At 39.3% G+C, this 72089-nt stretch overlaps 1 protein-coding gene and 1 long non-coding RNA gene across 2 annotated transcripts; both read left to right on the forward strand.

Moving 5' to 3' along the window:
• Positions 1-9679: 9679 nt before the first annotated feature.
• syt9a (synaptotagmin IXa) lies at positions 9680-40825 on the forward strand (the record flags this gene model as incomplete). Its single annotated transcript, XM_079374019.1, has 7 exons — positions 9680-9839; positions 22710-23160; positions 23589-24141; positions 29629-29749; positions 30219-30390; positions 31229-31358; positions 40757-40825. The coding sequence occupies exons 1-7, from the start codon at positions 9692-9694 to the stop codon at positions 40823-40825; spliced, it is 1644 nt and encodes a 547-aa protein (XP_079230145.1). The 5' UTR covers positions 9680-9691.
• A 24658-nt stretch (positions 40826-65483) lies between these two features.
• Positions 65484-69939, forward strand: LOC306843267. The gene is made up of 4 exons (XR_013781824.1): positions 65484-67765; positions 67909-67953; positions 68141-68178; positions 69159-69939. It is a non-coding gene; the product is annotated as an uncharacterized lncRNA (long non-coding RNA).
• Positions 69940-72089: the final 2150 nt, after the last annotated feature.

The raw sequence follows: 72089 nt of genomic DNA on the forward strand, positions 1-72089 counted from the left end.
TAAATGATAGTTTTAGTATTTACAATATTAGTAAAAGTTTAATGTTTCTCCTAAAATAAAACTGAAGACATCATAAGACAAAGTTGATATCTCAATGAGACATATAAGAGAATCACCCCTTAGTATCCTGAGCATAGAGTAGCCTCTGTCAGAGCCATAGTCTTGTGGGTAGCACATTGATGTGAAGGCACAACTGCAGACAGCAAGGGTTCGAATCCCAGCTAAAGGTACTTCCCTGCTCCTGTTCAATTCTCACCTGTCCAATTGTTTCCTGTCTACTCCTACTGTCCTGACCATTAAAGGTGAAAAATCCCATTGCAATAATAAAAAAACAACCTCTGAGCAGTAAAACATGTTTATAATGGAGTCTTGCAAGAGATTACAACAAGACAATAAAGAGATCTCCCATGTTTCTCACACGTTTCTCTCCCATTGTTATTTTGGATTCCATTCTTTCAGAACTTTCTCATGTCTCAGTTGTGTCCACTTTTATTTCTCCTAAGGATGTTTAGGAGAAACATCTGAGACACTGTTGAGACTAAAATGAGAAATGCATGAGAATCACAACTAAGTTTCCTTACCACTGAGCAATACAATTCCTATAATGGAGTCTTGATAGAGATTGCAGCAAGATAATAAAGATATATTCTATGTTTCTTCCACCACATTCTCAGTTTTGATTCTTTTTTTTTTTCTTCTGTCTCATTTGTGTGTACTTCTATTTCTCTTAAGGAATTTTAGGAGAAACATCTGAAATTATGTTGATACTACAATTATCTCCATGACACCACCAACAACCTAAAATACCTAGAACAAAGCCTATTTTTGTCACGTTCCCTCTCGGGATACAAGGAGCGAGGAGACGTAGGAGTTCCAATAATCACATTTATTGAACAAACACTGAGACGAGGAGCTTGGGGAGAGACGAACATCACTGACGATAGACCGGACACAGGGGCTAGGAAACACAGGGCTTATAAACACAGGGAAATCAACGAGGAAGAACAGAAACAGGTGAGGGCTAATCAAACGCAGGGCTGGGGACACATGAACTACTAATTAAACTAATCAACAGGAACGAGGATGGCCAAATAGAGACACGAGAGGAGGGGAAACACAAGACAAGGACTGACATTACGCCCCCCTCCGGAAGGCGTGTCCTCACGCCTAACACCATCCAATGGGGAGGGGGGGTGGGCGCTCTGGAGGCCTCCAGGGCGGTGCCCGTTCCAGGGGCCATGGCGGGTCAGGGGACTCGGGAGGCCATGGCGGGTCAGGAGACTCGGGAGGCCAGGGCGGATCTGGAGACTCGGGAGGCCAGGGCGGGTCAGGGGACTCGGGAGGCCAGGGCGGATCTGGAGACTCGGGAAGCCACGGCCTATTTTTCTCGGGTCGTGTGGCCTTGGCCCTTGGCCTGGCCACACAGGCTGTGACCCTCTTACCCCCCCCCAAAATTTTCTTGGGGAAGCTCCCCCCTGGGAGCCACAGAGGAGCGGACTCTGTCGGGCGCTCTTGCAGCGCGGACTCTGTCGGGCGCTCTTGCAGCGCGGGGCTGGACGGAACCAGCGGGAACTCAGGAGGGCACGTGCGTGGAGCCGGCACTTGGGGGCGCTCGGGAAGCGCAGACACTTGGGGGCGCTCTTGCAGCGCGGGGCTGGACGGAACCAGCGGGAACTCAGGAGGGCTGGACGGAACCAGCGGGAACTCAGGAGGGCTGGACGGAACCAGCGGGAACTCAGGAGGGCTGGACGGAACCAGCGGGAACTCAGGAGGGCTGGACGGAACCCGCGGGAACTCAGGAGGGCACGTGCGTGGAGCCGGCACGGGAGGGCACGTGCGTGGAGCCGGCACGTGGGGGCGCTCGGGGAGCACGGACACTTGGGGGCGCTCGGGAGGAGCTGTGCTGGTTGGGACCAGCGGAGACGCAGGAATCCACCTGCGAGGAGCAGGCACTGGAGGGCGCTCTGGAAGCGCGAGGTCGCGGGGGCGCTCTGGAAGCGCGAGTTCGCGGGGGCGCTCTGGAAGCGCGAGCGGCGGCGGGCTCGGGGGAGCCGCTGACGACGGCGGGCTAGCTCCGACTCGGGCCCGGAAGTCTCCCAGACACCGGTATATCCCCAGCCTCCAGGTCAATCCTGTGGTGTCTGGGAGGTCCATGGGGTAGTTGCAACAGGCCCCGAGCCGGAACAGGTGGAGGATGGCCGCGTCATGGAGCTCCGAACTCCGCGCGAGCCCGCAGAACTCCTCTGCGTACTCCACAAAGGGTAGCTCGCGGAGTATCAGGGCGCGGAGGCGGGCGACGAACTCCATCGCCGTGGAGGGGGGGGGGGGGGGGGGGGGGGTGGGGGGGGGGGGGGAGAACTGGAACAAACAAAAACTTTCCTCAAAACGGAAAACAAAACGGGGGAAGGAGCGCCGCTTACTTTGTGTGGTCCGGTCTTCTGTCACGTTCCCTCTCGGGATACAAGGAGCGAGGAGACGTAGGAGTTCCAATAATCACATTTATTGAACAAACACTGAGACGAGGAGCTTGGGGAGAGACGAACATCACTGACGATAGACCGGACACAGGGGCTAGGAAACACAGGGCTTATAAACACAGGGAAATCAACGAGGAAGAACAGAAACAGGTGAGGGCTAATCAAACGCAGGGCTGGGGACACATGAACTACTAATTAAACTAATCAACAGGAACGAGGATGGCCAAATAGAGACACGAGAGGAGGGGAAACACAAGACAAGGACTGACAATTTTAATGTAAAGGGTGGTCACACCAAATGTTGATTTAGTAATAGAAGTGAATTGATAAATACAATTTATTTATGACATTATTTTTGAAAGCATCCTCACCGATGGCCTAAGACTTGTAAGAATCTATAGTCTGCCTCGACCCAACTTCCACTCCACAATATATTTGATCATGCTCATTTCCTAAAATGGCTTAATTATTATAGAGAATAAGAAAGTCAACAGTTGTTTGTAGACCATTTGGGATGATCACATCCTGAGCAAAAGGTGACCAATTGTAAAATGGGAGCAGGTGTGGGACACTGAGAACCACCTCAGACAAAGGGGTGTCAGAACTTAATTAACGTACAGACTACAGCTGTTAGAAAAGGAGCAACTTCATTTACATGTAGGGTAGTAAACTGGAAATGTATAAAAGGTTTGAACTTATGATGTTCTGTATTCATTCCGAATTTGTTGAACCCAAGGTACTTTGTCACTGCTATGCTGCAATAAATTTCTTCATCAAGATCTTCAAAGTCCTCTTCACATTTTCTTACAGACTTTTGCACAGCATTGTACCTTTATAAACAGTAGCTCCAAACCTAACTATGAGGAAAGTTATACTCAATATGTGCTGTTGTTATAGCTAACAGTTAGTGTAGCTGATATTCTAAGTGGATTTAAATGAAATAAATTGTCATTACTCATAAATAAAGTTAATTAGTTAATTAGTAATTAATTTGTATTTTTTTCCCTCCAAAACAGCAGTCTAATTCGGATAAATCATGATGAGTGTAAAGGCATGCATAATTTGTGGTATTTTAATACATGCACTAGATTGTGAAAAATATTGCCTATTCCATTGTCTCAGCCATAGACAGGGAAGCACCCTGGACTAATCTCCAGTCCATCATGTATGATAAATTATTTGGGTTGACTGACATTCATGAATATCTCTCTAGGTTTAGATGCTACACTTTATGAATGATACTACAATTCTTCCTCAGGGAAATGGGTATCTCAATTTCATTGTGCATCTGAGTCTCAGTTTTTATTAAACAATATCTTACAAGCTCCAGAGTTAATCTGGAAAAGATAACATTACCATGCCAATTACGAATAAATTAAATTGTATACATATTCAAAAGCTGCAGAGTAACATGGGATTTATCAGGGACTGAAAATCTGTAAAGCAATATTACACTGCTAAAAAATCATCAGAGATTTCTTTATAGCTCCCAGGCATTAACTGGCAGCCAGGAATTTATCATCTTAAAAATGAACAGCACATTGCATGGATACTTTAAGTTCAGCAACTGAGAATTTATTAGTGTGATGACAATCATTTTTCTTCAGATTCTTGGGGAAAACAGTTTTATTTACAGATATTTGTATTACCTTTGTGTAAGCTTGTATCATAATTTGAACAGGTTACCCTGAACACGCATAGTGTAAGTATTATGAAACCAGGCCTTTTGACAGGAACATTTGCCCAAAGCAAGGCTAAACAGCACAGCGCACACAGAAAAAAAATATCTAGTATCTCAAAAAAGAGTGTTTGAGTGGTTTTATTAATGAAGAGCTACTCATATGCTATCAGCGATTTTTCAAAATAGCCACCATTGTTAACTAATAATTTTCAATTTTAAACATTAAACATAATTTTAAACATTATTGATGGAGTTCCCCTATATGCTTGACAAGTTTGTTAACTGCTTTTCCTTCATCCCACACCAAAATATAGTTTTGTAAAGAAATCCATGCATTGCTTTGGCTGATGTTGTATGGTTTATTTGAAAAGATGTTTATAAGCTAATATTAATACAGTATGTAGCATATATATTAGTAGTAGCTTGAATACAAAGATAGTGGGGGTGTATTTGATCCAGTGGCATTAGTGCTGTTTATGAACCAAATAAACAAAAATGTATGATTGCAATACTCTTAAGCATAATATATCTTCTTAATATTTGTAAAAAAACAAAAAAAAAACAAATTATAATCAGCTTTGTGTCATGCTACTCTGGGAGCAAGGAGCGAGGAGACACAGAGATTCAAATCACAATGTTTATTCAAATCCAAAACACGGAACGAGGAGCTTGGGGAGTGACGAACAATACAGGACATGGGAGACAGAGAGACACAGGGCGTAAGAACACTGGGAAATCAACGAGGAAGAACAGAAACAGGTGCGGAGTAATTAACCTGTTAACCTTCGCCCCCATTGTGGGCCTCACAGGTGAAAATAACCTACCTAAATTAAAATGGTAACAGTTTGTGACAAAGTGTGCTACACAAACAAATTAGGTATCTTTGGAAAGAAGACACTCTTATGTTTACTATCTATCATCCAGAGTTGATAATGTTCAAAAAGATAAAAAGTTATAGACATTGACGTGGTCCTTGAAAAATATTTTTCCACACTGAATGTTTTTTTTTATTTCATATACAAATACATGAAATAAGTCCTGGAGCAATCCAGAAAAGTAATGGATTGAAAGCCACGTCTCATGAGTTCATATTTCAAATTTGAAGAAGATACCATGAAAAATGAGATTCCTGCAATATTTTTTCTGAAACTATTTATAGTCCTCCCACCCCCCTGTTTGAGGAAAAATAACCACCAAATGAATTGCAGAATTATACAAGCTATTTTAGTCATTATACATGTTCCTGCATAGTTTTTCAATTATAAAATAATAGACAGATTTATTTGAGCACTAAAAAATACAAAAATAATTATTTGAGTAATAAAAAAGGAAAAAAAATAGAAAAAATGCTTTGTATATAGTATGCATACTGAAGTTTTCTGATTGCCAGACATGAAGTGATATTGCCAGACATGGTCATACGGTCAGTAATCACACGCTGATGTGCTTCCATTCAGATGAAATCATACAGATGGGCCATATAATCAATAATAGCTGATCATTGAATCACAATGATAGCCTCACAGAGTCGGTAATAAACACGCTGATATCCGTCCATACATATTATAATCATGCAGATACGGCCACATTCCCCACACAATACACACACACACACATATAAAAAATGTTGAAGAAAAATAAAAAACAGTTTTTTATGTAAAAAGCAGATCGCTAAGCTCAGATGACAGCTGCGTCACAGCGTGCGTCACGGCTCGCTGGAAGGAGCGCCAAATTCAAATAATCTATATTCCGCTTTTCTGAGACTTTTTTTTCCGTGGACGGTCTCATTCTGTTTGTAAAACTGTATGCTACAGCACCGTGTTGTTTTTTTACCACCAAGACGCTGTTTTTGAGTGTAATTTATTCCATAACGGACGCGAACAATAACTCTCCCGAAGAAATGAAACGTAAACAGAGGAATATTCATCCTTATTACAACGTTATTGTTTAGCTGGACTAAAAGTGCTCGCTGGGATGTTGTTCTGTGGACCCTTACCTGTCTAACTGAACTGGGATTTCAGCAGTGGACGCGTTTGTGGCTCGTTATTACAATGAATCTGGTACGTACGGCTATTTTATTCTGCCTGTTTTGATGTGTACTGCTTACACAAATGTAGCAAATACATTCCTTATAAGCTTTCCATCGAAAAACAGCGATCTGTCGTCGATGCTTGAGGCTTAGACCTTCAGAATGATATATAGTTTGTCAAGATTAACGATATTCTTTCACGTTAAATTCATTCATAAACATTAAACTAGTGGGGAAAAAAATGCTTCAGTGCGCTGTCGCACTGGCAAACGTTAACAGGTTAAACACAGGGCTAGGGACTAATGAACTAATGATTACAGGGAACGAGGACAGGAAGGCCAAATATGGACATGAGAGGCGCGGAGGGGGGGTGGGCGCTCTGGAGGCCTCCAGGGATCAGGGGGCCGGGCTACCGGCCTCCAGAGCGACGCCCGTTCCAGGAGCCATGGCGGGACAGGAGACACAAGAGGCCATGGCGGATCAGGAGACTCGGGAGGCCATGGCGAGACAGGGTACTCGGGAGGCCACGGCCTTATTTTTTCGGGTAGCCACGATGAGTAAAGGGGTTCTGTGGCCTTGGCCCTCAGCCCGGCCACACAGGCCATGACCCTATAGCCCCCCCCAAAAAAAAAAATTATTGGGGAAGTTCCCCTCTGGTAGCAGTTGAGGAGGCGCGGGCACTTGGGGACGCTCTGGAGGCGCGGGCACTTTGGGGTGCGGCCTCTTGGGGGCGGTCGGGAAGCGGACTCTTGGGGGCGCTCTTGCAGCGCGGAGCTGGACGGAACCAGCGGAGATGCAGGAGAGCTGGACGGGACCAGCGGAGATGCAGGAGAGCTGGACGGGACCAGCGGAGACGCAGGAGGGCACCTGCGAGGAGCAGGCACTGGAGGGCACTTGCGAGGAGCAGGCACTGGAGGGCACCTGCGGGGAGCAGGCACTGGAGGGCACTTATGGGGAGCAGGCACTGGAGGGCGCTGTCGAGGCACAGGCACCGGAGGACACTTGTCCATATCTGGCGGGCTTGCCACATTCTTGTATGGCGGGCTTGCCTTATCTTCGGCAGGCGGACTTGCCATATCTTCTGCCGACAGGCTCGTGGGAGCCGTGAACGGCGGCGGGCTCGGGGGAGTCATGGACGAGAACGGGCTGGCTCCGGCTCGGGGGAGGTCGATGGGGCAGTGGAAACAGGCCCGAGCCGGAACAGATGGAGAATGGCCACGTCATGTAGCTCCGAACTCCTGGCGAGCCCGCAGAACTCCTCGGCATACTCCACAAATGGCAACTCACAGAGTATAAGGGCGCAGAGGCGGGCGGCGAACTCCATTGCCACGGAGGGGAAAAGAAGGGAGGAACAAACAAAAAACAAAACGGGGGGTGAGAAGCGCCGCTTACTTCTGTTTTGGTCCTGTATTATGTCATGCTGCTCTGGGAACAAGGAGCGAGGAGACACGGAGATTCCAATCACAATGTTTATTCGAATCCAAAACACGGAACGAGGATCTTGGGGAGTGACGAACAATACAGGACATGGGAGACAGAGAGACACAGGGCTTAAGAACACTGGGAAATCAATGAGGAAGAAGAGAAACAGATGCGGAGTAATTAAACACAGGGCTAGGGACTAATGAACTAATGATTACAGGGAACAAGGACAGGAACAGGAAGGCCCAATATAGACACGAGAGGCGGGGAAACACGAGACACAGTCTGACACTTTGTTTACTGAAGGTAAACCTTTAAGGTGAGTTTGTCATTGAGATCCTTCTCTGTGATTCTCAGCTTTCCTTTTGTGTCATTTTAACCAACTATTTCAAAATGTTCCTCACACAAAGCTATCATATAACGTCTGATTTCAGTCTGAAAATAGTAAGGAGCCATAAGGACCACTGTTATGATACTTTCATTGTGCTTTTGTTATTTTTGGAGCCACAGTGTACATTACAAAGAAAAAAATTTAATTCTTGAAAAAAAAAAAAAAGAACAAACAAAAAAACGGAAGCATAATGATGTTTTTTAATCATATCATTTCAGCATTTCTAAGTTTAGCCTTAAGGAAAGAGGGAAACTAGTTAAAAGACTGATGAATGATGTTTTCAAAACAGAACAAGAGTTTTGATGTTGCAGGATAAAAGTTGGAGTGCTATTTCCTTATTGGACTGTGTTGTGAATTCAGAGGCAAACAGCAATAGTTTAAAGTTGGTTTTTAACCCACCACCCGACCCCATTTACTAATGGGCACAGAGGCTATCTAATGACGTATGAATCATGTTTACTATAGAACATGCAAAGGATTTGCTTAGAGAGTTGCCAACACTTGAGTAAACAACATAAACTTCATACTCTGTCCTCTTCTAGGTTTAGTGATTTTTATTCCACTTTTTTCACTTCTTTACCTCTGTAAAGATGACCTCAATATCAACGATGATGTATTTTCTTCTGAAGGAAGTGTGTGATGAAGGTTTTGCTCTCCACCAAGGTACATGCATCTTCATTATTGGTGCTGGACAAGGTCTGTGCACTTCAGTACACACTGGGCTTATACACCCCGCTGTCACTTTAACACAGTCTTTTGAAAATTGCAGACTGAGGGTGACAAAAAGACAAAGAAGTTTGACCTTGGCACAACATTTATTAATGTTGTCTCAAATATACTAGGCTGAGAATCTCATGGATAGTTTTATTTGCTTCTATGCATAAATCTAAAGTCAACGGAATGTTAAATCTAAAAACTGCAAAATACACAGACAAATACACCATCCCTCTCTATCTCTCTCTCTCTCTCACACACACACACATTTATAGCCAACTTGTTTAAAGATTTAAAGGCTCAGTTTCCAGAAATCAAGAGGCTGTTTCATCATTTACACTGCTAGCAAACACTGACAATTCTTTAGCTGTGGAGCTGTGTCAGTTATCTACAAAATTCTTCATTTAAATTAATCTGATTCATTGATTTCACACTGCTCCACGTGTGGCCACTCATAGATACTGAATAAATTCCTAGATCATAATTCAGGTCAGTTCCCGTTTAAATGAGTAAAAAATAATGTATTAGCGTGCGCTATTACTAACTTGCTTTAGACCAAGAATTACGGAATGATTGCGCTCGTGCTGATGAGTAATTACGTGGCGATCAGGCTGTGAGCATGCGCACTGTCTTCAGCACCACGGCGAGCGTGGACAGCGAGCGCCTCACACTTCAGTTCGCGCGTGTGTGTGAAGATTCAACCGGTGGCTTTTCATTTCTGACTCCACTCGCGTCGCGACTTGGCTTCACATCGCGCAAGAACTTCACCGTGTCGAATAAATCCTGACAGGAAATAAAAAAATAATAATATTAATAACAATAATTAAAAAAAAAAAAAAAACACTCAAAAGAGATATTTCCACGTTACAGAAAGCCGGGTTTGTCCGTGAGAGTGGGATGCCGTCCGTGAGATGATGTTTCTCTGTGGGGGGATTGCGCTTTAGAAGCTCCACAATCCAGAAGGATGCTGGTGGGAAATGCCTGTCGACAGAGAGGACGAGATTTGTCAAAAAGCACTAGAACTCTTATCGGATCTTTGTTCTAAGGGGGAGGTTCAGAACGAAAACTGTTTGGATTTCATTTATTATTTCCGAGACCTTGCCAGGCCGAGGTATTCGGACTCAGGTAGGCGACACTCCTGCACAAAACGGTTGCATGCGCTTTTTTCCGTAAGGATCATGAACTAGGTGAATATATTGAAGTGCCATCGCATTCGCAATCTAGGCTACTATATTTGCTGTGTTACTATCTTTTACTCGACGTGATACTCGGTGTCGATTCAGTCTGGTGTATAGACTCAAATAATTTTGTAGGAAATAAAATACTATAATGTCAGAAATATAATGTAGAAATGCTAGTGGAACAGCTATCATAATGTCACAGCAATTTAACAAGATTCTAATATATAAAACGTTTATAATATTTATTTATTTATTACAGTTGCAGTGTATGCATATATCATTCTTGCAGGATCCTTAGAGTTATGGAAATTCCAGATTTTTCTGTCCAGTATAAGTCATCATTACACTGGAAAAAGCTTGTTCCTTATGACATGGGTGAATCTCTGGTGATCCAAAAAAAAGTCTTCAATGGAGACGCTCACCTCTGGTAAATTACAATCAATCAATCAATATTAGTAGACAAAACATATTCTGTAACATATTTTTGTGTTGAAATTTAGCTTATTGTCATGAGAAATTAATTGGGGTGGTTACAAGACTGCATCTTATTAAAATGCACACTCTTAATGTCATGTCACTTAGGATAGCCTGACACATCATTCTCTTACACTTTGACCATGTTTCATCATCATTAACATTTTATTTAATTATAGCTGGAGCCACATCATCCAGGATGAAAATTGTTGCATTTGAATTAAATATGGCATCTGTTACTCCTCATATATGCGGTGTAGATAAACTTAGATTGAGACACAATACAAAATGCATTTCAACAGCACAGGCCAAAAGTGCAGTATTGGAATCTGACTGCTTAGATTTAAATGCTACAGCACCTGCTGAGCAAGAGGGCAGGAGTCTTTTGTGCTACACTGAAGTGTACCAAGGGGATTTGGTAACAGCGTTAAATCTACCACCCACCAGTAATGTATTTTTGTTTTTTTTTTTCTTCTTCTTCTTCTTCTTCTTCTTCTTCACAAAAGCTTGTATAATGATTTATCTTGATGTCTGATGCAAGCTTCGTTTATAACATAAAACAACCAAATTTCAGGACCAGGTGGGCCTCTTTATAAAATATGGCTTAGGTCATGAAATTTTGGAAACATGTCTTAACTGCATGACTACATGGAGCCAAAATATGAACCCATCCCCCAACAGCTAAAGAATCATAGAAGCTATATCGGTATCTCTCTCGCACTCTCACACACCAATCCCCTGTGGCTGCATTGACAGCTGTTCATGGTTGGTTTTGTCAGTTCATTGAGAGCCAATAGCCTGCACCTTACCCCAAAATCCACAGTAGTGTAGTAATAAAAGGCTACAGCTGAGACATGTCATTTTATATTGGGTGAGTGGCATAAAAAAAAAAAAAATGTGTGACAATGCCTGTGAACTATTTTGTGTTTTTGAATGATTATTAATTTTAATATAAATATTAATATGAATGATTATTAATATTAATATTGATTTACTTATTTTGAAGGCAAGTTGAAGTGGTTTATTAAGTATGAGCAGTCAAGGTGAGAATGCAAAAGCATTCACAAAAAAGAAACCCTTATTTGGGGGGGGGGGGGGGGGGGGTATTATTGCAAACCTCCAAACAAGTACCTAATGTATGCAAAAAAAAATCACTGCATTTTCCAGCTGAAATAGAATTATCTCTCAGAATCTTCCACTATTGGAAGTAAAACACCAATAACTTTCTTCTGATAACACAAATTATGACCACAGGGGCAGATTAATGATCATTAAAGACTTATACTAGGGGGCTGTTGAATGCTTGAATCTGATTGGTTGATGAATGTGCGATTGTTTTTCAGAAACTTTTACTTGTGACTGATTCGTAAACTACTACGTTTGGAGATTTACATCAATCAGTATTATGGGTTTGCTGGCATAGTAAACTTGAAAGGTAGCTCATCTGGTACCTGGTACTCAGGACATGTTCATAAAAGACATTTTAATAATAGTAGAAGCTTGCTAAAAAGGAACTGATGCTTCAGTTTGCTTTTGTTAACACGACTGGTTTGGTTTAGAGTAGGGTTTAGTGTAGATGATGCGTTATTTTCAAACAAAAATATTACGTTTAGAACCATTTACGAACTGCTGCAATCCAAATAACAACTAATGTAAAACATTGCGAGATTCATGTTTATCTGTTTTTAAAAATCTGAGCAGATAAAACTCTCTCACTGGGCAATATATTTTGAGATTGTTGCAAAACATGCAAGAAGCAATGTCATTTCACAGATTACATAAAACTTCATGGTGTAACTCACCCTGAATTGTTGTTCTATGGACATGAATGATGCCTCAAATTGTGCAAGGATAGGTGTACTATTACTTTTTTATAACAGGCTTACTGTTTTTTTGCAGGTAGACAATATTCGATCCAGTAAGGAACCATCTAGAAACCATCCAAGCAATCATCTAGCGATGCTTTGTAGCTACTACAAGAAAATAAGCAGAAATCCACGACAAAAATTAGCACCAAAAACCACAAAGAGCTCCTTATAGTATCTGTATATATATATATATATAGCATCTGCTACATGGATGAAATAAAGGACTGGGATCATGACCCTGGCCAGACAACAACTTTTACTGTATGTGCCCTCAGTATGTCCAAGCTCTGGCAAGATACTTAGGTTATTTGACAAACCATTGTTTTGCAGTGCTAGATGGTTCTCCTAGTATTTTCAGCAGAAATCAAAAATTCATGAAGACTGTGCTTCCCAACACTTTGGATTTGATTGAATAAGCAAATCGACACATTTGACCAGTTATACGCCAAGAGTGTTTTTGCTCCATGGGATATCAGGACATTCAGACCAAGTGGCTGTGTAAACTGTAATTAAATAATCAGCAGCATGAAGCCGGAGTGAAAAGAAAAGAAGAAAAGCAATCATTATCCAATGTCTCACTGTGTCGGAATGAACGCCTTTCTGTGAAGCCATGGCAACATTGTTATTTATTTTGGAGGACAGATGATCAAATTATTTTATAAGAATAGGCTTGATTACACAAGGGGCAACATTGAGTTACCAAGAGCAGTGCTTGTATGATTTTGCAATCATTCAGTATTTTCAGAGCACTTCTTATGAAAGTGCTTTACAAGCATAACCAGCATTTGGTGTTCTTCAGAGCTGTTGTTTGGTTCAGAGAAAGTGTTGCAGCATGATAAACCGTAGGCTGGTCTTTCATTGCTTTATTAAACTCTTACTGGAAATCACATTTCATGTTCGACAGGCTTTAGCATGTCACAAAATACCAAGGGTGAATGACCACCTAGTACTTTTAAATGTTGTTATTACACCTTTTAGGGATCTAGGAGCGAACATTTCTTTCATGTTCCTTAGAAGCCCCTGGAAATGCCTCTCTGGCAAATCTCACACAAGGAAAATACAATTTGAGCGTTGCTGAATGGATAATGATGCTCATTAGAGCTTTTTAAGCAACCTGGTCCCAAACTGTACCATATTAGAAAAACCCTATTTGGAGCTTCTTAGACAACCGGCTTATTCACCATGTGTATGATATATTATTTATTTGCAAACAACAGTTTTTCAATATATAGAAATTGTTGCTATATTAATACTTTTTAAAACATGACTCTAAATTTCTCATTTCTTGCACACTGGTTAGTTAAAATGCTTAACTCCTTTAGTTTAAAATGGTTAAATCTTCAGTATTTCCTGTGTGTTCGCACAATGTTAACACAAATGCACTCATACAGGCAGCTGCAGCGCAGTGGGAATCTCAGCTACAAGGCTCTTTGAAGCTCTTTGTGTGTTGGAATGTTTCTATGGGTTACTCGATATGAGCTATTGTGGAGCTTTCACTTTGAAGTGTAACTGACACACTCAGTGGACTGAAATGAGTTGTGCTGCTTTAGAGGACTCTGCTCAGAGACAGACCAAATCAAATAGAGTTTGTCAGCTGCTGTCTCTGCTGAATGCTGGAGAGATGGGGTGTACAAAAGAAGAGGAAGGGTGGAAAAGTCAGTCCATTAAATAGTCCAGGTGTAGTTCTCTATAGTTAGCTTTCAAATCAATTGATTCATATTGACTGAGTAACTGTGTCTTTATAGTGCTTAATTTAACTGAAGAAAGAGTTGAAGTATCTACAGGTTTTCATGTGCAGGTCTTTTGTTTAAATTTTTTTGTTTAGTTTTTCTTCCGTAAAAACGTGAAAAATGTCAGGTCTTGTTAGTCACTTTGGAATGAAGCTCCATCATTAACAGCTAACTATGCAGGAAATAATGCGGGTAGTACATTCCAGGTGCTACTGTTAACCTATATGGAAATATACTAATAGCAAATTTAGGACTGAGATAGTTCTTTAATAGATGATGAATTATTACTAAATGAGATCATTTTCATTTCTTAAAGAATTACCAATTAATTGCATCATTAACATGTTTCTGAGATGTGAGCATTTTGTAACACAAATGATGAGGCATACTCAGTCCTAAAGACACATTAATATACTGCTTTCTTGTTAGATTTTGATAAATAATTGTTTTATTCCAGATTATACTTTAGGCACAAAATCATATTCAAACTTTTGTCACATTCAACATTAAAATACATGTAAATTATAGCATACTATAACACAAAAAAGAGGTCATTTATGTCCTGATGATTTATTTCAGCATTGCTTTTTAACAGGTTGATCTGTTTCTCTGAGAGATTAAGACAACCCTGGCTGTGAATGATAAATTGTGATAAAGATAGTTTGTTGTTTGAAATTCAATTTTATTTTTGTTATAAATCCATTGTACAATAGTTATAAAAGCATAAATAATACCATATTGTTGTCATGATTTGTAATTTCAGAAGATAATTTCCTTTGCATCACAATCATTCTGAAACAGGCTTAAGAAAGCTGTATCCAGGTATTTTGGTCAACTGTTCATCACAGATAGTGGCTGTGTCTGAATACCAAAGGCCCTGTTTACACCTGGTATTAAGATGCGTTTTGGTCAATGGGATCACAAGTAGATGAGGGAAACACATTCCAGTTCACACTTGGTCTTTTAATCTGTCTCTTCTGTCCACTTTCAACCGCTTCTAGCCTGATTTGTTTTGAGAGAAGGGTCTGTTGGCCAGTGTATGTGGGCTTTTTCTGATCTTTCGATCTAATATTGTGAAATTGGCGCACCTCCCCCCCCCAAAGCTATTTTTAAAACGTTTAATGCATGGATAAAAAAATCCGGTACGCATCGGTAATAATTTCGCTGAGAGAAGGGAAAAAACATCAAGTCACCTATAATAGCAAATATTGGCCTTATGATGGCGGAGAAAACTAAACTATTCTATCATTATTGGTCATAAAGATTGGAGCAAGACATCATTTGAAACGATAAAGGGTTTACTTTTATATATGTATACTTTCAATAACAACAAAATGTGCTTTTTTAAAATAAAGAAAACAAACAGGATGCACTTTCAGCTGTCTCTGTTTCCTTAAACTTGTGGTGCGGCCATAAAAAATTAACGAAACAGACTTGTTTTTGTTAATGATTTAATTTTTGGAAACATTTTTGGTGTAGGCCTATTTATTTTATTCCTTTCATATGTCATTTTAGTATTTTTTTCTCCATTTTACTCCTGTTGTTTATGCGTATGCAATACTAAACCACTATAATGAAAATATTTATTTTTAATGGGGCACATACCTTATCCAATGCAATTTAATTTAAATCTAATTAAACATTAATTTTGTCTGTTAACGGATAGGAAATTAACATCATAATGGCTGTTCGAACATATTTGACCACATGAATATCCACAAAATGAGTGCAATCCAATCAAATGTGTTTTCAAATACCTCTGGAAGTGCTCGAAAGCGGACAAGCTCAAAACGTTTTAAACACGGTTCACTATCATTGTCCACTTGTGATCGGATGAACAAAAATACATCTTTAAGGGCCAAATAGTTATGATGATCAGGTATGAAAGGATAGTTCACCCAAAAATGACAATTTGCTGTTAACCCTCTGCGGTCTGAGGCGATTTTGGGGCCCTTGAGATGTTTTGACATGCCCTGATATTTGTGCTTATTCATCCTTATTCATCCATTTGTGTTTACTCATCCTCAGGCCATACATGATGTAGGTGACATTTTTCTTAAGTAGTTAGTATCAGTAAAGAAATATTTTTAGCTGAAACGATGGTCCTTGGCGATTCATAAAAATTCATGGCTATCGTCACTTTGCCAGACAAAAAGGCATATATAAGCAACATGAAATTATACTCGGCTCCGTGGCTCCTGAAAATTATACCCGGCTCCGTGGCTCCTGAAAATTATACTGTGGCTCCAACATAAAATTATACCGTGGCTCCTCTTATTGAGGTCTTAAGAAGTGAAATGATTGGTCTGCACAAGAAACTTTACATTAATTACAACATTATTATCTTGCTCCTCAGCCAAATGATCTTAAGAGTGTTTACAAAAAAAGATGGGTGTAAGCCCTATACACTGGGTGTCAGACCTCTGTCGTGTGTGTCATGTGTTCCTGTCCTTGTTTCATGTCATTAGTAGTGTATCTTTGTCCAGCCGTGTTCGTTAATTTACCTGTGTATTTATAGTCCTGTCTGTGCAGTGTTATTTGGTCTGGTCTACTCGTTACTTCCCGGTGTTTGATGTCTGCCTTGCCTTGTCCTGTCCTGCCCTGCCCTGTCTTCATTAAAGACATATTATTTGAGTTACATCCTCGTCTCCGTGTTCCTTGTTCCACCCTGCTGTGTGCACCGTGACACTGGGCTTAGCTACATCCAGCTTTATGATAAATATTTACACGTTGCACCGACTAAAACTATGGCGAAACAGGCCCAGTGTAGACGATGCATGTCCATGCTGACACATTACACCCCAGTGATAGTTAAGTTGTCCAGCCTAGTTTTACAACTGGTAGTCTTAAAACTAATACGTCCAGCTGGTGCAACTGACCCCTGGTGTGCAAGCTTCCTATTGCATAATGACATATGCGCGAGGGAAAACTCACATGTGAACTGACACTGTGTTGGATGGGATGGTAAAAATTAACAGCAAATTGTCATTTTTTGGTGAACTATCCTGTTAAATACTAAGTATCACATAATATTTAAGATTTAAATACTGGAATCACCAGTCATCTTTTTCACAGACCAACATGGTCTGTGTCCCATTTTCTCCAACATTCGGAAACCGTGATCAAATTTCCCAGGATCCTCATGTAGCACACACGCCAACCTACTAATAAACGTGGCTCAAGAAGCAAGAGACCATTTAAAGTCTATTGCTGTATGCCACTGGTGTAAATTTAACATGATGTCTCCCCACAAGAGTGGTATCTCAGAGCAGGAGGCTCACAGTAGCAGTGGGCGAGTAAAGGTGTGATCACACTATCCATTGGCTCTGTCCCAAAAGGCATGTTTGCACTTGCAGACTTGCACTAGCTCAAACTCTCTTATCAACTTACACTGACAGAATTTTCAGCATTCAAAAAGTAACCAACAGCAATGACATAATTGTAATATATCTGTACTGAATTGTGTGTGCAGCTGCATCACAAATTTTTAACCATACATTTTAAAAAGAAATAAACATTAACAAAGGAGCACTATGCTTTCTAAAACCTGCATATATATATATATATATATTAGTGCTGTCAAACGACTAATCGTGATTAATCACATTCAAAATAAAAGTTTTTGTTTACATAATATGTGTGTGTATTGTGTATATGTTTATTATGTATATACAATCAGAATTCTAGAAATGTTGGGACGTTTTTTTTGTTTAGTTTTTTTTAATGAATTTGAATAAAATGAAAACTAAAATAATTTCAAATCACATGAGCCAATATTTTATTCACAATAGAACATAGATAACATAAATGTTTAAACTGAGAAATTTTTCAATTTTATGGACAAAATGTGCTCATTTCAAATTGATGCCTGCTACAGGTCTTAAAATAGTTGGGACAGGGGCATGTTTACCATGGTGTAGAATCTCCTATTCTTTTCAGAACAGTTTGAAGATGTCTGTGCATCGAGGTTATGAGTTTCTGGAGTTTTGGTGTTGAAATTTGGTCCCATTCTTGCCTGATATTGGTTTCCAGCTGCTGAAGAGTTCTTGGTGGTCTTTGACGTATTTTTGGTTTAATGATGCACCAAATGTTCTCTATAGGTGAAATATCTGGACTGCAGGCAGGCCATTTCAGCACCCGGACTCTTCTACTACAAAGCCATGCTGTTGTAATAGCTGCAGTATGTGGTTTTGCATTGTCCTGCTGAAATACACAAGGCCTTCCCTGAAATAGACGTCATTTGCAGGGGAGCATATGTTGCTCTAAAACCTTTATGTACCTTTCAACATTCATAGTGCCTTCCAAAACATGCAAGCTGCCCATACCGAATGCACATATGCACCCCCATACCATCAAAGATGCTGGCTTTTGAACAACAAAAATATCAAATTTGGACTCGGCTGACCATTGAACACTTTCCCACTTTGAAACAGACACAAGACAAGGCCCACAAGACAATGATGGTCCTTCTGGACCATGTTCGCATATGGCTTCCTTTTTGCATGATAGAGCTTTAGTTGGCATCTGCAGATGGCACGGCGGATTGTGTTTACCGACAGTGGTTTCTGGTAGTATTCCTGGGCCCATTTAGTAATGTCAAAGACAGAATCATGTCAATGAGTGATGCAGTGTCGTCTGAGGGCCCGAAGACCACAGGCGTCCAACAAAGGTCTTCGGCCTTGTTATTTCTCCAGTTTCTCTGAATCTCTTGATGATGTTATGAACTGTAGATGATGAGATTTGCAAAGCCTTTGCAATTTTAGAAGAACATTGTTGTTAAAGTATTCCATAATATTTTTTTACGCACTATTTCACAGATTGGAGAGCCTCTGCCTATTTTTACTTCTTTTTTTTAGTTTTTTGAGAGGACAGTGGAGAGATGACAGGAAAGTATTGGGTTGGAGAGAAGGGAGCGGGATCAGCAAATGACCTCGAGGCGAGAATCAAACTCGGGTCACTGTGAGCAGTTGCGCTATATATCAACGCACTAACCACGAGGCTATCAGCGCCGACAACCCATTTTTACTTCTGAGAGATTCTGCCTCTCTAATACATCCGTTTTATAGCTAATTATGTTAGAGAACTGATGTCAATTAACTTAATTAGTTTCTAGATGTTCTCCCAGCTGAAGCCTTTCAACATTTTTTGCTTTTTCAGCCCTTTGTTGCCCTCTTGCCAACTTTTTTGAGACCTGTAGCACGCATCAAATTTGAAATGAGCTCATTTAGTGGATAAAAGTGTAAAATTTCTCAGTTTAAACATTTGTTATGTTCTCTGTGTTCTATTGTGAATAAAATAGTGGCTCATGTGATTTGAAGAAAAAAAAAAAAACGTCCCAACATTTACGGAATTTGGGTTGTATAAATGCCAAAACGTGCATGTATATATTCATAAAAAATATGTTATGTTTATATGTTAAATATATTTATATATAATATAAAATATAAGAACATAAATATATGCATGTAAGTACATGTAAATATTTTACAAATATTTACTGTATGTGTGTGTATTTATATATACATAATAAATATACAGAGTACACGTACATATATTATGTAAACAAAAACTTTTTAATCGTTTGACAGCATTAATATACAACCTGAATTTTGGGACATTTTCTAAATTTGAATAAAATGAAAACTAAAAGACTTAAATCACATGAGCCAATATTTTATTCACATAAAATATATACAGAACATATATAGCATAACAAATGTTTAAACTGAGAAATTAGATAATTTTATGCACAAAATGAGCATGTTTCAAACTTGATGTCTGCTACAAAGCCTTTGCCTAACCCTGCAATTAGTTGTCAAAAATACTGTTCATGTGATAGAAATGAAACGGAGCACCTTGTTTTGAATGAATTATATAAATAGTGAGTATGGTGTCTTTGTACACTTTATGGCGTTTTGATTCTTGTCAAACCTTTGAGTGATTCTTGTTTATTCTTTGAGTGATTCTGCTTTAACTTTTGAGGGGGAATAGTATTTATATAGTAGCTGTCATATATTTACAGTATATACTGTATTCATTCTTAAGGGTGATACATACTGGGTGGTATATAATGTATTTATTATTGAGTTTTTTTTTTTGTTTATTTGTTTGTTTTTTCTCATGACTTATTATCCAGTGTGCATGTTGTCTTATGACAAAATATATCTATATTATTTATTGCTGTGTAATACTTCTGTTGTCTACTGTCAATAAATTGACATATTTTTTAGATTGTGTCAAGGCATTGTGAACTCTACTCTTATTAAAGTGGGGTGGAAAAGCAAAAGCATAAAACGACTTGGGTATGAGGCTAGAGAAAAACATTTGGGTTGATTGACATTTGGGTTGATTCTCGTTTGGCTCTGTTCGAAGGCGGTCGCAATTTTCTTCCCTCCCTCCCTCCTGAACTTCCCTGCTTGCTCTCTTGTATTGTCCTGTCCTTCTTAAGAGACTCTCGCTGCACTATTTACAAAACCGAAATTATGGATCTGATCAACTGGTCTCTTAACGCAATTGACACCATCTTCTCGACTAGGAAAGCGGAATCTGGAGAACCGGAATGTCCCGCTGGGACGTTTGCTGCTGGCTACACGATGGACGCATGGGAGAGATGGCGGGTCGTGTGTCTGGCGGCTCTCTCCGTGGAGGACATTGAAGACATCTTCTTATTCGGAACAATGATAACTGGGTTTCTGCTATTTGGATTAGGCGTTGCCCTAAATTATCAGAAAATTAAGGAGACGGGACTGGCTATCCAAAACCTCTCACGGCTGCCCGTCATGATGGAGGCTGTAGGCAATATGGATTCGATCACGGCTAAGCTCTCGGCTTTGGAAAGGAAAATTGATGGACAAGCAGTTCAGAATGGACAATGAGAATAGCTGTGAAACTGGAAGACAGCTGTTCGCCCTAAGACAAAACAATCTTATCTCTTTCCGGCTTCCCACAACAGAACGGCTTGGCAAGGCCGCTCTGGTATCAACTCTCCGGTGAATACTGCAGGGAGACGCTCTTTCTTCCATTCCCTCCCCCCATCAAACACCTTGTTATTGTCGGGCGCTTGTGCTCTGTCCAAGGTCGTTTCCATGGCAATTGCTATGTCGCATCACAACCTGCGAACTGAGTCGACTGGTTTGGAGTGCTGGCGAAACGGATTTCAAGGCATACGAACTCACACGAACTTACACATACACACACTCATACACCTCCCTACCCCCATCCCACGCCTTCGTCGCTTAATCCTGTCAGTGATAACGGATCCATGTGTTTGCGCTGTAATGGCTGCTGGCCGGATGGCTGTTTCGTCTGAACTAGGATTACTATGCAAATTATGTTCCTGTGTTGACTGTGCTTTATGCTGAGGTTTTTGTCTGTTCTCACACTGCACTCTCATCCAGGAGCGTAGTGTGAGGACAATTTTTTTCTCCTCTCTTTCCTCATGTTATGCTGTATTTCTTCTTCTTTATTGCATTTCGTTGCCTTGTACCTACATGTGCAATGACAATAAATTGAATCCAATCCAATCCAATCCAATCCAATCCAATACCTGCATTTTCTGACTAAATGTTTAAGGGGGCTTGCTTGTCCAATGGGTGCTTCCATCTTACCCTGGCCAACTTTTGGCTACACCTCTGAGGAGCTCAATAAACCGGTTTTGTGCATCCTAATTAAACATGCCACCTGCTTTGAGTGAACTGTGTGAGGGCTCCCTTTTTACTGCTTACTCTTAATTAACTTAAGTTCTTGATTTTAACTAGAGTCACTAGTGATTAGGGTCAATCATCACAGTGAAAATACCCAATGTTTCAAACAGCAGTGGCTTAGAATCGCCATTCAGTTAGATGTCTAGGGAATACAGTGTGCTCAATAGGGGCTATATTAATGAAGAAAGCTAGGTAAGCATTATCTGGAAACTGGAACAGGAAACTGTACAAACTGAAAGTAATTGGTTATCAAAGTAAAGCAGGTCCCAAATGTTTAAAAGAAGATACTACTATAGTGTCTATATGAGAGGTTTGAGTAAAAGGTAGTAAATTACATCAGATTGTAGCTTTGCTCTCTTACTTCAAGACCATTAAATAATTCTTTGATTTCTGAGTGGCTGCACAAACATCTTCAAACTGAATTGCTGTGAATGAATGGAGTGAATTTACCTCCATTATGATGAAATGTTTTGTAAAATATTTGCAATTTCTCACATTGTTTTTTTAGACTGTTGACTTTTGTATATGATAATATAATAATAAATACATTAATTAATGAAACATATTTTTAATTAAAAAATGATAAAATCACAAGATCTTGTTTTTGTGAATGCAGTGTTTCTCCTAAGATCTGCTTCTCAAACTGCTTTTCCAATGAATATTTATCTCTAATAGCTTATCTTTATATATCGGTTACTTCTAAGACATTTGATTTTTGATGCAATTTGCCACTTAGACACGGCAGCAAAATACGCCTGTTCAATTGTGTACACACAGACTTATTTATAACTGTGACAACTGCATTCTACAACCAAATACATACTTGAGAAGGTTTGGTAGTGACAGACAAATTTTCATTCAATCTGAACAGTGTGTACAGAACTGATTAAAATAGTCCTATTTGGACCTGAACATCTTGTGCTCCCACCAGCAGTTTAATGATCCTGTAAAGATAACTTTTATGTGAAATGAACATACTTATGTTGCCTACATTTTAGTCTCACCCTCTATTTGTATGCACTCAATCCTTTCTTATTAGATATATCCATTAGCCTGCTGTCATTGGTGGTGACCGCTTGTGGCTTGGCCCTGTTTGGCGTCTCTCTCTTCGTTTCATGGAAATTGTGCTGGATTCCATGGCGCGAGCGAGGCCTCTCTCCAGGCACCAAGGAGGGACATCCAGAACCCCTTCATCCTCCTCCTCCACCCCTTCAACCCCAGCCCATCTATACCGAGGTGGACGCCACCCTTGACCGTCGGAATAATGCCAGAACTTCAGTGGTAAAAGAGACTACGGTGCCGCCCACTCCAGTCTCTCCGGCAGTTCCAGGATCTCCTCCTGCAGTGCCAGTGCCTGAGGCAGCCCTCAAAATAAGCCACACTTTACCTGATATTCCGCTGGAGGTTGAGTCTAAGACTCAAGATAATGGTGTCCATGGAAACACACGCATGCAGAGACAAATCAGGGATCCCTCCTCGACCTGTGTCAGGTAAGTTAACCTTCTATAATTACTTTAATGGATTCTGGTGAAACGTCAGTCTCAACAATTGAACTGGCTGAGAGGTCAATTTGGTGTCTAATCAGAGTTTATCACTAAGTGCCTCTACATTAGATGACACTGACTTCGTAAAGATGCCGTTTTCATTTTAACGTTGAACAATTTTAAGGCCATAGGCTTGCAGTGTTTTCCTGCAAAATTTTAAATTACAGCATAAAATGTTGAAATTTCCTGGATTAAGTATATAGTAATTCATTATTGTTTTTGTTGCAATCTTGTAAACAAATTAAAGGGATAGTTCAAGGGATATTCACTTTTACTTTGGTAAAATGACACTTATTATAAAACCGATTTCAATTCTGACCCATTAAACCTTATATCCAGTATTATTTTCTTTAACTCCTACTATATGTCAACAGGCAAAGTTCAATTCGGCGTCAAATGAACCAGTCGAACCCTGACTTCACAGTAACCCAGTTTCAGAGGCAGGACTCTCTGACTGGCATGAGTCTGGGCCAGCTAAAACCAGAACTCTACAAACAACGATCCCTAGATGGCGAGGACAACCGAAGCAGCTGTGTGGGCAGTTGTGGACTCCTCCACTTTATTCTTAAATATGACTGTGACCTGGAACAGCTCATTGTCAAGATCCACCGAGCTCAAGACCTCCCTGCCAAGGACTTTTCTGGAACCTCTGACCCATATGTAAAAATCTACCTTCTCCCAGACCGCAAAACCAAGCACCAGACCAAGGTGCATCGTAAGACTTTAAACCCTGTGTTTGATGAGGTCTTCCTCTTCCCTGTGGCATATGCGGACCTGCCCACAAGGAAGCTGCACTTCAGCGTCTACGATTTCGATCGGTTTTCACGCCACGATATTATAGGGCAGGTGGTGGTTGACAATTTTCTGGATCTAGTGGACTTTCCCAGGGAGACGAAACTCTGCAGGGATATCCAGTATGTGTCTTCGGTGAGTACATAATTCATGCTTCCATTGTTTGGTTTACTCTTCGAGATGAACGAAAATTAATTAAACATTTGAGAGTCAACTGAGAGATTCAGGGACTATAGATATTTATTGCCCTTTGTAAAAAAATGGCAAACACTGTGGCACTGTCAAAATATTGCTGTTTTTCCATCAAAACTGCTCTTTGGTTAAGAAATGCTTGAAAAAAAATACACATGTTTTATTTGTATTGCTGTAATACAAATAAACAATGTAAATGCAATCGAAAATCTACAAAATCTTCAGCTTGACGCATGCACAAATTGAAGCATGATTCCTTAATTGTAGTGCATTGCATAAAAATATTCCGTACTCATTATTCAGACACACCATTAATGGACTATTTTCCAGTGTTGATACTGTAGCAATGTATGACTGTTTACTGCTCAAACCAAGCAGCTTTCTGTTGAGCAGCACAGTGAATTCATTAGACCCATTTGTATACGAGCTAAATCTGCATGGATAGACTTTTTCGCACTTCATGTGAAACTCCTTATTGGACAGATTCCTATTGAAATAAATAGAATTCTGCCCTGAGATTTCACAGAGCAATGGTAAATTTTGTTTGTTTTTTGTGCCTTTACCTGACCCACATCTTTTTTGATAAATTACGTTTTTAAGGCACACACTTACTACTCATTCTATGACCAACATTTGGACTGATATTCTTACAAAAATCTCAAATTTCGTGTTACCCTCAAGGGGTTTATTTGGCGGTTAGCTACACATTATCTTACTTTTGAAACTGCTAAGAAAATAATTTAATATATATACATGAAATATTGATATGTTGAAATTATTTCATTATGCAAGAAGAAAGAGTATGGCGTGATCAGGAGACATGAAGATAGCATAACTACAGTATGTAGGAAATCAATTTTAGAAGGCCATGTAATAAAAAGGCAGTGGTTTTCAATCATCAGCACTCACAGCACTGCACATTTAGTATGTCTTATCTAACACACAGTTCACTGAGACAAACCACTGGTATTACAATTAATGGGTAAAATTGGAATGTCCAGTATGATAGTGAAGTAAATCCCACCTTCTAAATAAAAGAGCAAGTCAGTCACTGTTACTGCCTGGTCTTTACAGTAGTTCTTGCTGTTAGATGGCAGCGTAGCTGCAGCTGCTGTTTGAAAGCTCCAGATACCATAGAAACAACCATAAAATGGTTAATGCTGTCAGAATTTGTGCAGTATTTTCCACACAATGCACAAGCACATTGTCTGGACCAACCAGAAAAAAAAAATAAATAAATAAAAAATAAATAACGATATAATTTCAAATATGATATTGAATTGTAAGTTAAACAAGTAGTTTTTGAGAATTTGGAATTTCCATTCGTTATGGCTTTAGAATAACATTCCGTCAATAATGCCTAACTACACAAGAACAAATGAGTAACACAATATTAAATACTCTGATTAACAATTTAGTGAGTATACATTTAAATGCAGCTGTGAGCTAATAAATAACTACTATTTGTATGCCTCAAGGAGAACTTTTTAGCTTTTGTGACCTCAAATGAGGCCAGTTTTCCAGCATCCCTCTGAACTTCTCCGTTACTTGTATGGTTTATTTATTTTATATTATTATACTTAATTGAAGAGAAGACAGTTTAGATGTAATACTCATTGAATAACTAGAGCAGTGGTTCTTCGTTGCAGTCCTAGGGACCCTCTGCTCTGCACATTTTGCATATCTTATCTGATCTCTCTCGGAGCTTAGACAAATTAAGAAAAAAAAAAAGTTCAAATACATTTTATCATATTACCTTGCTTTTGAATTATGATCCCAGGAACCCACAGCACTAGACATTTTGTATATCTCCCTTATTTAACACACTTGATTTAGATCATCAGTTTATAAGGAGAAGTCTGAACCAAGGTCCCTTTCAAGGCAAGTTAGATTACTTGGCAGACATCTTGAGTATTTCATTCATATAAGTAAAGTTAACCTTAGAATATCCCCTACTTAAACTAATGTCTAACTTTTTCTTTTTGCATTTACTGACTTTTTTTTCATTAATTTTCTCACTTCTTCATTATCTCATACTCCTCTAAGATCACTCCTGTGAGTGTAAGGTATCACTCCATGAGGAACATGGCATTGGAAGTGTTAAGAAAATGGCTTTTGAATTGGCAAAGATGATTGCTTCTGTTTGCTTCTTTGTGTGATCAGTGGATTGCATTCTCTATTTAGAAATGAATGTCTGTACTGGGTCAGACCAACAAGATGATTCCTCCCTGTGTGGCTGTTATTTTAAACACACTGTCACACATCACTGAGAATCTTGTGAAGCTGAAATGTGTCCCATTAACATTTCTGAACACTCAAAAATTTAAAAATATATTCCAAATATATTTTGATTCAAATTCTGATTATCCAAATGCACATTACTTGTTAGGCCATTTATATAAGCCATTTAAATATTTGTTTATTAAAATAGAGCATATATTAGAAAATAAATAAATACATAAATAAATAAATAAATAAATAAATAAATAAATGAAGGAATAGTTCTTACAAAATTGATTCCCACTGATTCACTCTCTTGTTTCAAATATGCAATGATTTATCTCTTCCTTCCAAGGAACAATAAAAAAAATATTTATAGGAATAGGAACTGGACTATAGTACATATATACATATATATATATTATTATTTTTGCATGGAAGACCATTATCGCAACATTTCCTTATATGGTTTGGAACAACATGAGGGTCAATAAAGTTTGACAAATTATTTTGGATATTATTTAGATCATTTTGCTTATAATATAGATTATTTTGCTTCAACTTTTGCTTTAATGCTGTCTGGTTGGCAAATATTGGAAGCTGCCATGGCATATTGATGTGTTTCACACTTTAATAATTATGAGGAACTAATTAATCAGAATCTTCTGTTCCAAAGGTCCATTGCAAATCATTTGTTTTATGCACCTGCAGCCATTTCAGAACAAATCTATAAAACCATTACCCTCACAACACAAATCACACACCTGCATCAGTTCACATGGTCAAACACATTTGAATAGCCACAGCTAAATCATGTGGAATGGCAGCTATGTGAAATTTTTATAGAGCATAACTGTCTATTGGTCATAGCCGGCTGGGTAACTAAGAAAATAAAATATATTAAAGATGAATATTGCACCCTAATTGGACTACTTTTGTCACAAGTTATGGTAAACAGTCAGCTTTTTAATTTCTACAAGTGTACAATGAATTCAGCTTCAGAAAACATGCTGATTCATCCAAACCCACTCAGTTCTGCCAGACGTCTCACCAATACCAATCTGGAGTCTAGTAAACAGACTTGTTTTTACAGAGCATAAGCAATGAACTGACTCTGAGGGGAATTTCTAAATAAAACCACTGGTGACTTTCTGAAATTAACAGCACACAGGACGTGTTTTGATGTTCAAACCCTGTTCTTTCGCCTAATTCAAAAAGAATAACTAGAGCTCATTTAAGACTCAACTCAAGCTAATGAGACAAATCTACCCGGATCTGTCATAACAATCACAAATACAAAATTCAGAGTGCTAGAGAAATTGAGAGGTTTGTCCCAAAGGGCCTCATTCGAGTGTACAGTATAGCTCAAAGCCCACTAAACAGAATACTAGAGTGAATTATTGCAGTTCCTCATTCGGTGGAAATATAAATTATGATTATTTGCTTTTGGAGGAAAAATAAGGACTAGAGAAATAAAAGTTCTTAGTTACTTGTAAACTGTGAATATAAGTGGTCAGTCGGTCATTATCGCAAAAAAGACAGCAGTCTGGTGTCATCATTAAGGTGTTTATTTTGCGATAATGATGGTCTGGCAGTACATTATCCAGCTTGTTATTTGACTGCTTACCAAATACAGAAATGTTTGTACACAAAATGTCGTTTTGACCAGAAATTATTTTATGTGAGAAGAGACATGTTATGGAAAATCAGTTGATAAGAATTTACAGTTTAGGTACATTATAAACATAGGTATAATGTGTTCATATTATGATTCAGTGTGATCCAGTTAGTTTTCATTCAATGACAATATAAATGTCAAATAGCTTTTACACAAATATTTTGTAGAATAATAACAACATCAGGTGAGAAATACAATGTTGCCAAAGTTCTCTCTCGAAGAAGAAGAAGAAGAAAGAAAGAAAAAGAACTTTGAGCTGCTGAGTTCAAAATATAGACAAAGAGTCAGATTTACAAACAAGCTTGCACCAGTGTAAACTCTATTTTACAGTGGAGTGTCGGATATGAACTCATAATATCTCACTGCCACCAAGAACACCTCCTTGTTTTTTTGTTTGTTTTTTGCGCCTTATATGCTGACTATCCTGTATGCTGACTATTTAAAGATGATAGGTAAATGCCATTATAAAAAGACAATATGGAGTCTGACAGATGCTAGTCTCATCCTTGGATACCCTCTGTTTTAAAATCAAGAGTTAAGAGGCTGCTACAGTTAGGGCTTTTGTGGAAAAAATCTGTTTGAAACAGACTCCCTTTTTTCCATAGAGCGACTTAGTAGCAAGTAACCTATTATAGAAAGCAATATGTTATAAGCAAAGTGTTATGTGTTTTGTATGAAATAACCTGCACTTATGATTGAATGCAATTCTGATTACAAAGTCTGCACACATTTTCTGTTTTCTGCTTGTTTGCTCTATAGCAGCTCATGCAAACTGCTGAGCCATTGTTTGATTGTGGGATTTTTTATTTATTGATTTTTTTTCTTTCTTTCTCACAGTGGTCTATTATACTATGGTCTGTTATTGCTCCTAAATGGCATGCAGAAATAAAACATAATTTGTAACATTCAGAATCAATCACCACAGCAAGAATGCTCTCACATTTCGAAGTAAAAATAAATGTATCTTTGCGTACTAACAAACTGTCCTTCTATATATCAGTCAGGTTTAAAATATTGGAGGATCACCATATCATCCACCAATCACCATAACCCATTTCTGGGTTCTGTCATTCTTAACCATGTTGGTGAAGTTCATATTGCAGTAGCTGATGGTCAGGTGTAGATGAATCTCATCAGTTAGATCCTCCTTTTTCAGCAGACTGGAGGTAAGCCATCATTGTGAAGTTCAAATGAATAGGTGTTAGAAAAGCTCGTCTCACATTCTCGGCTGAGTTATTTCGAGAGAAAGTGATAACACGACTGTTACTTTTTCATGCTCCTGACGTTAGTGTTGTTCTGATATGATGCAAAGAGCCATGAAAAAATTCATGAGAAGGTGGCAGCTTGTTCCTCTGTGAACTCCGTGTAATCTATATTTACCATGTTCTGCACGATTTTCAATGAAAGAATGAATACATGAACAGATGCATGAATAAATAACTGAATCAAACAGTCATTTAATATGAATGAAGGTGTTTACTGTACAAGTAGAATAGCAAATTGGAGTAAATAAATCTTGTTTCTGTTCCCAGGACAATGTGGATCTGGGGGATTTGATGTTCTCTCTATGCTACCTACCTACTGCTGGACGACTGACCATCACCATGATCAAAGCACGGAATCTGAAGGCCATGGACATCACTGGAGCTTCAGGTATGGGCAGATTCAGATTTCATTAATATAGCTGTATTTATACATATTATCCTTTTTTTTCTTATCTCCATAACAGAATAGCTTTAGGGGATTTGCAACTTACGCTATGATATGAAAGAGGCTTATAGATAAAGTTTTAAGCTTGTGAGGAAAGAATATTTAACCACCCCACCCCACAGTGCAATACATGAAAAACTGAAAAAATCTCACATTTGCATTCATGCATAAATACATTTAAAACTGATTCCCTTTTATAATAATATAACATGGTCAGAGTTGTAGCTTTGACTGTATTTCCAGACATTAAACATAACATTTCAGTTTATGCATGTGATTTTTTGGATTTGCGTTCAAATGGAACTGCAAATAAAAGGTTATGGCATCAAATGCAAATTAAGACATATTATTTTAATATCCTTACTATGATAACATTACATATTTTCACTATCCACTTGGACTCATTTCCTAGATCCTTATGTGAAAGTTTCTCTGATGTGTGATGGACGGAGACTGAAAAAAAGAAAAACCTCCACCAAGAGGAACACATTAAACCCAGTGTACAATGAGGCTATAGTGTTTGATGTCCCTCCGGAGAACATTGACCAAATCAGCCTTCTCGTAGCTGTTATGGACTATGACCGGTGAGAGTCTCACAAATGTTGTATGTGTCCTTTCTGGCCATTATAGACTCATGCTATAAAAGTATAAATTCTTATATTTCAATTAATTGAAATTATTGCTTTGTTGCTATTTCTTATTTTTCTTTTGTGCTTTCTTTCTGATTTTTAAGCAAAGTTCCAGTTTCAAAACAAGTTAAGCTCTGTGCACAGCATCTGTAAAATGCAACTGACTACCACAGAAATTAATTTTGACTTATCCTCCAAAACATCTCTCAAATATAGATCACATTTACACACGACTCTATAACAATGTTATAATCTATAATCTGGTATAGATGCTGTTATTGCTATCATTATAGATTTTGCTGCCTTTAATCATGAGTTTTGTGCATTCTCATGTAATTCTGTTTACATTCATTTGTTTATCTGTAAGTGTAGCATTGTTTTGGTTGTTTAATATTGGGATGTTAAAAATGGACATGGACAAGACAAAGCAAACACATCCTAAAATGTACTTTATGCTTGTGGACTTTAAGTCTATACTTAATTTTATTTTCATTATTGTGAACATGCTTTTTGTTTGTTAACTGAGAAATGAGACAAAATAAAAAAGAGCAGGAATGGGAGATGACAAATGTTGCTTAAAACTGATGTTTTGATCAGCTGTCTTTAAAAGTTTAATAATATTACTATTAATCCAAAATTATACACACAAAAGTACACACACATGAAGAGGTCAAATATGTGAGCCTTATAGAAGGGGTTGTGGAGATACATAATGCAGTTCTGAAAAAATAATACGATTGCAAAAAGTAGTCTTATGAAGTAAACAGTATTTTTGTTCTGTCTCTTTACACAGTGTAGGTCACAATGAGGTCATTGGTGTGTGCCGAGTAGGTAATGATGCTGAGGGTTTGGGCAGAGAACATTGGAATGAAATGTTGACATATCCACGCAAACCCATCGCACATTGGCACCCTCTCATTGAGGTAAGACCGCTGTCACGGTGCACACACGAGGGAGGAACCAGGAACACGCAGACGAGGATGTAAACTCAAATAACATACTTTACTGGGGACATCAAGGCAGGGCAAGACAAGGCAGAGCAAGACACAGACATCAAACACCGGGGATAACGAGTAGACCAGACGAAGTTTAACTGAACAGACAGGACTAATATACACAGGTAAATCATAGATAACGAGACGAACACGGCTAGACAAGAATTAACTAATGATTACATTTAACAAGGACAGGAAACAAACCAAATAAGGGCACAAGAGGCAGGAACACATGACACACACACGACAGTTCCCTGACATAACTCCCCCCTCCCGAAAGGCTCGTCCCGAGCCTTAACAGTTCCATCAGGGAGGGGGGGTGGGCGCTCTGGAGGCCTCTCAGGACAGACACGGACCACAGGACGGGGACCTCCAGAGCGGAACAGACAGACAGGACCCATGGCGGAGCAGGGAGCTCAGGAGGCCATGGCAGGTGGTAACTGTGGCCATGGCATCCTTCTTCGGCCCACCCACTCCACCCAGAGCTCTACTACCCCCCCCCCAAAATTTCCATGGGGAATCCAGGGGGTATCAGGAGCCCTCCGGGGCTAGACAGACAAAACAGTACAAGACACGACAGAAACCCTCCAGGGTCAGACAAACACGACAGGACATCCCACAGGAACCAGAAGCCCTCCTGGGCTGGCTAGGAAGCTGAGTCTTCCTCTGGGCATGACGAGGAGTCAGGGGCCCTCACAGGGTCCCTCAGCGACCTCCTCCACTTCTGCGACAGGGGGGGCAAGCGGCTGCGACTGGCCTCCATGGCCACAACTCAAGGAGCCGCCTGCCCCAGACGAGTCTCCATGGACAAGACATGACACGACAGGGTAAGTTTTAAAATGTTCCTGTGGGCACAACGAACACAAACACGGCTCTCCTGGCCGTGACATGTGGACTTGATCCACGGAGAGGGTATCGGCGACCGGCAGGCTTGAGTCAGCGGCAATCCGGTGGGCTTGAGTCAGCGGCAATCCGGTGGGCTTGAGTCAGCGGCGGACCGGCGGGCATTGAGTCAGAGGCGGACCGGCGGGCATTGAGTCAGAGGCGGACCGGCGGCGTGCACAGGGGAGCCGCGGACGGCGGCGTGAACAGGGGGAGCCGCCGACGGCGGGTTGGCTTTCCCCGCGGACGGCAGCGTGATCTCCCGCGAACGGCGGGCACGGTGAAGCCGCCGACGGTGGGTAGGCTTTCCCCACGGACGGCGGACTTGGGTGAACCGCAGGTGGCGGCGTGAACTCCCGCGAACGGCGGGCTCGGTGTGCCGCGGACGGCGGCGTGAACTCCCGCGAACGGCGGGCTCGGTGTGCCGCGGACGGCGGCGTGAACTCCCGCGAACGGCGGGCTCGGTGTGCCGCGGACGGCGGCGTGAACTCCCGCGAACGACGGGCTCGGTGTGAGCGGCGAGGTTGGGATAGCCGCGGACGGCGGCGGATATCTCCCACGATCGGCGGGTAGGATGAGCCGCGGACAACGGCGAACTTCTCCCGCGATCGGCAGACTCGCAGGGCTCACGGCCAGCGAACTCGCGGCAATCCTGCCGAACTCCCACGCCCACTTGACGCGGGCTAGGGCAGAAGGACGAGTGGCGACTTCCATGCCGCGAGGGACAAACAGGAACAAACAAAAAACTTTTTAAAAAAAACGGAAAACAAAACGAGGTGAAGGGGCGCCGCTTACTGTTTAGGTCTGGTCTTCTGTCACGGTGCACACACGAGGGAGGAACCAGGAACACGCAGACGAGGATGTAAACTCAAATAACACACTTTACTGACATCAAGGCAGGGCAAGACAAGGCAGGGTAAGACACGGACATCAACAGGAACACCGGGGAGTAACGAGTAGACCAGACGAAGTTTAACTGAACAGACAGGACTAATATACACAGGTAAATCATAGATAACGAGACGAACACGGCTAGACAAGAATTAACTAATGATTACATTTAACAAGGACAGGAAACAAACCAAATAAGGGCACAAGAGGCAGGAACACATGACACACACACGACAGTTCCCTGACAACCGCATAGACTTTCTCAATTAAAGTTAATTCGGGTCAATTTTAGTGCTTGCTCATGGGGCAGCAGGCCTAATACATCAGGCATAAAACTTACTGTCACAATTATACCGTTTCAAGTTTAAAAACAGATGAAAACAGTGATTTGTTTGATATTCTTTTTGAATACCTCTCGTTTTGCATCAGTAAGACAGTAAATGTCTATTTAGAGCTCCAGCGTGTACTGAATGGACGTTCTCTTTCACTAGCTATATTCTTGTTTGCAATTATTATAGGATGTTCACGAAAAGACTCTCATTTCAACAATTATTTAAGCATTGCTTAAACGTACCACTAAACCTTTGTACATGATGATTGTACTTCATTGCTGAATGTGGAATTTGAAGAACATACAGCTGGTCTTGCCAATTAAAACAAAATCTATTTTAGACATCGATGCTTTTGTCATTACTCACAACATAATTCACAAACACAGGTAATTGCTGTCAAAAACTACTCTACTGTTGGTCTTATAAATGCTCGGAGAATAAACTGTCCAGGGATAAAATGTGAGACATTATTTAAATAAATGAAATCTTCCAGAGAGCAGAAAAGTACTGTTGACCTTTATGCGGTCATGACTTCAGATTTACTGCAGGGGAAATCTATCTCTTAGGAAAAATGAAGTGTAACAACTTATTACATAGAAAATAAATAAATAATAATAATATTTATTATATTAACATCCCGTGGTAACTAGGAATTATAGAAGCTTCAGTCTGGATCCAACCCTTAACCTGTTAACTGTCATGGGCACCGGTGGGCCCACTTGCCATTAACATTACATGTTTTAAACAGTAATATCTTAGTCTGAACCTAAAGCAATCTTGTCAAACTATATATCGTTTGAAAGCTTAAAGACTCTAGTTTTCATTTTTGGTCACTGGTGAGCAACCGTAATTTATTCATTTGTAATATTACCCTTTCAGCCATTGCAAGAGAAGTTGGTCATTCCAAATTTGTGATTTCTAGAATACTGCAGCTTTACAATGATGCTAATTCATTCAAGACAAGATAATTCAGACACTCTCAATAGGGAATCAGTTCAACCAACCCAGGCTCAAGAAAATACGTGCTTCTGTATGTATTTCTGTAACACCGTAATTACGTACCTTACTCCATGTTTCGCAGCAGTTTCAAACTGAAATGTCCAGAGAGTGGTGCTAAAACACATTAAACGTGACCGTGGCACGTTTTTATTACGTTGATACAGACACGTATTGCTGCATATTTATTACAATGCTTGAGGTAAATATTGTGGCTGTTCAGAATTCAAATAGCCAATCCGTGAAGTGTCGCTAAAAGTTAATGCTCTATTGTGCTGTAAATATCCCCTACACCAAACCCAAACCTAAGCCTACCCGATAGTGCTAACAAATGCAAAAGTAATATAAAAACACATTTGTTGATGCAGCTGTTCTATTTTAACTTCCTTATGTGTATTTGAGGTGTTAACTTACTGAATTAGAAATCCCATGCATATGAAGCTGTATGTGTAATGACAACTTTTTTTCTGACAGTTGTAACCCTCCAAAATTTTAGTTCTAATATTTTGTGTGTGTGTGTGTGCTTCAGTGGTTACTGTTCTATAATTTTTATCACTGTGTTCCACAAAATAAAGGTTTTGTTTAAATGCCTTGGATATTTTGTCAAACATGTTAATAGAACAGTTGTATACCTTCAGCTAATTTGATGAAGATTGGCAATATTAAAAAAAAGTAAAGCAATTATAGATTGTTCTCTAATTTTGATATCCACTGTATGTTTTCTGCAAAAAAAATAACTCTGAAGATATATTTTTGTAATTAATAAAGAAAGTTCAACTGATAATTTGCCTTTAATTAGTAAGGACACCTGCTGTTAACAAGCATAGCCATTAAGAGACAACAAGAAAACAAAAAGAAAAGCAGACCCGCGAATACACACGGTCTTAGAATTCTTAATTATAATTATTAATACTGTGGCAGAAACAGAGAAACAAATAGAGACATAATTAGCGTAGCTGCTATTCCATCTAAGCAAAAATGATTTGTTCAACCCAAGCTAAAGAATAATAATAATGTACATTTGATCAGATATAACTGCAGTACAAGATTATAAGATGTATTATGTGAATGCTTGTCTGAAGAGATATGTCTTTAATCCAGATTTAAACAAATAGAGTGTGTCTGAACCCCGAACATTATCAGGAAGGCTATTCCAGAGTTTGGGAGCCAAATGTAAAAAAGCTCTACCTCCTTTAGTGGACTTTGCTATCCTAGGTACAACCAAAAGTCCAGAGTTTTGCGACCTTAGGGAGCGAGCTGGATTGTAGCGTGGTAGAAGACAAGTTAGGTACGCAGGAGCTAAACCATTTAGGGCCTTATAGGCAAGTAATAATATTTTGTAAATGATACGGAACTGAATAGGTAGCCAGTCCAGAGACTGTAAAATTGGGGTAATATGATCATATTTTCTTGACCTGATAAGAACTCTAGCCGCTGCATTTTGGACTATTTGTAGGTTGTTTATTGAAGATTCAGGACAACCACCTAGCAGTGCATTACAATAGTCCAGTCTAGAGGTCATGAATGCATGAACTAGCTTTTCTACATCAGAAACAGGTAGCATTTTTCGAAGCTTGGCAATGTTTCTAAGCTGGAAGAATGCTGTTTTTGTAACATGGGAAATATGATTTTCAAAGGACAAGTTGCTGTCTAATATAACACCCAGATTTTTTACTTTAGAGGACGTGACAATGCATCCGTTTAGTTGCAAATTGTAATCCAAGAGATTCGGTGTACTGTTTTTTGGTCCAATTAGCAGTGTCGGGGAAAGTTACTTTAAAAAGTAATGCATTACAATATTGCTTTACTCCCTAAAAAAGTAACTAATTATGTTACTTAGCTACTTTTTATGGAAAGTAATGCGTTACGTTACTTTTCCGTTACTTTTGTGTTACTTTTTAAATATGAGCATGGCTTGATTGTTTTTAATACAAGATAGCAAATGTAAAAGCCCTTTCACACCAAAAAGTGTAATGAATAAACCTCAGGCTGAAGGAAAAGTAAATTCACGTCTGTGAAGTAGAACGCAGGAGAAGAGGGTTCAACACTCTTCAGCAACAAAAAACAATGAAGCACAATTGTTAGTTTATCTAAAATCATTTTTGCTTATCAGTATGGTTGAACTGGATCCTCAAAGGTCAGCAGCAAAGACATTGGTTAATAAAATGGGATTAGATACATTTGTGTTGTTTAACATATTTAATTATTGCAGGTTTGCGTCATATTCTGAGTTTGCATTTCACTGTTTTAATTAATTTTGCTGAATACTAAATCTGTTTTTTTGCGAGTGGGATGAATTAATGCACATTCACATTTAGTATAGGACTACAGTAACAGTATGTTCACACAGCACACTGTCAGTCAATAAATGGGAAAAAAGTAACTTTTTGGAAAAAGTAACTCAGATATTTTCTTGTAAATTAAAAAGTAATGCGTTACTTTACTAGTTACTTGAAAAAAGTAATATTATTACGTAACTCGCATTACTTGTAATGCGTTACCCCCAACACTGCCAATAAGTAATATCTCTGTCTTATCTGAATTTAATAGGAGGGAATTATTGGTCATCCAATCTTTTACATTTTTTACACAATCTATTAGCTTAGATAGTTTAGAAGTTGCAAGAGAAGCCATTGCAAGAGAAGTTGGTCATTCCAAATTTGTGATTTCTAGAATACTGCAGCTTTACAATGACGCTAATTCATTCAAGACAAGATAATTCAGACACTCTCAATAGGGAATCAGTTCAACCAACCCAGGCTCAAGAAAATACGTGCCTCTGTATGTGTTTCAGCATAACAATGAAAACTAATCCCGTATTTTCTAATACTATTACCAAGAGGCAACATGTATATTGAAAATAGGACCTAGGACAGATCCTTGTGGTACTCCATACTTTACTGGTGATAATTGTAATGACTCTCCATTTAAATGAACAAAGTGGTAGCAATCGGACAGGTAGGATCTAAACCATCTTAAAGCCCCCCCTTGAATACCAGTATAGTTTTGTAATCGATCTATGAGTATATCATGGTCTATAGTGTCGAACGCAGCACTAAGATCAAGTACTACTAACAATCAGATGCAGCCTTGGTCTGAAGCAATAAGTAAGTCATTTGTAATTTTAACAAGTGCAGTTTCTGTACTATGGTGAGGCCTGAAACCTGACTGAAATTCTTCATAGAGATCATTTTTTTGCAAGAAGGAGCACAATTGAGCAGACACAACCTTTTCTAAAATTTTAGACATAAACGGAAGATTTGAAATGGGTCTGTAATTTTCCAGTTCATTAGAATCTAGTTGTGGTTTCTTAATAAGAGGCTTAATAACCGCCAGCTTGAATGGTTTTGGGATGTGACCTAAAGATAACGATGAGTTAATAATATTGAGAAGCGGTTCTTCTGCTACAGGTAACAACTCTTTCAGTAGTTTAGTGGGTACAGGATCTAATAAACATGTTGTTGGTTTAGAGGCACTGATAAGTTTATTTAGCTCTTCCTGTCCTATAGTTGTAAAGCACTGCAATTTTTCTTTGGATGCGATGAATGAAGCTGAAATACTAGACGCAGTAGAATATACATTTGTTATTGTATTTCTGATGTTATCTATTTTATCAGTAAAGAAATTCATATAGTCATTACTATTAAAATGTGAGGGAATATTTAGATCGGGTGGCGTCTGTTTATTTGTTAATCTAGCCACTGTGCTAAATAAGAACCTTGTATTGTTTTGGTTATTATCTATGATTCTGGCAGCTTTTAGAGCCTGTCTATAGCTGGACATACTGTTTTTCCACACAATTCTAAAAACTTCCAAGTTAGTTTTTCTCCATTTGCGCTCAAGATTACGAGTTTCTTTCTTGAGAGAATGGGTATAACCGTTGTACCATGGCGCGGTACGTTTTTCTCTAACCTTTTTCAATTTGAGGGGGGCAACAGCTTCTAATGTATTAAGAGAAGATTGTGCCCATGTTGCTAGTCATTTCGTCTAGTTCATGTGTATTTATGGATACACAGAGCTGTTGAGATAAATCGGGCAGGTTATTTGTGAATCTATCTTTGGTGGCTGGAACAATAGTTCTGCCCGGACGATAATGCAGAGCCATATAATTAATATCAGTAATACGCAGCATGCACGATACAAGGAAATTATCAGTAACATCATCACTTTGAGGTACGATATTTATATCCGTAAGATCAATTCCATGCGATATATTGTAGTGTATGATTAAAACGATGAGTGGGCCCGGTGACGTTTTGCTTGACTCCAAAAGAGTTTATTAGGTCAGTAAATGCAAGTCCTAACGCATCATTTGTATTATCAACGTGAATGTTAAAATCTCCGACAATTAGCAGTTTATCAATATTAACCAATAGATCTGAAAGGAAATCTGCAAATTCTTTTAGGAAATCTGTATGGCCCTGGCGGTCTATACACAGTAGCCAAAGCAAGAGATGGGAGAGATTTCTTTTGCATATCTAACAGTGTAACATTAAGCAGAAGTATTTCGAATGAGTTAAACCTCCTGTATCCTGTTTTCTGAGTAACATTGACAATATCACTATATATTGTTGCCACACTGCCGCCACGACCAGTCTGACGGGGCTCATGTTTATAACAGTAGCTTGGTGGAGTAGACTCATTTAGACCAAAATATTCATTTGGTTAAAGCCAGGTTTCAGTCAGGCAGAGTACATAAAAATTATTATTTGTGATCATTTCATTTACAATAACTGCTTTGGGTGCGAGTGATCTAATGTTTAGGAGCCCAAGCTATAAAAATAGTTTTTGTTCATTTATTTTGCGTTTTTCTGGTTTAATCACGATCAGATTTTTTGTAGATCCTGCATTAAATTTATATTTTGACCTTGCTATTCGGGGAACAGACACAGTCTGTATAGATTGGACAACGCAAGTATTTCTATCTTTTATGTGGGTAGAACAAAAGTCATCATAGCAGTTATTTGAGAATTGGCTTACTAGTCAGATGGAGCATAGCGTCCTGGAGATGTTCTCCGACAGGATTTCCGCTCCGACTCTGCTGGGGTACAGGCCATCAGCACGGAAAAGCCTAGGACGCTCCCAGAAAAGATTCCAATTATTAACAAAGAGCAGTTTCTGTTCTTTACACCATGACGATAACCATTCGTTTAAAGCAAACAGTCTACTGAACCTTTTGTGTCCTCGTCGATACGTGGGAAGCGGTCCTGACACGATGATCGCAGTGACCTCGCATTATATGAGAGAAAAAGACTAAGGAAAATTAGAAACATAATTTTTATTTATTTATAGGTTTGGAATTTGACTACAACTTTTTTGTTGTTTTTTTTAGAAATATTTAGAATAAATGAAATAGAGAGGCAACACACACACAAACACACTCAAAAGACATAGCTAGGATGCGCTGGTCATTTGAAGCTATCTAATCTATTGTTAAGGAACATTTCCCTAGTCAAGGTCATAGTAGTCCTGCAGGGGAAAAAAATATGCTCAAATTATCAAAGACACTCTTCATCTGTTATTGTGTTCTTTTGACAAGGAATTCAGATTCACATGGGGAAAACAAAAGAATCAAACACAATGAAATATTACTGACCTTAAAAAAGGTCAGAATTTCAATGAAATTCTCTGAAAACTCACTATCTAGAGACTTTATTTAAAGCAAGCATCCACTGTATATATAGCTCTGTTATTTGTGGCACTGCAGGGAGCAAGAACAAATAATTTTCTCTCACAGCAGATGGTTTTGAAGGCTGAGGTGAAGAGTACTGTGAGATCCTGTTTTTGTTTAGATGTGCCTATTAAAAGGCCATCTTATTTTTAACTCTACCCTCCCACCTAAAAAAAAATCTTCCACTGTCTCATCATATAGTTCAGCACAACATAACAAATAAATAAAAAGGCTTGTTTTAGGACCATTACTTTAAATTTCAAATTGTTAGAAATGAGCATAATTCAATTCTAAAATCATTATTTCATTATTAATATTATTATTAAAGAAATAAATAAATTACATGCTAGCATGATGTTTAAATATCTGTGTATTTATTGTTTTAATGTTATTAATTTTTTATTTTTTATTTATTCATTTATTTTGCTTGACCTGTGAACCGTGAATTAAATGTACATGTCCAATGCAATAATGTCAAAGCAATGCAAGCATGGCTAATGAAGTTTTGAGTGAACTAAGATGACTAGTTCTTTGTTCTCCTGCACTCTCTGCAGTATCACAGTACTGGAGGGGGAAGTCAGGGAGGTTCCTGTAATTCCCTGAAGGCCCCTCCTTCACCATAGCCTGAGGTCCAAGGTCTCATCTTTAGAGCAACAAAAGAAGAGAATTCATGCACAAGATGTTCTGTCCTGGGATCCAGAGGCCCAAGATCAGAGAGCTCCAGTTGGCTGTTCCTGACAACAGAGGGAATGGCGTGCCATTTTCTTCTCCCTGTGCACCTGGAAGCCCTTCCACTGCATAGGAATACTTGATTGTTTCAGCTGCATGTTGAGTGCTCACATACTGTATGGTTATTTTGTGCTACTCATGGTGAATTGGAAAAGAAAATTTAGTGGAAAAAAGTGGAAAAGAGTATTTTTATGTTGTTCTCAAAGTTTCGATTCCAAGTAAATGTTTTCTAAATTAGTCTCGGTATGTGTTTTTAAATGGAGTGTCAGTGTGTCACTCAATGCTCTTGAGGATAGAATGCCAATTTCCCCTTTTAATTTGTACCCTCCCACAGCGCATGAGTGTGTTTTGGTGTGGTAAAGTTCAAGATGTTCTCTGTTTCTTGTTTGAAATGCTCTGTGGATTTTGTCATAAAGCGTCATAGTGGTGAATTGTTTACAGACTTTGCAAGTAAAATGTTATTTCTCATGTTATTAAACATCTATTTCTTATAAAACTAATCTGGTTTAAATGGAGTGTTTCTCAATTATTGAAATCACTGCGCAGTATAGGGGTATAATGGTTCCATTTTCAAATTTTTAGATTAAGTTTTAAACATAATGAATAAGATGCCATATTGACTTAGCCATCTTAAGTCTTTCTTGTTATCTAATGATATATAATGATATATATATCTAATGTTACCTAATGAAATAGATGTGAATTACCATTTTAAAGATGTTTTAATGAAACATTTATTGTATGAGCCTATAAGAATTGCTCATCATATATATATATTATCCTTTTTATTTTTCCATTAGCAATTTTTTTTCCTTAGTTTTTCCTAAGTTAAAAAAAAAAAAAAAAAAAAAGGCCTTCTTTAGTGGAAGCATTTAATCTGCATTGTACAATACATCAGTTTAGGGATATCGATATTGTCACAACTGGATTTCACAACTGGCAATGAATTTCAAACAGCAGAAAACACATATTGAACCACATTTGTAAAAACAATACAAAAAAAAGACTCCAGAGACTATTGAAACTAGTTAATTTTCCCATATTGAGTCTGACAGAAATTCTTTGCCTTCAAGCAGCTCTAAACAAACGTGCTCATTATAACCAAAGCAACAGACATGTTGAAAGTGCTGTGTTAAGTGTCACAGGAATGGTGCAACTCATGTCAGATGGCTCTGATTCATGGAGATTGATTTAGCCATTCATTGATCTGTTTGCTTTGTCGCCAATCACATTCCATTTGTTCCTGTCAGAGTCCCGAGGACTTACTTTCATCAGATACATCTGTTTCCTCCAGATAGAGAACAGCTTTGGAGAATCTTTTGTCACAAGAATAACAGGATTGAGCAAAAACCTATGCTTCAGCACCTTATCTCTTATACTGCATTATATTCAAAGTTGGAGGTTATTCCTATTTGATATCTTTGGATTCCAATAACTTGTTTTCCAAAAAGGTAGTGTTTGCTTTTATTTTACAGGTGAACGATTATCAACAAAGATGACACCTTGATAGACAACTATATTCTGCAAAGAAATAGCTAAACTGGGTTTATCATATAATGCCAGACCTTTTACTGGATGCATTTTATTTGCATAAAAAATTTTAATTAAAAATAATAAAAAACAAAACAAACATCTTCTACCTAGTTGTCATGTTGCGCTTACATCATTCTCAGCGAAATCACATTTATCAGTTGGAAGCGTGTCTACATGTGGTGTTACAGAATCACATCATTACTGAACATTAATAATGAAAACACTTGAACCATACAGCCTCAATTAATCACAGACTGTTTTATTATTACACTTACGGGGCAAATACAGAAAGTCCACATTACTTTTAAAATTATTTTTAGCAATTTATTATTATTATTATTATTATTATTTAATTGGAGTTTAAAAATGTCCAGTCTCCAATCTCCAAATTTGGAGTCTCTTACTCAAGCTTTCTGTTTTTCTGTGGCATTCTTCAGCTCTTCAGTAAAATGCAAAAAGATTGGCACACTGCTATTTCTGCACCCCAACCCTTTCTTTTTTTTTTCTTTTTTCTTGTATAATGTATCAATATGCATTCAGCTAAAAGTCAAGCAGGAATTGAGGTTGTATCTTCTAAGCTACTGAAACAAAACTTGACATGACGACTTGAAACAGAACGCCTGATCAGTTTGGAGATCAGTTATTTTATTATTATTTGTTTTTTCCTCAACATTCCAAAACCCTTCTGCCCTCCTCTTTTAAGCACTTTATATACAGAAATACAGATACATTTTGTCAGACCTCTAACGTGATATAGTTAGGAAAATGTCTATGCATCTTTACAATCAACATTTACCATGAATAACAAAACAAGAACACACTTCCACATGTCCAATTTTACCAATGTAGACACCAATATCAAACTTAATGTGATCTGTGCTCAGATGAAATAACACTGACCATGGAGTCACAAATGAAGCTCAACTTAAATGTCAAATAGATTTATATTGTTTTGTTGGCATTGTGTTCTATAAAGGATTTGGGAAATTATTCCAGGCTTGTCATGGGATTAACAGGTTGCTCAGTACACATGGACTACGACCCTGCAACAGTGCCATTGTCTCTCCAGCACTCTGATCACGTCTGTGACATTAAAAGGTCATGGGTTAGAGATGTAAGTGCTGACCAGAGACTCGTTAAAACCTCATTACAGTCTTGTTAAGGGTAGACAGAGTCATTATTGTGCTGTAGTAGTGTAGTGAGAGCTGATTTTCTTCCATTGTGTGTGTGTGTGTGTGTGTGTGTGTGTGTGTTGCTTCACATGATTAAGAGGTTAAAATGAAAGAGGTTAAAATGAAATTAATTCACTGTCGAGCAACACTCGAATTCTAACCAAAACACTCAGACTATGATGACTCACATAGCATTTATGCTTTCATGGGGTGTGGAGTTATAAACTATCAGTTGTGAAATAATGTGCTAAAATGACTACTTACAATAAAACTGATTCAAAGTCACTTCACATTAATGGTGCTTGTTAAGGCAAACATCACTGTTACTACTGCTCATACACAGGGTTTTTGTCTGGCGGAGAATAATAAATAAATAAATAGAGATATCTAGGGACTAAAATACCTAACATGACCTAACAATCAACTAGAACAGGAAACTGGATAAATTAAATGAAGACCACCAAATCATGATAACTGGCCTTAGAAAAAGTTTGTCTGTTTAATATAAGCATTGTTACACTATTAGAGGCTTAAATAATGTTTAGCAAAGATCTGAATACTTTCGGCTCCAGTGAAATCATACATGTAAAGTAAAATACAACTAAATATAGCTTTATTGTTCATATCTTTGTTGTATCACATCTAGTGGCAAACAACCTAGAATAGTAATATATTTAAAATGCATTTATTTAATATTGAGTATAGTTCAAATATATTAACATATTTGCTGACATTTAAATGTAAACTTTATTTGGAGTACTACTTGAGCAAAATGCACATTTCTTAATGTTAAGCCCAAAATGTGTTTTAATGACACTACTGATGAGGATTGTATGATCTTTGAATAATATCAGTCTTTAAATGCAAGATATTTAAAGTTTATCTAAAGTATACTTGAAATAGTTCCACTTAAACACAATCACTTAATACTTTAGTATGTCTTTAGTTGGACTGTTAAAGTGCATTAAGTACAATATATATACTATATATATATATATATATACACTCACCTAAAGGATTATTAGGAACACCTGTTCAATTTCTCATTAATGCAATTATCTAATCAACCAATCACATGGCAGTTGCTTCAATGCATTTAGGGGTGTGGTCCTGGTCAAGACAATCTCCTGAACTCCAAACTGAATGTCAGAATGGGAAAGAAAGGTGATTTAAGCAATTTTGAGCGTGGCATGGTTGTTGGTGCCAGACGGGCCGGTCTGAGTATTTCACACTCTGCTCAGTTACTGGGATTTTCACGAACAACCATTTCTAGGGTTTACAAAGAATGGTGTGAAAAGGGAAAAACATCCAGTATGCGGCAGTCCTGTGAGCGAAAATGCCTTGTTGATGCTAGAGGTCAGAGGAGAATGGGCCGACTGATTCAAGCTGATAGAAGAGCAACTTTGACTGAAATAACCACTCGTTACAACCGAGGTATGCAGCAAAGCATTTGTGAAGCCACAACACGCACAACCTTGAGGGCGGATGGGCTACAACAGCAGAAGACCCCACCGGGTACCACTCATCTCCACTACAAATAGGAAAAAGAGGCTACAATTTGCACGAGCTCACCAAAATTGGACGGTTGAAGACTGGAAAAATGTTGCCTGGTCTGATGAGTCTCGATTTCTGTTGAGACATTCAGATGGTAGAGTCAGAATTTGGCGTAAACAGAATGAGAACATGGATCCATCATGCCTTGTTACCACTGTGCAGGCTGGTGGTGGTGGTGTAATGGTGTGGGGGATGTTTTCTTGGCACACTTTAGGCCCCTTAGTGCCAATTGGGCATCGTTTAAATTCCACTGCCTACCTGAGCATTGTTTCTGACCATGTCCATCCCTTTATGACCACCATGTATCCATCCTCTGATGGCTACTTCCAGCAGGATAATGCACCATGTCACAAAGCTCGAATCATTTCAAATTGGTTTCTTGAACATGACAATGAGTTCACTGTACTAAAATGGCCCCCACAGTCACCAGATCTCAACCCAATAGAGCATCTTTGGGATGTGGTGGAACGGGAGCTTCGTGCCCTGGATGTGCATCCCACAAATCTCCATCAACTGCAAGATGCTATCCTATCAATATGGGCCAACATTTCTAAAGAATGCTTTCAGCACCTTGTTGAATCAATGCCACGTAGAATTAAGGCAGTTCTGAAGGCGAAAGGGGGTCAAACACAGTATTAGTATGGTGTTCCTAATAATCCTTTAGGTGAGTATATATATATATATATATATATATATATATATATATATATATATATATATATAATTTTTTTTTTTTTTTAATTTAGCAGAATTTATGTATACCAGTTTAGTATACTAAAAAGTTTAATTACAGGATATTTTTGAGTACATATGTAAATGCATTTGTATACTTAGCATGAAAAAAAAAAATAAATACATTTTAGTATATAAATTTTTCACTAGGCAAATTTCAATTTGTTAATTTGAAAATTTGAACCTATGACCTCTCATACATTTTGAGCCTAAAACTCCCAAAAACTGAAATACTAGAATTACCCCTGTTTTCTAAATGTTGTAAAAGAAGGGACTAGAAAGGTAACAAGTACTACATGTGCAACATTTGATAAAAGAAGAGTTCCTTAAACCATGTAGTCGCCATCTGAGTACACACTTTTGTAATATAATGCAGCAAAAACTGCTGGGTTTGAAGTTCACTGTCAAGTCACCAATGCAGACATTAGTGGAGACTTCACCAAACGGCGACTCAAAAGCACTGGGAGATAGGACAAGTTTCGGAGGATCAATTAGGGATTCAAGCATGTAGTGCTGAAACCCTATTGTAATTGTTAGTACTTTTTATTAGTATTATTTTATTATTACATTTGATGTAAAATACAAAGGAAGATATTTTATTTTGTGTGATAAAACGGTGATGCATACTGTACTATTCACACAAAGACTAAATAAAAATAATGATAATAATGACAAAATAGGTAAAATATATGGGGAATGGTGAGCAGAATTATGTGATCTGGTGAAATGGTGTGGGAATGAAATGGGAATGGTGAAAATAGCCTTTGTCAATAAGGATGGCTATTTGCACACAGCGTACAGACACAAAGCCTTAAGTAAAGAGAATTTGATTGCATGATGCCCTTAAGAGACATATATCCTGAAATGTCATTAAATAAATAAATATATCTATCTATATATATATATATATATATATATATATATATATATATATATATATATGAGTTTTTTTTTTTTTTGTAGTTGGTTGATCTTCTGGTTATTGAGCCCTGCTGTTGACACAGTAGTGATGGAGGTACATTCATTATATTGCCTTGACTCACAGCTATCATCTTTATTGTGTGTGTCTGTGTATGTGTGTGAGGCAGAGCATGTTCAGCCTCTCTGTTGCCAGGAAACTGAAGCCTGAGCCTGTAAGACACAGGGGGGAGGGTTAGAGAACACTGGTGGAACTGGTGGAATTTTCTACCAGTATACTGTGAGGATAGTAGGTTGAATCTCATAAAACCTGTCAAAAACATGCAGGTTAAACCGTACTGTATCACACAATTAGAAAATAATCAGTTTTCAGAAAAAAAAAAATATATTTTAGGACAATTAAGACTTTTTGCATTGATATGTTTCATGACAACCACACAACTGCCATTTGAGACTCTTAACCACCTATTCTCAGACAGAATGTTAATTTGTATAAAGTTTGTTTTTGGTTAGCTGTAAATTGCTTCCTTATAGAAATAAAATGCTCTTAATATGCTCCTAGCCTCTTAATTCTGAAGTCTTTTACCCTGGTTTACATCAATAATCATTAGGCACTTTCATGACCTTGTCATGAGAATTCAGTGAGTTCACGAGTTCACACTTACACATAATAAATAGAATAAAGTTTATGCGTATTTGCCGGGCTGTCCGAAGGGAGGGCTCTGAGCTCTGAATTGTAGCCCAAACCCAGAGTACCCCCCCTTACAGGTTAGGACAGGAATAATTGTAAGCGCGGAGAAGAGGAGGCGAAGGGATGCTGGAAATCTGTCAATGAACAGAGGTAAGACTGCTGTGTATATATAAACACCTCTTATCTTGTTAACTGGGTTGATTACTGATTGTGCTCCTCTCGTGTTAATTAGGTTAATTATCCGAACATGCTCCTCCCAAACTCTGTTAATAAACCATCATATTGAGAGACTGATTTGACAGACTGACAGCCTCACCCCTAAAGGGTTCTTTTGATTGAACCCTTAAAAAGGGTTCTATATATAACCTTTTAGGGGTTCCAAATACTGTATGGAGCGCCTGATAGAACCTTTTCTTCTAAAAGTGTGGCATACATAAGAAGTGCAGCCTTCTGCATTTCAGTACAGTAACTGTCATCCAAACTGTAGCCATAGTTTACATCAGAACATCCCTCCAGAGTACACTGTTATATTGACAACATGACTAAGCAATTTGACTGTCTTATCCATACACAATGACACAAGGACTTGTCATTCTGATGGCACTGACATGTTCATTGACAGATATTTATTTTTAAGAGATTAACTAAGTATTTTGAGGTACCAGGTAATCGGAGTGAATGTTGGCATCTAGACTATTCTTTCTACAAAACTGCCATACAATTTGCCAAAAATTCATGAAAGGAGGCATAATTATCTATATCAGATTTTGTAGCCACATGCATGAAAGCAGATGATAGATGGATGGATGGATATTGTTTTTTGGGCAGACACTCCTGATATGTTAGGAGTGAAGAGCAGTCCTAGGTAGTAACTAAATACATGTAATCTGGGTTATGTAATCAGATTCCAAAAATGAATTATATTACATGAAAAAAAATGCTTATTACAATTCATATAAACAGATTACAGGTAGTTTTTATGGATTACATATTATTCACACACTTTTATTGATCTTTTATCACACTTTTACACAATGTATTGCTATCCCCTAATCCTTCTTTTTAATTTTTTAAATCATGTATGTCATACCATTGTCACAGAAGAAGCCGGACACAAAGGTAAGTGATAACACTGTGACTTTATTTCCAAAGTGAATGTGCAGGAGATCGTGATGAGGTGAGTACTATATCTTGAGGCTTGATGTCTGAGAGTCTGGCAACTGAACTGATACTGTCCTTTTGCTTCACAGGTTGACGGAGCGAGACTGATGAAGAGAGCCGGAGTCAGATGAGATAATTCCCAACAGAGACGAGTCTGCAGACAGGGGAGACAACAGGACGGAGAACAGAAGGTAAGACTAAGAGGTAAGTAGTCAGAAGGTATACTCATCGGCTTGTGGTGCGTTGTAGAGGAGTCCACATTGAAGCAACGAGATCGGACAGCTACTGTGACTGAGGTGAGTGATTTTAAAGTGTCCTTGATGATGGTGGTGACGAGGTGCAGGTGTGAGTGATTAAGAATGCAGGTGAGGCTGATCGTGGGATTTGAGTGGGATGAGAGCCTGGCCGTGCTGTTCCAGTATCTCCCCCTCCCGGAAGGTGCGTCCCGCACCGTAACAGTAACATTGGGGAGGGGGGGCGGGCGCCCTGGAGGCTGGAGCAGGCCAGGACAGGGAGGAGATAAGGGAAGCCTCCAGAGACTCGGTAGACCATGGCGGATCAGGAGACTCGGCATGCCATGGTGGATCAGGAGACTCGGCATGCCCTGGCGGATCAGGAGACTCGGCATGCCCTGGCGGATCGGGGAGCTTTGTGGCCTTGGCCTTTGGCCTGGCCACACAGACTGAGGCTATATGGCCCCCCCTAAAAAAATTATTTGGGAACGTTCCCCTCTGGCGGCCATACTGGAGGAGCAGGTTCATGGGAACGCTCAGGAGGAGAGGGCTTTGGAGGGCGCTCTGGAGGAGCGGACTCTTGGGGGCGATCTGGAGGAGCGGACACTGAAGGGCGCTCTGGAGGAGCGGACACTGGAGGGCGCACGGGAGGCGCTGAGCTGGACAGAACCAGCGGAGACGAAGGAGAGCTGGACGGGACCAGCGTAGACACAGGAGGGCGCTCTTACGGCGCGGACTCTTGAGGGGCGCTCTTGCGGCACGGACACTTGAGGATCAGGAACGGCACTCCTGGCCGTGACTGGAGAACAGGATTCACGGGGATCGGGATCGGCACTCCTGGCCGTGACTGGAGAACAGGATTCTCGGGATTGGCTCTCCTGGCCGTGACTTGGGAACTGGATTCTCGGGATTCGGGATCGGCTCTCCTGGCCGTGACTAGAGAACTGGATTCGGGATCGGCACTCCTGGCCGTGGCTTGAGAACTGGATTCTCGGGATTCGGGATCGGCTCTCCTGGCCGTGGCTTGGGAACTGGATTCGGGATCGGCTCTCCTGGCCGTGGCTTGGGAAATGGATTCTCGGGATTCGGGATCGGCTCTCCTGGCCGTGACTAGAGAACTGGATTCTCGGGATTCGGGATCGGCACTCCTGGCCATGGCTTGAGAACTGGATTCTCGGGATTCGGGATCGGCACTCCTGGCCGTGGCTTGAGAACTGGATTCGGGATCGGCACTCCTGGCCGTGGCTTGAGAACTGGATTCTCGGGATTCGGGATCGGCACTCCTGGCCGTGGCTTGAGAACTGGATTCGGGATCGGCACTCCTGGCCGTGGCTTGAGAACTGGATTCTCGGGATTCGGGATCGGCACTCCTGGCCAAGGCTTGAGAACTGGATTCTCGGGGATCGGGATCGGCACTCCTGGCCGTGGCTTGAGAACTAGAGGGGCGCTCGGGGGCGCTCTGAAAGCGCAGATTCAGAGGGGCGCTCTTGTAGCGCGGAACTGGACGGAACCAGCGGAGACAATGGATAGCTGGGCGGAACCAGCGGAGATGAAGAAGAGCTGGGGGGAACCAGCGGGAACTCAGGTGGGTTGGACGGGACCAGCGGGAACCCAGGTGGGCTTGCCTTGGCCACTATCAGCGGCGGGTTTGAGAAACTAGGGGTAGATTTCAGAAACTAGAGGTAGAGCGCTGTTGGACACCCATTTTCGGGCACGCGGGAATGCCGCGGACCGCGGCAGCTGTACCCTCTTGGTCACGATCAGGTCTGAGTGGGACTTTGAAATGGAGATTCCCTCTACTGGAATAAAATTGGTGAGTACGGGGTCCTCTCCGGCTCGGGATCTAAGAAACTCCAGTTTAGGTTGGTGGTGTCTGGCAGCTTCATGGGAAGATTAGATATGATCCCGAGCCGGAACAGGGTTTTGAAGACTCGATCCTCCAGGGAACTAGAAAGGGCGAGGGGAATGAACGCCTTTGTGTATTCAAGTGGGTCGAAAGACGAAGAGGCAAGGGCAATGAATTTCATCCTATCCTCCATACTGTTGAGCGTCTGAGAGGTCCAATCTTCTGTCACAGAAGCAGCCGGACACAAAGGTAAGTGATAACACTGTGACTTTATTTCCAAAGTGAAGGTGCAGGAGATCGTGATGAGCGGTGAGTACTATATCTTGAGGCTTGATGTCTGAGAGTCAGGCAACTGAACTAATACTGTCCTTTTGCTTCACAGGTTGACGGAGCGAGACTGATGAAGAGACCCGGAGTCAGATGAGGTAATTCCCAACAGAGACGAGTCTGCAGACAGGGGAGACAACAGGACAGAGAACAGAAGGTAAGCCTAAGAGGTAAGTAGTCAGAAGGTATACTCATCGGCTTGTGGTGCGTTGTAGAGGAGTCCACATTGAAGCAACGAGATCGGACAGCTACTGTGACTGAGGTGAGTGATTTTAAAGTGTCCTTGATGATGGTGGTGACGAGGTGCAGGTGTGAGTGATTAAGAATGCAGGTGAGGCTGATTGTGGGAGTTGAGTGGGATGAGAGCCTGGCCGTGCTGTTACAACCATTTAGCTTTAACAACTTTGGATGTGTAATGTTATTGCTGTTTTCATGTTTATTATTCATATTTGTTCCTGTAATGCAGGGATTCTCAAGCTTCACCTAAACACCTTTGGCATAAAATATTCAGTTGAAAAATCTCTTAGGAAGTTAATATATTTCAATAATTTAACATGACATTTAGCATGTTTATATTTGATGTACAGTGGGTACGGAAAGTATTCAGACCCCTTAAATTTTTCACTCTTTGTTATATTGCAGCCATTTGCTAAAATCATTTAAGTTCATTTTTTCCTCATTAATGTACACACAGCACCCCATATTGACAGAAAAACACAGAATTGTTGACATTTTTGGAGATTTATTAAAAACGAAAAACTGAAATATCACATGGTCCTAAGTATTTAGACCCTTTGCTCAGTATTTAGTAGAAGCACCCTTTTGATCTAATACAGCCATGAGTCTTTTTGGGAAAGATGCAACAAGTTTTTCACACCTGGATTTGGGGATCCTCTGCCATTCCTCCTTGCAGATCCTCTCCAGTTCTGTCAGGTTGGATGGTAAACGTTGGTGGACAGCCATTTTTAGGTCTCTCCGGAGATGCTCAATTGGGTTTAAGTCATGGCTCTGGCTGGGCCATTCAAGAACAGTCACGGAGTTGTTGTGAAGCCACTCCTTCGTTATTTTAGCTGTGTGCTTAGGGTCATAGTCTTGTTGGAAGGTAAACCTTCAGCCCAGTCTGAGGTCCTCAGCACTCTGGAAAAGGTTTTCGTCCAGGATATCCCTGTACTTGGCCGCATTCATCTTTCCCTCGATTGCAACCAGTCGTCCTGTCCCTGCAGCTGAAAAACACCCCCACAGCATGATGCTGCCACCCCCATGCTTCACTGTTGGGACTGTATTGGACAGGTGATGAGCAGTGCCTGGTTTTCTCCACACATACCACTTAGAATTAAGGCCAAAAAGTCTCATCAGACCAGAGAATCTTATTTCTCACCATCTTGTGGTCCTTCAGGTGTTTTTTTGTGTCTTGCACTGAGGAGAGGCTTCCGTCGGGCCACTCTGTCATAAAGCCCCGACTGGTGGAGGGCTGCAGTGATGGTTGACTTTCTACAACTTTCTCCCATCTCCCGACTGCATCTCTGGAGGTCAGCCACAGTGATCTTTGGGTTCTTCTTTAACTCTCTCACCAAGGCTCTTATCCCCCGATAGCTCAGTTTGGCCAGACTGCCAGCTCTAAGAAGGGTTCTGGTCGTCCCAAACGTCATCCATTTAAGGATTATGGATGCCACTGTGCTCTTAGGATCCTTAAATACAACAGAATTTTTTTTTGTAACCTTGGCCAGATCTGTGCCTTGCCACAATTCTGTCTCTGAGCTCTTCAGGCAGTTCCTTTGACCTCATGATTCTCATTTGCTCTGACATGCACTGTGAGCTGTAAGGTCTTATATAGACAGGTGTGTGGCTTTCCTAATTAAGTCCAGTCAGTATAATCAAACACAGCTGGACTCAAATGAAGGTGTAGAACCATCTCAAGGATGATCCGAAGAAATGGACAGCACCTGAGTTAAATATATGAGTGTCACAGCAAAGGGTCTGAATACTTAGGACCATGTGATATTTCAGTTTTTCTTTTTTAATAGATCTGCAAAAATGTCAACAATTCTGTGTTTTTCTGTCAATATGGGGTGCTGTGTGTACATTAATGAGGAAAAAAAATTAACTTAAATGATTTTAGCAAATGGCTGCAATATAACAAAGAGTGAAAACTTTAAGGGGGTCTGAATACTTTCCGTACCCACTGTATATTGTTGGTTAATGGTCACACACAGACAAGCAGGTAAACAAGTTAAATATTTGTATTTTTAGTGCTCAAGGGTTTTGTATATATTTTGAAATAATTGATATTTATTTAAAATTTTTATGAGTGAATTAATTATTATATTTTTATCAACTCAATCAAACCCACTGCAGTTCTTACATAAACCCCAGTTGAACCCTGGAGTAATTTAATGTTTAATTTATTTCATGACGTTGATATCAAATAATGAAAAATAATGTTGCATTCATTGGTAAGTTTAAAACAAGCTAAGTAAAAAAATAACCTAAATGTAATCTAAAAATAGTGACAATACATTACCTAAAATAAGTAATGTAGATGACATTGCTAACTACAATTTTCATCTTGTTTCATTATGTAATACATTTTTTTGCTGCACATAATCATAAAAGTATTAATTATTTTTCTTTAAACCCATAACTTCCAAAGCTCAAGTATATGAATGATGCCCCCCAACTGTAACATAGGTCCTAGGCAGAATATCAATCTTCATCTAAACATTAAATAAATGTGCTAATGTTTTAATATTGAATACCTCTAGACCTGCCTGCAAGTACAGTATACTTAATGCACATAAATCATACTAATCTCAAAGCTAATGGTATGCTACATAGCTCAGCAGCACGAGGCTGGTTCTGAGGAGCCTTCAGTGGTACGGCTCATTGATTTCCTGTACTCTGTCGGGACTTCTTTAGTGCACTGCACACAAGCGAGGAGAAGGTCAGTGACATCAGACTGACAGAGTACCACAAAGTAACAGAGACAGGACACTCAAGAGACACAGAGACCATTTTTCAGGCTGATCCAGCTAATGCTAATGGGTCAATGACAAACAAGGCTTCTAAAAGCGTATTTAAAAAAAACACAATAGAAGTATATATATATATACATAAATACATACAGTGCCCTACGAAAGTATTGGAACAGTAAAGACAAAATTGCTCTGTTGGCTGTGGAGTAAAGACATTTACAAATATGATTAAAAGATGAATATGAGACAAAAATACAGAATGTCACATTTTATTATTGGGTGATTCAACACAGATATTTTACCAGCTAAGAAGTTCAGCACTTTTAGAGTTTCATCCCCCTATCTGATGTGAGCATAAGTATTGGAACAGTTGCCTCACAGGTCTAAGTGTGTCCTGTTGCATTAATTCTTCAGATATTAAAAGCAGGGAATATCTCGTATCAGTTATATCCATTACTTCTGTATTCTGAATCTTGCATTCGATGATGACACACAAATCAGGATGAAGATGAGGGAGCTGACTTTGAGAGAAAAGCAAGCAATTTGGATGCTAAAAGAAAAGAGAAAGTCAATTAAAGCTATAGCAAAAACAAAGGGCATGGAGAAATCAAGAGTTTAGAAATCACTAGCAACATCAGCAACCAACCACGACCTGATCGGCTGAGAAAACAACAGTAGTTGATGACAGACAAATCATAAAAGCTGTGAAAATGAACCCTAAAAGATGTGTCTGTAAAAACAACAACAACAACTTCCAGAAAGCTGGGGTGATGCTCTGACAATCTACTGTCCTCAGGAGACTTTGACACAGAATTACAGATGCTACACGGCAAGATAAACCTCGGACCAGCTCCAAAAATAGAAAGGCAAGATTAGAGTTTGCAAAAAAGCACAAAGGTGAGCCAGAAGAGTTTTGGAACTATGTTTATGTACTGATGATACAAAGATGAACCTTTATCTAAGTGATGGGAAAGCAAAAATGTGGAGAAAAAAGGGAACTGCAATGATCCCAAGCATACAGCCTCATCTGTAAAGCATGGTGGAGGTGGTGTCAAGGCATGGGCATGCATGGCTGCCTCTGGAACAGTCCCTCTCAACTTTACTGATGACTTAATGTATGATGACAGTAGCAGAATGAATTTGGAAGGGTACAAAACCATCTTACCTACCAATATTCAAGAAAATGCCACCAGATTCATTGGGAAGTGCTTCATATTGCATCAGGACAATGACCCAAAACACCCTGCCAGTTCAGTCAAGGAATTTATAAGGGCAAAGAAATGGATAGTCTGCCTCCGCCATTAACGTTACTGATTACTGTAGCTGCTGGAGATATACAATGTCAGCGCCAAAGAGACTTTTCAAGTGTTGTGTTTTGGGATGCACTAACGAACATAGGAGTTACCAAAATCTCCCCTCATCTGAGCCGCTGAGGACACTGTGGTTAAGTTTCAATAACCAGGTTTCCATCCAAGGATTTTTTTCGAAAAAATATTTAGCACTTTAAAATATTTACGATTTTTCTCATGAAAACTTCATGAGAATTTCATGAGACACAATTTCTCATGTGTCGACAAAATCTTTTTCCGTTTAACTTTAGCGCATAAATTCCATATCGATACTTTAAATGTCGCAAAAATGTTGCGACACTTTTTGTCGAGAAGAGGGGCTTTAACGCAAATAAATGTGGTGTCACATGACAGAATTAGCCAAACTGCTGCTTTCTCAAGAGTATATAACTCAGATATTTTCTTGTAAATTAAAAAGTAATGCGTTACTTTACTAGTTACTTGAAAAAAATATATATATTATTATGTAACTCATGTTACTTGTAATGCATCACCCCCAACATTGGTGATGACAGCACTGCTCATTTCTTAGCCGCGTCATTGTTGAAAGTAAAATTAACTTTTGTTCACAAAAGCGTTTATTTTTCAAAGTAAAAGTCTTTACTGCAGCGCTGACTCTTGTCAGTCTCTTGTCGCCATCTAATGGCAGAACAATGTAAATCTCCATCACAAACACGCACCAAGCCTCGGTACTAAACACTATTATTAAACACTATTATTAATTTGATAAAATATTATTTATCGAATAATCATATTTTCTGTAATAAACAACAACAGCAGCCATCATAAAAGTTCCTAGGCAATTCAGCCAATCGTACAAAGATGTGATATACAGCATTGAATAAACAACTTAACTTTTTTGGTTGTTGATGTTAACCTGTTTTAATTTTGGTAATAATTTTACCAACTCATCTAATATTCTTTCTGAGTTTCCATGTTCTCTTATGAAAATTAGCTATGGTTTTACTATGAAAAAAACTAAAATTGTGGTTCTTGTAGCCATGGTTACCACAAATTAACCATGGTTTTGTTACTTCAAATAATAGTTTACAAAGAAGTATTAAGATAATTTTTTTGTGGTTATAAAAACATATCTAAGCAAACAACAGCCTTTAAAATGACTTAAAATGCATTATATTAAATGCATTTTAATTGCATTGCATAAAGGCCTTGTAATTGCTACTGTTAGAGGACGATTAAATCCTTGTTTAATATTGACCAAAAATTGACAATTGTATTAATAAAATCATAGCCATAGGTAGGCCTAACTGTCTAGAGCTAATTGTAATTTGTGAATAATACAATATAATGGCCATTTATTTATTTTATATATATTTTTTTTATTTTATATTTTATTAAAGTTCTATAGTAGAAAATGACCTATAGTAGGTGTTTTTTTTTACTTCCATAATATTTGAGGGAGAAGGCACAACAATACAATCCTGCTTTAAGGAACCCTTTTGGTCAGCAGCGGCCCTGACAACACATTTTGTTAAAACCCATTAGAAATTTAAAAGCAAACACATGGCTTGAAAACCTTAACTCTTTATCAGATCTGGGGCTCGTTCTTCGTACGTCGCTAACTCCGTTAGCTGGATTTGATTGTTGACGATTTGGCATGATCTTGGATTGTTTGGTTCTTCGACGCTCATCCTGGACTTGCTGTCATAGCAACAGGTGCGCAAGCTTAAACCTGCTCGGGAGAAGGCTTATTTCATGTAAACAGGATTAGATCACGGCTTTATAAGCGGAGGAGATAGGGAAGTCTGTCGCAGCCATGTCTTGTCCATTTTTACGACAGCAACCTGTTGCGGAAGGTGCAAGAATAATTCGCAGAGCTTTTCGAATTAATCGCGTATTGCGGGATAGACAGGATCCTTTGGCGCAGTGCGAAAGTGTAATTGTTGAGAGATATCGTTTTTCTCGTGAGGGTGTTATTTACATCATTAATTTGTTGGAACCACACATTAGGTGTTCAACACGGAGGAGTCGGGCTTTGACAACTGCACAGACTGTGTGCATTGCCCTGAGATTCTTTGCGAGTGGCACTTTCCTTTACACTATTGGAGATGCGGAGAACTTAGTGAAAAATGCTGTCTGTCGTGCCATTCGCAAAGTTTACCTGGCACTCACCAGTTTTTAAGGGTTTTTGTGGTATTTCCAAGCCACTTAAGACCCCAGGTGGTAAAGCAGTTTTTTTTTTTGCTATTGCAGGTACATTTATAATTGTTAATGACATGCAATCATGACCATGGCAAAAAGTATGACTAACAGTATGTGTCCTTCAGGCTTCCCTAACGTGATTGGTGCCATAGATTGCACACACATCCCCATCAAGGCCCCACCAGGCCCCAATGACGGTAATTTTGTGAACAGAAAGGGGGTTCACAGTATAAATGTGCAGGTAAATTACTATTACAATTTATAATATTCCAGATTAGTAATAGATTACATAAAAAAAAAAAAAAATGGATCAAAAAGTATGCAGTTGACTGACTAAAATCTCTTAGATGTTGTGTGACGCTATGTTCCATATAACAAATGTGGAAGCAAAATGGCCAGGATCGGTGCATGACTCAAGAATTTTCAGAGAGTCACATTTATGCACATTATTTGAACGTGGTAAGGGAACATATAAATGTCAAGCTCACAGTATTACACACACTTATGCTGAGCGTAACAAAACTGCATTTTTCCATTATACAGGGGATTTTGACGGGATCCTGCTTGGAGACAGGGGCTATGCCTGCAGGCAGCATTTTATGACGCCCTTCCCTGACCCAAACCCGTTACAATGCAGCTCTAGCCAGGACAAGGGCACGCATTGAAATGACCTTTGGGCAACTAAAGGAAAGATTTCAATGTCTGAAGGGTCTGAGGGTTGCACCTGACAGGGCCCGTGACATAATTGTTGCATGTGCCATCCTCCACAATATTGCCACCATCAGAAAGGAGAGGACCCCTGTGGTGGAGGTGCAGCCTGATGATGACCTCCAGCCAGTGCACTTGGACCAACCTAGTGGCAGAGCTGCACGGGACAGAAATGTGGAGCACCATTTTTGAATGTGTAAAATAAAAGACAAGACAAATATGCTTAGTTCCTGGAGTTTTATTTAAACAATTTTGTATAAAGAAAAGCCAGCAAGTCATCTTTTGCCTGCAATAAGAGATAGTTATGTAAAGTCAGCAATACTACTATGTGTCAAATGGTGTATTAGCACTTACTCTGAAGGTCCTTTTGAAGCAACTCTATCTCTAGTGCAATTTTTCTCTTTTTCAAGTTGTCGAGTTCAATTTCTCCTCTTAATTTGTGTTTTTTCAGGTCAAAATACTCGATTTTTTGTTGAAGATGCCGTTTATATAGGGAACGGATGTCACCCTGTGTCATTTTGTGAAAGAAAAAAAGGGTCAAAACATGCCTCATGCAACAAAAGTAAAAGTACAACACTGTCCACCTCTGTATCAGTTCTTTGTGCAGACTCTTCTGCAAGCCTTTCTGTAGGCCTTTCTCTAGGTGTGGACTCCTGCAACTCATAATGCAGACAGAAAGAATAGGTACACAAGTATATGCAAATAAGTGTAAAGTTATTTATGCACTTACAGGTTCTTCCTGCAAAGGACAGTCATCTGAGAGGGTTTCTTCAATGTCCTGTGCAATGGAAATAAATGGGTATTCCAAAGTGTTGCACTCTCTTCCCTTTATGCAAGTTACAAAAAGTACACAACTTACTGCATATGCTTCAGCCACCACTTGCTTGGGAACAGGTAAAAGTGTTGGTGTATTATGTAAAACTGCACAAAAGAGGGGAAAAAAAATAAAAAATTCTCATCACAATTAACTACACTGTAAAAAATATAATGTGATCAATAACTCATTTTATTTTAACTAAAAGTGTAGAAGTCTTCACTTTCACAAATGGTTGAAATGACTGTACCAGCCATTTGGATTATACTTCATTTAATGCAGCAACAAATAATTTTACAGTGTACTAAGAGAATTGAAAGCTCATTTAGCCTACCAGTAATGAAGGTGTTGCTGCTACTGGTCCCTGGCTTTGGGTCTGAGGAAGAGCTGCCCCCAGGGATGCCCTCCACAATGGTTCGGTTTTCATTCAACCCAAGGGCCAGCTCCTCTGCTGGGGTATATTGTGGTGGTGCAGGACCACCACCTGTTTTTTGTTTTTTTTTCAGCCTTTTTCTTGGTGGCTGTTATAAACAGACAAACACATTATTTAACAGTGGCTTTTAAAAAGGAAAAAAGTGGCTTTTTAAAATAAAGACAGTATAACAATTAAAGGCTACCATTTTGTAGAATATTCTTGTACTTCACTTTTACTTGTCCCCATGTTCTAGTGGGTCCCGTGGTGGCTCTGACATAAAAGAACAAAGTAAATATGAAATTATTAAAATGCAAAAATACACACTGTAGAAAGTAATAGAAACATCTACCATGGACAGCACTTACGCATTTAATTTGTCTGCTACTTTTTGCCAGCCCTCTCTCCTGGCTTTTGCAGACTTTGAGGTGTTTCCTGTCGTTTTAATTAAAGACTCAAATTCGGCATAACCTTCCATTAAAAGCTCTTGTTCTGCTTGGGAGAAAAACTGCGGGCACGTTCTTTGGCCATGCTGAACAGCCAATAACAGCGTTGCTAATCATTGTTTCTACTATCGATACATATCCCCTTTTAAACCAACGCATGAATGCGCAATTATCTCAGATAACTCAATCCAGCGATAGTAATCATAAACAGCAGGTGTGTTCGAAGAACCCAATTAGCTGGATCATGATTAGCACGATGAAATCATCTCGGATGTCTCATTTGATCTCGGATGTTTTAAGCAACGTACGAAGAACGAGCCCCTGGAATCTGAGGGTGCAAAAAAATCAAAATATTGAGAAAATCGCCTTTAAAGTTGTCCAAATTAAGTTCTTAGCAATGCATATTACTAATCAAAAATTAAGTTTTGATGTATTTACAGTAGGAAATTTACAAAATATCTTCATGGAACATGATCTTTATTTAATGTCCTAATGATTTTTGGCATAAAATTATTTTATATCCAATTAATGGTTTATATACATAAAACACTTTATTTTTGCATAATTTGGAATAGATTTTTATGCAGTTAGGGTCTTTATGTTTAATAAAAAAATGAAATAAATCAGAATAGAGGACCAGAAAGAACTGTTGTATGTATCCCAGCAGGCACACAACGTCATATGACGTTAATATTAGGTTGGATTTAGGTCGCGACGTCAGGTGACCAAAATTCAATGTCAAGCCAACGTCTAATGACAACGTTGATTTGACGTCCAAGACCGACGTCAATTGACGTTGATATTTAGTTGTTTTCAGGTTGTGTTGGGAAGTAACCAAAATCCAACGTCGAGCCAACGTCTAAAGCCAACGTCATATTGACGTCAAATACTGATATACAGTCGTCGGGTATGGCAACCAAAACCCAACGTCGCCTAGACGTCATAATGGTAACGTCCACACAACGTCAGATTCTAACATCATTTGACGTTGTTTTTAGGTTGTGGCATTAACTAACCAAAATCCAACGTCGAGCCAACGTCTAAATCCAACGTCATATTGACGTCAAATACTGATATACAGTGGTCAGGTATGGCAACCAAAACCCAACGTCGGCTAGACGTCATAATGGTAACGTCCACACAACGTCAGATTCTAACATCATTTGACGTTGTTTTTAGGTTGTGGCATTAACTAACCAAAATCCAACGTCGAGCCAACGTCTAAAGCCAACGTCATATTGACGTCAAATACTGATATACAGTGGTCAGGTATGGCAACCAAAACCCAACGTCGCCTAGACGTCATAATGATAACGTCCACACAACGTCAGATTCTAACATCATTTGACGTTGTTTTTAGGTTGTGGCATTAACTAACCAAAATCCAACGTCGAGCCAACGTCTAAAGCCAACGTCATATTGACGTCAAATACTGATATACAGTGGTCAGGTATGGCAACCAAAACCCAACGTCGGCTAGACGTCATAATGGTAACGTCCACACAACGTCAGATTCTAACATCATTTGACGTTGTTTTTAGGTTGTGGCATTAACTAACCAAAATCCAACGTCGAGCCAACGTCTAAAGCCAACGTCATATTGACGTCAAATACTGATATACAGTGGTCAGGTATGGCAACCAAAACCCAACGTCGGCTAGACGTCATAATGGTAACGTCCACACAACGCCAGATTCTAACATCATTTGACGTTGTTTTTAGGTTGTGGCATTAACTAACCAAAATCCAACGTCGAGCCAACGTCTAAAGCCAACGTCATATTGACGTCAAATACTGATATACAGTCGTCGGTTATGGCAACCAAAACCCAACGTCGCCTAGACGTCACAATGGTAACGTCCACACAACGTCAGATTCTAACATCATTTGACGTTGTTTTTAGGTTGTGGCATTAACTAACCAAAATCCAACGTCGAGCCAACGTCTAAAGCCAACGTCATATTGACGTCAAATACTGATATACAGTCGTCGGTTATGGCAACCAAAACCCAACGTCGCCTAGACGTCACAATGGTAACGTCCACACAACGTCAGATTCTAACATCATTTGACGTTGTTTTTAGGTTGTGGCATTAACTAACCAAAATCCAACGTCGAGCCAACGTCTAAAGCCAACGTCATATTGACGTCAAATACTGATATACAGTGGTCAGGTATGGCAACCAAAACCCAACGTCGCCTAGACGTCATAATGGTAACGTCCACACAACGTCAGATTCTAACATCATTTGACGTTGTTTTTAGGTTGTGGCATTAACTAACCAAAATCCAACGTCGAGCCAACGTCTAAAGCCAACGTCATATTGACGTCAAATACTGATATACAGTCGTCGGTTATGGCAACCAAAACCCAACGTCGCCTAGACGTCACAATGGTAACGTCCACACAACGTCAGATTCTAACATCATTTGACGTTGTTTTTAGGTTGTGGCATTAACTAACCAAAATCCAACGTCGAGCCAACGTCTAAAGCCAACGTCATATTGACGTCAAATACTGATATACAGTGGTCAGGTATGGCAACCAAAACCCAACGTCGCCTAGACGTCATAATGGTAACGTCCACACAACGTCAGATTCTAACATCATTTGACGTTGTTTTTAGGTTGTGGCATTAACTAACCAAAATCCAACGTCGAGCCAACGTCTAAAGCCAACGTCATATTGACGTCAAATACTGATATACAGTGGTCAGGTATGGCAACCAAAACCCAACGTCGCCTAGACGTCATAATGGTAACGTCCACACAACGTCAGATTCTAACATCATTTGACGTTGTTTTTAGGTTGTGGCATTAACTAACCAAAATCCAACGTCGAGCCAACGTCTAAAGCCAACGTCATATTGACGTCAAATACTGATATACAGTGGTCAGGTATGGCAACCAAAACCCAACGTCGCCTAGACGTCATAATGATAACGTCCACACAACGTCAGATTCTAACATCATTTGACGTTGTTTTTAGGTTGTGGCATTAACTAACCAAAATCCAACGTCGAGCCAACGTCTAAAGCCAACGTCATATTGACGTCAAATACTGATATACAGTGGTCAGGTATGGCAACCAAAACCCAACGTCGGCTAGACGTCATAATGGTAACGTCCACACAACGTCAGATTCTAACATCATTTGACGTTGTTTTTAGGTTGTGGCATTAACTAACCAAAATCCAACGTCGAGCCAACGTCTAAAGCCAACGTCATATTGACGTCAAATACTGATATACAGTGGTCAGGTATGGCAACCAAAACCCAACGTCGGCTAGACGTCATAATGGTAACGTCCACACAACGCCAGATTCTAACATCATTTGACGTTGTTTTTAGGTTGTGGCATTAACTAACCAAAATCCAACGTCGAGCCAACGTCTAAAGCCAACGTCATATTGACGTCAAATACTGATATACAGTCGTCGGTTATGGCAACCAAAACCCAACGTCGCCTAGACGTCACAATGGTAACGTCCACACAACGTCAGATTCTAACATCATTTGACGTTGTTTTTAGGTTGTGGCATTAACTAACCAAAATCCAACGTCGAGCCAACGTCTAAAGCCAACGTCATATTGACGTCAAATACTGATATACAGTCGTCGGTTATGGCAACCAAAACCCAACGTCGCCTAGACGTCACAATGGTAACGTCCACACAACGTCAGATTCTAACATCATTTGACGTTGTTTTTAGGTTGTGGCATTAACTAACCAAAATCCAACGTCGAGCCAACGTCTAAAGCCAACGTCATATTGACGTCAAATACTGATATACAGTGGTCAGGTATGGCAACCAAAACCCAACGTCGCCTAGACGTCATAATGGTAACGTCCACACAACGTCAGATTCTAACATCATTTGACGTTGTTTTTAGGTTGTGGCATTAACTAACCAAAATCCAACGTCGAGCCAACGTCTAAAGCCAACGTCATATTGACGTCAAATACTGATATACAGTCGTCGGTTATGGCAACCAAAACCCAACGTCGCCTAGACGTCACAATGGTAACGTCCACACAACGTCAGATTCTAACATCATTTGACGTTGTTTTTAGGTTGTGGCATTAACTAACCAAAATCCAACGTCGAGCCAACGTCTAAAGCCAACGTCATATTGACGTCAAATACTGATATACAGTGGTCAGGTATGGCAACCAAAACCCAACGTCGCCTAGACGTCATAATGGTAACGTCCACACAACGTCAGATTCTAACATCATTTGACGTTGTTTTTAGGTTGTGGCATTAACTAACCAAAATCCAACGTCGAGCCAACGTCTAAAGCCAACGTCATATTGACGTCAAATACTGATATACAGTGGTCAGGTATGGCAACCAAAACCCAACGTCGCCTAGACGTCATAATGGTAACGTCCACACAACGTCAGATTCTAACATCATTTGACGTTGTTTTTAGGTTGTGGCATTAACTAACCAAAATCCAACGTCGAGCCAACGTCTAAAGCCAACGTCATATTGACGTCAAATACTGATATACAGTGGTCAGGTATGGCAACCAAAACCCAACGTCGCCTAGACGTCATAATGGTAACGTCCACACAACGTCAGATTCTAACATCATTTGACGTTGTTTTTAGGTTGTGGCATTAACTAACCAAAATCCAACGTCGAGCCAACGTCTAAAGCCAACGTCATATTGACGTCAAATACTGATATACAGTGGTCAGGTATGGCAACCAAAACCCAACGTCGGCTAGACGTCATAATGGTAACGTCTACACAACGTCAGATTCTAACATCATTTGACGTTGTTTTTAGGTTGTGGCATTAACTAACCAAAATCCAACGTCGAGCCAACGTCTAAAGCCAACGTCATATTGACGTCAAATACTGATATACAGTGGTCAGGTATGGCAACCAAAACCCAACGTCGCCTAGACGTCATAATGGTAACGTCCACACAACGTCAGATTCTAACATCATTTGACGTTGTTTTTAGGTTGTGGCATTAACTAACCAAAATCCAACGTCGAGCCAACGTCTAAAGCCAACGTCATATTGACGTCAAATACTGATATACAGTGGTCAGGTATGGCAACCAAAACCCAACGTCGGCTAGACGTCATAATGGTAACGTCCACACAACGTCAGATTCTAACATCATTTGACGTTGTTTTTAGGTTGTGGCATTAACTAACCAAAATCCAACGTCGAGCCAACGTCTAAAGCCAACGTCATATTGACGTCAAATACTGATATACAGTCGTCGGTTATGGCAACCAAAACCCAACGTCGCCTAGACGTCACAATGGTAACGTCCACACAACGTCAGATTCTAACATCATTTGACGTTGTTTTTAGGTTGTGGCATTAACTAACCAAAATCCAACGTCGAGCCAACGTCTTAAGCCAACGTCATATTGACGTCAAATACTGATATACAGTCATCAGGTATGGCATCCAAAACTCAACGTCGCCTAGACGTCATAATGGTAACGTCCACACAACGTCAGATTCTAACATCATTTGATGTTGATCTTCAGTTGTTTTTAGGTTGTGGCATTAACTAACCAAAATCCAACGTCGAGCCAACGTCTCAAGCCAACGTCATACGGACGTCAAATACTGATATACAGTCATCAGGTATGGCAACCAAAACCCAACGTCACCTAGACGTCATAATGGTAACGTCCACACAACGTCAGATTCTAACATCATTTGACGTTGTTTTTAGGTTGTGGCATTAACTAACCAAAATCCAACGTCGAGCCAACTTCTTAAGCCAACGTCATATTGACGTCAAATACTGATATAGAGTCGTCAGGTATGGCAACCAAAACCCAACGTCGCCTAGACGTCATAATGGTAACGTCCACACAACGTCAAATTATAACATAATTTGACGTTGATCTATAGTTAGTATTAGGTTGTGGCAAAAAATAACCAAAATCCAACGTCAAGCCAACATCTTAAGCCAGGTTCATATTGATGTCAAATACTCATATACAGTCGTCAGGTATGGCAACCAAAACCCAACGTCTCCTAGACATCATATTGGTAATGCTCACTCAGTGTCAAACTCTAACATCATTAGATGTTGACTTCACAATCACGTCATACAGCCATCGAAAAATATTGGTATGTTATCTGATCAGAGTATACATTTGTTATTTGTGTGAGAGAAACCCTATATCTACTGAGAAATTTGAAATGAGAAAAAAACAAGAGCATAGAGAAAAGGGTCTGAGAGGACTGGAATGCATACATTCCATGCAATTTGTAGAAAACATACATTTAAATATGGAAAATGTAGAATCCTCAATTTGTCAAATGTGCATGTCTGCGTTATGGAAACACCTTGCTGTGAGGTGACTGCATAACCACGGAGTCATTTGCTGTTGCAAGCAATACAGTGATGAAATGAATAAGAGTACATTCATTATCATAGGCCTCAATTATTGTTGAATTAGTCGCACATCAACATTTCGTTTACATTTTCCCATACCACGAATGCTGTAACAGCATTGCCACTGCAGTCAACAGTGTAATCTGTAGACAAATGTTGCAATTATGACAGTGTTTTTAGTAAGTGTTACTGTGGACAAAGGAATAAACCTAAACCAACAGGTGGTGTAACACTTACAGCAAAGGGTCAGATATAGAAAATGCCACAGTTGTAGGCACAGCTGCATTTAGGCATAAGAGTGGTTATACAGTTGAGGCAAGGGATTTGTTAAAGTTCAAAAGGGTCATCATTGGTCATGTGAATGAAACTGTAATTTACAAGTATAGCCAGACGTGTACACACCTTCTCTGTACTCCTAAACCTAACCCTATTTTAACTATAAATTCATATGGAAATTATAGGTGAATAGTGAATGGCACAGATGTGCCTGCCCCTGGTTGTGAGCATAAGTGAAAACACAATTTTACCAATTACTTACATGTAACAGCCTAAAAAAAAAAAAATCAATACATATTTGCTATCTTTTGTTTAAAACATTTTTTTCTACAGTTACAAAGTTGTTTGACGTCTCTCTATGTTGCTTTGTTCGTGATTGGTTAATCTGAATGTCATCCAGGAATCTGACCAATGACAGCAGGGCACGCCTCCTCCCGCTCAGATTTGAAAGTTCACCTCAGTCGTTACTGCAGCTCTGTTTATCTGCAGTCCTGCTCCGTTCAGTGCTCTAGGAATGGCTTTCACATGATTGTCTCATATCTGACAGATGAGTTATTATTTTGACCGATTTTGAGTTATGCGGTGTCGATTGAGAACACAGACACAATGGCTATGGACACATAATGGAAACACAGAAGGTAAGTACCTCTTATAATTGTTTTTTTGTTACTGTTAAAGTGATATGATAATCGCGATGACATAATCTGTTTCTGTGTTTTGTTATTATGTTTTAATACTGTCCAGATAAGGCTGTGTGACAATGTCTTGGGAATGATTAAAAGTGACTCGTTGTTGTTGTTTTTATATCGCGAAATGTAAATATATCCGCGTAGCGTTAGTACTACAAGTTCTGGAGGTTTATGTAATAGATACATATACATGAATGACAGAATAAATAGCGGGAGCTGGACCTTAATATGAGTTAAGTACTGAAGGCCGCCTTTTGCTGATCTTATTTTTAATAACAGAATGAAATAGTAAAAATAACAATATTGTTATTTTATTGTCAAATAAAATGTCTCACTCTGGAACATGAACAACTGACATGTGTTCAACAGAGAGATCATGAAACCACCTTAAGAATACTATGTAAACCATGCTTTCGGATCCAACTTACTGCTAAGTGTTTGTATAAAGCTGGTGAGTAACGTTAGCCAAACTTTTTGTAAGCCTGTCTGTCTCTGTCAGTAAGTCAACAATTACTATTGTTTTATTAAACCTGTTAAATATTCGTGTGTGTGTGTGTGTGTGTGTGTGTGTGTGTTTCCCCTCTCATGGTCCAGAGGTTTTGGGATTGAAAATCTTCTGCCATATGATCTTCTGTAAAAGTGAATATTCATAATACTTTAATGATCATGTGCCGTTATATGTGAACATGGGCAAAGCAGGCAAACTCTGCACCAAGGCACCACTCTGATTCAAACTTAATTCTTGAGTTTAGCTCACTCAAAATCAAAACTCCCTCATCATTTTCTAACCCTCATGTCTTTTTTAATCTTCTTTTGTGTTCCACAGAAAAAAAAAGTCAGTTATGCAGGTTGGAAAAGACATAAGTGAGTAAATGATGACATCATATTCACCTTATTCTTCACATAAAAATGGCCCATTTATAGATTTTATGGGTCTTGCTTCCAGATATTTTTACTTTTTTAGCTATACAGAACTGCTCGTTTTGCTGCTTGATATTGCAAATTGGTTTGTCATACCATATTATTTTAGTGTATTATCTTAATTATGAACACACTGGTTTGTAATACAAACAGTTTTACTATTTACTGCATGTTGTTATTGTTATTTAAGGCTAATGAACTTGAAGTCTCGCCCATAGGCTTACTTCTGCGTTTAGGAATAAGGTGGATGAAGTATGAAGATACTTGAGTAATTTAATGATCTCCTCAAGTACATTTGTTAGACATCACCGACGTGTGATAGAAAAGCAGTGTAAACAGATTAATAATTTTATTAGTTATAAATATACAGGTATTAGCATTTTAGCAATTGATAAAAATATTATATTTATTTTTTTTAGTGTACTAATTGCCATTTTTTACATCTGGGAAAAGTTATTTGTTGTGAATACTCATTTCTTTATTTGTATTTCCTGTAGCTCAAATAGTAGAGCATGGCGCTAGCAACGCCAAGATCATGGGTTCGATTCCCAGGGAAAGCAAGAGCTGATAAAAATGTAGAAACTGTAACTTGAATGCAATGTAAGCCGCTTTGGATAAAAGCGTCTGCTAAATGTAAATGTGTTTATAATTACAAGTAGGTTTAACTTGTAACTTGCTCAAGGGTACCTCAAGCCCTGTTTACACTAGTGGGTTTCCTGCCAGGACTGAGACTCGAACCCATGACCTTCAGACTACAAGTCTGCCTCTCTAACCATTAGGTCACAGCTAAATAATTAAATTAGTCAGAATATCTCATAATGTCAAATGTTGTTTAAAGAAAAGGTACACAAATGGAATCCTCCTTTTTAAGGACTTTTCAATAAATCTGTTGTCTTTTTTTTTTGCATTTATTTAACCCCCAGATGCAGCAAGGATCCAGCTGATTACTTCAGATTTGGAGGACTGCTCTTTATCTACTGTGTCTGTCACTTCTGGTGCAGAATCATGGACCTTTATTTGTATGTTTTGATTTTACTTTTTATTACACTTGTGTAGCTAGTATTCAGGATTAAAATACAATGTAATTTTTTTCCACATATATTATCAGAGCTATATTGGAGCCCAAAAGGGTCAATAGAATATTGATAAAAACACTATAAACCTGATTGGGATAATACAAGCTAAAGTACAGTTCCCTGCACAATCTTTTTAAAATAAAAAAATTATGATACTAACCCTAATTTTTTCAATTGCTTCTCAAGAATTCCTCTTCAGGAAATTTGTTTACACAAATTTACATCTGAATAATGAAACAGTTTTAAAGAGATACTCCACCCCAAAATGAAAATTTTGTCATTAATCAATTACCACCATGTCGTTCCAAACCCATAAAAGCTTTGTTCGTCTTCTGAATACAATTTAAGATATTTTGGATGAAACAGCGCATCCCTGTGTCAAGGCTGATACAGAAGAGTGTATGTGTTTTGCGTCCAGGGCATAATCTCCAAAATGGCGCTGTGCTGATGCAGAGGAGACGTTACGGTGCCTAATTGTTGAATAAAGTCATTATTTTTGTTGTATTTCTATATAAAAAGTATTCTCATCGCTTCATAACATTACATAACATATTCTGACAATGTGTTTCATACTTTTCTGGACCTTGACAGTGTAATTTACTTGGCAGTCAATGGGACAGACACAAGCCTCCCGGTTTTCATCCAAAATATCTTAAATTGTGTTCCGAAGATGAATGAAGCTTTTACAGGCTTGGAACAACATGGGGGTAAGTGATTAATGACAATTTTCATTTTGGGGTGGAGTATCCCTTTAAGCCTGGAATACACTACACGACTTTTAAAAATCTGAACAGATTTTTAAATCACCAGGCATCATACACTTACCGATTTTGTAAATAATGACAAAGGAAAGCTGGGCATCATATATAATTAGGCCTGGAATACACTACACGTTTTTTGTCCTGATTTTCCGCCAATTTACAGTCTGGAGAAGTTGACACTAGTTGCCGAAAGTCAGAGCCAGTCTGTAGATTTGATAGTCACAGACTCCGGTTTTTTAGCTTCAGACTCAGATTCTATCCAGTTGGAGGATATCAAAAATGTTTGATATTTTCAGCCGATTTTAGAACGTATATTGTTTCCATTTGTCACGCGTCTCCAAGGCTCATGTTTCTGAGTGAGTTTGTTGTGCTCGGAACAACTTTAAAGTCTGGTAGTGTATGATCCTCGGTCATGTTGTGTATGATGCCCAGTTTTCCTTTGTCACGATTTACAAAGTCAGTATATAGCCAGGTCCATAAATATTGGGACATCAACACAATTCTAACATTTTTGGCTCTATACACCACCACAATGGATTTCAAATGAAACGAACAAGATGTGCTTTAACTGCAGACTGTCAGCTTTAATTTGAGGGTATTTACATCCAAATCAGGTGAACGGTGTAGGAATTACAACAGTTTGTATATGTGCCTCCCACTTGTTAAGGGACCAAAAGTAATGGGACAGAATAATAATCAAATCAAACTTTCACTTTTTAATACTTGGTTGCAAATCCTTTGCAGTCAATTACAGCCTGAAGTCTGGAATGCATAGACATCACCAGACGCTGGGTTTCATCCCTGGTGATGCTCTGCCAGGCCTCTACTGCAACCGTCTTCAGTTCCTGCTTGTTCTTGGGGCATTTTCCCTTCAGTTTGGTCTTCAGCAAGTGAAATGGATGCTCAATCGGATTCAGGTCAGGTGATTGACTTGGCCATTGCATAACAGTCCACTTCTTTCCCTTCAAAAACTCTTTGGTTGCTTTTGCAGTATGCTTTGGGTCATTGTCCATCTGCACTGTGAAGCGCCGTCCAGTGAGTTCTGAAGCATTTGGCTGAATATGAGCAGATAATATTGCCCGAAACACTTCAGAATTCATCCTGCTGCTTTTGTCAGCAGTCACATCATCAATAAATACAAGAGAACCAGTTCCACTGGCAGCCATACATGCCAACGCCATGACACTACCACCACCATGCTTCACTGATGAGGTGGTATGCTTCGGATCATGAGCAGTTCCTTTCCTTCTCCATACTCTTCTCTTCCCATCACTCTGGTACAAGTTGATCTTGGTCTCATCTGTCCATAGGATGTTGTTCCAGAACTGTGAAGGCTTTTTTCGATGCCGTTTGGCAAACTCTAATCTGGCCTTCCTGTTTTTGAGGCTCACCAATGGTTTACATCTTGTGGTGAACCCTCTGTATTCACTCTGGTGAAGTCTTCTCTTGATTGTTGACTTTGACACACATACACCTACCTCCTGGAGAGTGTTCTTGATCTGGCCAACTGTTGTGAAGGGTGTTTTCTTCACCAGGGAAAGAATTCTTTGGTCATCCACCACAGTTGTTTTCCGTGGTCTTCCGGGTCTTTTGGTGTTGCTGAACTCACCGGTGCGTTCCTTCTTTTTAAGAATGTTCCAAACAGTTGTTTTGGCCACGCCTAATGTTTTTGCCATCTCTCTGATGGGTTTGTTTTGTTTTTTCAGCCTAATGATGGCTTGCTTCACTGATAGTGACAGCTCTTTGGATCTCATCTTGACAGTTGACAGCAACAGATTCCAAATGCAAATAGCACACTTGAAATTAACTCTGGACATTTTATCTGCTCCTTGTAATTGGGATAGTGAGGGAGTAACACACACCTGGCCATGGAACAGCTGAGAAGCCAATTGTCCCATTACTTTTGGTCCCTTAACAAGTGGGAGGCACATATGCAAACTGTTGTAATTCCTACACCGTTCACCTGATTTGGATGTAAATACCCTCAAATTAAAGCTGACAGTGTGCAGTTAAAGCA

The sequence above is a fragment of the Barbus barbus genome (assembly GCF_936440315.1).
Source record: "Barbus barbus genome assembly, chromosome: 23".
NCBI lineage: Eukaryota > Metazoa > Chordata > Actinopteri > Cypriniformes > Cyprinidae > Barbus > Barbus barbus.